Source organism: Bidens hawaiensis, unplaced genomic scaffold, assembly GCF_021521415.1.
Source record: "Bidens hawaiensis isolate Kalapana, Puna unplaced genomic scaffold, B.hawaiensis_p1.1 tig00023054_1, whole genome shotgun sequence".
Classification (NCBI taxonomy): Eukaryota; Viridiplantae; Streptophyta; class Magnoliopsida; order Asterales; family Asteraceae; genus Bidens; species Bidens hawaiensis.
In genome coordinates, this window is record NW_027493607.1 from 1,385 (window position 1) to 73,473 (window position 72,089).

Sequence of the window (72,089 nt, forward strand, 5' to 3'; positions counted from 1 at the left end):
CAAAGCATGCCCCAAAGATTGTTATCCGTTACCCGAAATTGATCTTAAGGTAGATTCGTTAGCACCGTTTCGCCTTAAATGCTTCCTGGATGCGTATAAGGGGTACCATCAAATCCACATGGCCGTTGATGATCAGGACAAAACCGCTTTTCGGACGCCCGATGGCACATTTTGTTATCAAATGATGCCATTCGGACTTAAGAATGCCGGGTCCCACGTACCAACGCCTGATGGACACAGAGTTTCATGCCCAAATTGGGAGAAACTTGGAAGTCTACATGGATGACTTGGTCATCAAAAGCCCTGACGCGGAAGCGATGTTGAAGGACATCGAAGAAACTTTCAACACGCTCAGGAAGATAAACATGAAGCTCAATCCGAGCAAGTGTTCCTTTGGGATGGAAGAAGGGAAGTTCTTAGGAGTCATCGTTACTAAATGGCTTTCAGAGCGAACCCTGAAAAGGTCGAAGCCATTATCAAAATGGAATCACCGACTACCATCAAGCAAGCTCAGACACTGAATGGACGACTAGTCGCACTTAACCGCTTTTTGGCAAACCATGCGGATAAGTCGTTTCCATTCGTGTTAACATTGAGAAACTGCTTAAAGAAAACGAACTTCCGCTGGACACCAGAAGCGGAAGCAGCTTTTCAGGAGATTCGGTCACGCTTGATCGAACTCCCAACGCTCACAGCACCAGAAGCGGGGGAGGAATTAATCCTATACCTTTCCGCCACAGATAGAGCAACCAGAGCAGTCCTGCTAGTAGAACGAAAAGGCATCCAGATGCCAATCTACTATGTTAGCCGTGTCCTAACAGACGTAGAAACCCGGGTACTCTACCCTGGAAAAATTAGTCTTAGCACTTGTACAGGCTTCACGCAGGCTAAGACGATATTTCCAAGGTCACCCAATCACCGTTCTCACCAACTTCAAACTTGCAAACGTTCTAGGCAAACCCAAATTGTCGGGACGCCTAGCCAAATGGGCAATAGAATTGGGAGAATACGCGATAAAGTACAAGCCAAGACCAGCCATAAAAGGCCAGGTCTTGGCCGACTTTATTGCAGAAGTCCCCGCTTCGCCGGAGAAAGAGTGCCAGGAGGAGGCTCAACCCTTCCCAGCACAGGACATCCAGGAGGTCTGGCGACTCTACACTGATGGAGCAGCCAGCAACGAGGGTTCAGGCGCAGGGTTGAAACTTACCAACCCAGCAGGTCAAGAATATACTTACGCTATTCGACTGGATTTTCCAAGTACGAATAACGAAGCGGAGTATGAAGCATTCTTGGCCGGGCTGAGAATTGCGCGTAAAATGGGAGTGAAAAACTTGGAAGCCCACGTGGATTCCATGTTAGTAGCCAACCAAATAAACGGGACGTACACGGCCGGTGAACGACACAATGGCCCTATACCTCGCACAAGCAAAGATCCATATGCGCGATTTTAACGATTGTAAAAGTCATACACGTCAAGCGTAGCGAAAACAAATCTGCGGATGCGTTAAGCAAGCTTGCATCGTTAGCCTTCACCCACTTGGGAAAGGATATCCGCATTGAACTCCTTGGAGCACCATCAGTCCCGCACAAGGAAATCTGTGTCATCCAAACCGGCACAGAAACATGGATGACACCAATAATAAATTACCTTGCTGCGGGTATACTACCAGAGTCAAAAACACAGGCAAGAAAAATACGTTGTAAAGCACTGAACTATCAACTCATCGATGATGTCCTTTATAGACGTAACTTTCTTGGCCCACTCCTAAGATGCGTGGACAACCAAGATGCTGACTACCTCCTAAAGGAAGTACACGAGGGCATCTGTGGAGTACACGCAGGGTCCACGCGCTGTTGTAGCTAAGCTTAACAATGCGGGATACTTTTGGCCGGGGGATGCATACGGATGCGCTGGCATACATCAGAAAATGTAGGTCTTGCCAGCTCTACGCACCCAACACGCATCGCTCCGAAGAATGAACTTGTTCCAGTCACCTCTTCATGGCCATTCCAGAAGTGGGCCATCGATGTGACAGGCCCATTTCCCACAGCAGCAGGAAACGTTCAATTCCTAGTGGTAGCCATCGACTACTTCACCAAGTGGATAGAAGCAAAACCCTTAGCCCAAACAACCGCAAAACATATCAAAAAAATTTATTTGGGAATTTATTATTTGTCGCTTTGGACTTCCACAGACTTTGGTGAGCGACAACGGCACCAACTTTGCTGACAAGAAGCTACAAGAGTGGCTGGAAGAACTTCAAATCACCCACACCTTTACCTCAATGGGGCACCCGCAGGGTAATGGTGAGGTGGAAAGAGCAAATAAAAGCATCTTCGACGGCATAAAGAAAAGACTCTTGGAACACAGATCCGGCTGGGTGGACGAAGTCCCACACGTCCTTTGGGCAAACAGAACGCTGAAAAAGGCCAGTACGGGAGAAACCCCGTTCAGCCTCACTTATGGCACTGAAGCCATGGTCCCGGTCGAAATTAGTTTACCTTCACCAAGGGTCTTGATTCAGCCAGAAGACAATGATGCAGAAAGACGGTTAGATCTTATGCTAACCGAAGAACGCAGAGACTTAGCCCGCAGTGCGTGAAGAGAACTACAAGCGACAAATGCAAAAGTACTACAATACGCGGGTAAAACTCTGCAACTTCAATGTAGGAGACTACATATTGCGTAACAACGAGGGCTTCAAACCAAGAGCGCCCAGGAAAGCTGGCCCCGGTCTGGGAAGGACCATACATTATCAAAGAAGTTTTGGGAAAGGGGCGCATACCGGGTTGAAAGGCTCGATGGCACTCCCATCCCAAGAACATGGAATGGAGCTCAATTACGCAAATGTTACATGTAGATCAATTCCAAAGTTGTAAAGAAAAGGCCTAGAGCCACTTCTAATGGAAATGATTCTCCTTTATCACATTGTGTTGATAGCCTTACCTTTATACTTATGAACTTTCCACACTGATGTGCCGGTATTCACCGCATAAATATGGGAAGAAGTAAGTCGTTGCGTGTGGAAGGCGGCAAAACCCGCATAAACACATAAAATGGTAAAAATTTCTAAGGGAAAGATAAGGAAAACCTTCACGCAGGTCAGTTATAGGTGAAGTTTGGTCATCCTACTAAATGCAAGTGACGGTCCTACCCGCACAATCATGATAGAGGAAACTGAACATTAACCTATTAACAACCGCGCGTCGAAAGGTTAACTTATTCAAAACACTTAGAAAATTTCTAAGGAAAAGATGAGGAAAACCTCCACGCAGGTCAGATATAGGTAAAGTTTAGCCATCCCACTAAGTGAAAGTGACGGTCTTACCCGCACAATCACGAAAGAGGAAGCAAAACTTTAACCTATTATCTACCACGTGGAAAGGTTAACTTATCCAAAGTACTTAGGAGATTGCCAAGTTAAACTAGAATATGCATGAGCAAAACATATAAGGTTTACAAGGCAAAGCATTAACAAAAGATTTATATTCCATCAAAATTCAAATATTACAAGAATTGCTGGGCACATACCCGCGTACAAGAATATAAATCTATACAAAAATGAAAATCTACTCTAACGGTGGAAAGGGATCTAAAGGATCAAGCTTCAGGACTACTCCCACTTGGACCCGCACCATCAGTAGAGCGTGGCGGTTCAAGGAAAGCCTTGAGAAGAGTTAGCACATCATCAGCAGCACTAATCTCGTTCACCTTCTCCACCACCGGATGCGGGAAGGCAGCATACTGATTCACTGCTTGGTCATAAGCAGCTTCAGTGTCCACATCGTAAAGAGGGAAGTTGGAAGGCGGGATGCCTTGTTCAACAAACCCTAGACCAAGCAGGAAGCCAGCCTTTTCCCCATCCTCATGAGAAACGTTGAGGGCTGCGCTCATCGCATCTTCATATGATGTGTTCGTGAAGACCCGATGCACAACCTATAAAACAGAAGTATATCAAAAACTCTTCTAAGTGTAAGGAAAAGCGTAAAGAAATTGTGAAACTGCGCATACCTGTGACAACGCTTCTCGAAGAAGCCATTCCTTGGTAACCAGAGCCTCCTGGAGGGCAGCTTGAGCTTCATTACGGGCGCGTTAGGCTTCGTTCTTTGTAAGGTTGGCAAGCAACACATCTTTGGCTGCAGCCTCTTCGACGCCCTTTAGCTTACGCTCAGTGTGGTCAATCAACCCCCTCTGGTCCAAGATCTCTTGGAGCTTCTTGGCATCTTCCATGGCCAAGGCATCATGAGCCTGCTGGAGCCTCTCTAATTTGGCTTTAAGTTCCTCATTCTCGATGCGTAGAGGCTCAGCAACAGCTTCAGCCTTTGTGGCCCTCTCGGTTGCGTTCCGTGCAGTTTCCTTGGCCAGCCGAAGCTGTTCGTTAACAGCTTGGGCAGCCTTGGAACGGGCCTCGAGCCGGGCCTGAACTTCAACCTCGAGGGCCTTGAAGGCCTTCTCCTTTTCCGCAGCAACGGCGGCAAGCTTCACATTCTCCTCCCGGATAGCCCGCGCCTGAGCCACTTCAAGGCTACGCGCCGTCTATAACTTGTCGTTTTCACGACAAAGTAACTCGACGCGCGGCTGCATCCGGGCGAGGAGGATCCGGAGCTCGTTGGACAGCCTACCTTCCTGGTAGCTGGCCATGGCCTCCCCCAGCGCACCGCTTGGGGCGGCGTGACGCGCCCATTCGACGCACTCCTCAGCAGTCCGGAGGGTCGTTCCCCGGCGGATATTCCACCGAGGAGCGTACACCTCGTTGGAATCACGAACTGCAATAAAACAAAAAAACAGTTAAGAGAGAGAAATGATGAAAGGGATATAGGCCAAAATAACCCTACGCACCTGTAGGGTCGACAACAGGCCGATAGCCACCAAACCCATCACCTGAACCTAAGGGATATCCATCCAAAAGGTCAAGGAGACGGGAAGGAGACAAGGATTGGCTAGACGCCCCAACCCCAAACGTACCTGAAGGACTGGCCGTAGTCGCAGGCGCCGGAGGAGGCATGGTGGAGGCTGCCGCGGTGGAAACCAACGGACCGGAGGTGAACTCACAACCGTGGCCGCGACTGCGGAAGAACCCGCAAGAGAAATCACCGCTGGCTCAGTGATGGATTCTGTGAAAATGGCACTGACAGCCGGCGGGGATAATGTTACAGCTGGAACAGTTGGCTCAACGGGATGAGGAACTGAACCAGTACTGCAAGCAGGCGTAGCCGCCTGGGTCATCGCCTCGGGTAGGTTGACCAAACCTACCTTCATGGGTCCAGAGCTGCTCCCTCCCGCTCCACTCTGGAATGCCGTAGCATCCACGCCTGCACGAAGACAAGATATATAAGTATAATAGCGGAAAGATATGAAGTTAAAGTTATGTACACTTACGGGTCCTTTTGAGCTTGAAGGTGCGAACAGGCGGGGACGAACCCGATGGAGCCGGTCTCTTCGTACCGGTCACCGTCGTCGTCCTGGGCTGCTCGGAGGTGACAGCCGTTTCAACCTCCGGAGCAGTGGTCTCAACACCACCTGGGTTCCCCGCCGCTTCTTCACTCTCGGTCTCCGACTCAGACCGGTTCCCCTGATCGGCAGTGGAGGCAACCTTCACCTTACCCTTCCCGCCGACAGCCTTCTTCTTCCGCGCAAGGAAAGGACCACCTGCGGATTCCTCATCAGAAGATGACAAGATTAGAGGAATTCCAGCAGAGGTTTGAGCATTGAGAGGGCGAGGGTTAAATAGTCTTTTACCTGGCCGCGTGGCGTTCAGTATCTCGTGGCCTGGCGGGTAGGCCTCCACAAACCGATCCGCCGTCTGTTCGAGGATGGGCAACTCGTTCTCGTCAAGAACACGAGTACCCAGCCGAGCGGGACCACCAGCTTCCCGCGGATGCAAGAGCGACTGCAAGTCATTCCCCTCTGAAATAAAAAGAGTTAGAATAAAACCCTAAATCAACAAAGAAGACGGAGCATACCGTAAGGGATAAAGTTCAAACCGTATTCAAGGACGATGGGAATCTGTGGCGCCTCCGCCCCAGCATCCTTCCACACCCGGCTCATACCGAGCATCACCATCCCGGACTCCGCAAAGCGGTAAACCGGAGACTGGATCCGGGAAATCTTGGCAAACCATTCCGCCTCCTGGTAGTTGGAGGCGTGAAGGCTGGGGAGTGCTCTTTCGTTCTTGAATGTCATCGCAATAGGGACGACACGGGCAGAGATGTAAAAGAACTCCCGCTTCCAAGACCGAAGACTGCGCTCGGTAGCGCAGATCTTCAAACCCTTGATCCGGGTGACCAGGGTGTACAAGCCTTGGATGCACCTCCAGGAGTAGAAGGTCATCAGGCGGTCAACATGGGGCTCCACGCCAAGAATGAGGTACACCCATTCAAAATGGCGGATCTTGGCGATCGACATTGGGTGTACCTCCGTCAGGTGTACACCGTGTCTCTCCAAGACACGGTATACAAACTTCGTCAATGGGAACCTGAGATTCCCATAGACGAAGAAGGCGGCATATACCCCTATTTTGCCCTTGGGGGCATCATACACGGTCTGGTGAGGCTCAGGAAACTCAGGCTCAAATGGCTCGAGCATGAACTTCCTGATGATGTACTGGTAAAGCTCGATGGGAAGAGCACACTGGCATTCGCCAGCAGTGCTCTTATCGTCCTTATCAGACGTAGACGTCGGGTTCTCGACGTACACGTCAGACTCTTTGGCGGTAGCTTCAAGATCGTGAGCAGAAGACATGTTTTAGAAGTAAAGAAGGAACGATTTCAGGAGAATGCTCGACAAAGCTTAGAGTATTCGCCGGAAATCGTTTAGAAGAAGAAGAGAGAAGTGAAAGTGTGGATTAAGATGAACCCTCTCCCCCTTTATATACTTATCGCAATGAATGCGATGAATTTAATGCGGAGGAGAGAGAAAAGCGCAGGTGCAATGAAACTATGACACGTGGAAAAAGCAAGCTGGCAACAGCTGTTGACAGGACGCGCGCCGTAAAATCCGCACCCACGCGCCCGAAAACTCGCGCCCACGCGCATGAAAAAGCGTCTGGAATGACCACATACTGTCATGTCGTCATAACTTCCTGCACGTCCTGAAACTGTCAGAAGAAACCGTCGGACGCTAACGTCCCTTCAACAGTTTGGACTGTTCTTATCCTTTCACCAACTCTTCGAGTTTCAAAGAAATTCAAAAAGATTCAAAGATTCAAAAATAAGAGGGAATATACCCCCTTACCTTGGTATCCAAGAAACCGTAAGACAAGTGCGGGTACAGTGTCAAGGCGAAACCCTTCACATACCTAGCACCTGCAGGGAATTGAAGCCAAGAATACCTTGGTATCCAAGAAACCGTAAGACAAGTGCGGGTACAGTGTCAAGGCGAAACCCTTCACATACCTAGCACCTGAAGGGAATTGAAGCCAAGAATACCTTGGAAGTAAAGAAACTATAAGACGAGTGCGGGTACAGTGTCAAGGCGAAACCCTTCACATACTTATCACTTGCAGGGAATTGAAACCAAGAAGGATCTTCTGGACCGTGCTTGTGGAAAGAGAAATAGCACCTCCGCATAGCGGGAACGTTGAGAACTACCTAGTTTGAAACTTCAAGGCGGAATTGGTGGTTTAACATAACTGATCACTATGTCCGAAACTACCAAAATCTCGTGAAGAATCTATGCAAGTGAAACTCAACGCTCCCGATGTGCGAAGGGGTTAAACACCTACCCGCATCACAACCAAATATCAGGCAGAAAAGTCGGGAATTTCTGCGAGTGACATTAGGAAAACCGCGGGAAGAATCCCCACGGAAAACCTTAAAACTAAAAACCCTTTTCAAAACCCCTTGCTTAAGTCCAAAAGTTCACCTCACTTATTAACAATTCATGAGAAGAACATTGGACTGTGGGGACTTGAAGAGGTAGGTCCCAGCAGAGCCCAGTTGGACCCGCAAGACTCACCTTGAAGAGGGACGTCTGCGCAAGGATCAACTGGTTCCGCAGGACCAACCATGCTCAGAGATGAAGACCTTACGCGCAGTACGCCAGCTGTTCCCGCAGGAAAAGCCTCCCAATGGTGAAGTACCCCGCCTGTACCCGCAGCTGCGGATACAAGCCATCAGGGAAGGCTACCCGCACTAACAGCAAGGCTACACGCATAAGGCACTAACTCAATAATTCAGTAATGTCACCTGAAGGAATGAGCAATGCGGGAACACTCCCGCCCAAATGAGCCAGTCCGTACGCTTCTGGAAGGTCTTTTGTACTATACCTGCCAAGGTATGGACAAAATAGACAAGATCTGACCAGAGCGGCCCATGAACCAATCACAGGGTGACAGCTCACCGACAACAGTACGAGGAGCACGCTCTAGTACAAAATGTCACAATCAGCCGCTGCCTACTCACCAACCCTTGCGTGGCACGTACATAGCCTGCAGTTGGTGGAAAAGGAACAGTACACAGCCGGCCATGTCACTATCAGCCGCTGCCTACCCACCAACTACCAGCATGGCACGTGCGTAGCCCACAGTTGGTGGAAAAGGAATATTATACAGCTGGCTGTACCTGCTAGGAAACCTACCTTCGGCTATAAATACTCCAACACCTTGGAACGGTATCATTATCTTGTATCTTATCTTCTCTAGCAATCTCTCTTTATATACACTTATATTCAGAGCAATCTAGTCTGATTCTCACGCCGGAGGGTGGTCACAAGGAGGAACCCCCCCTTCTCAGTGACAAGCTCACGGTGTCTGTTTTGCAGGTCATCAGAATAACCATCTCTGCCGGACCTAACCTTCGTGGGAAACATTACTTAACCCCCAGATTATCCATAATCTACTCGGGGGCACCTAGTGTTTCTTCAGAGTGACTGATCTCCAGCCCGGGGATCACGTGCTCCCGGTTTTTACTGGAGAATGCAAAGAGTGTGCGCATTGTAAATCTGAAGAGAGTAACATGTGTGACCTTCTGAGGATCAACACGGACCGTGGAGTCATGATCCACGATCAGAAATCGCGGTTTTCAATCAATGGGAAACCGATATTTCATTTTGTGGGGACGTCTACGTTTAGCGAGTACACGGTTGTTCATGTTGGGTGTCTTGCAAAGATTAACCCTCTTGCTCCTCTTGATAAAGTTTGTGTGCTTAGTTGTGGCATCTCTACAGGTTAATACTAAGATTCATTTTTTTTATTTTTTTTATTTAATATTTTTTTTATTTTTGGATTTTTTGATCTTGTTAATGTTGTTTTGATCATAATTGTTTTGTGTTATTCAGGGCTTGGTACTACTCTGAATGTCGCAAAACCGAAAAAAGGCTCTTCGGTTGCGGTTTTTGGTTTGGGAGCTGTGGGACTTGCTGTAAGTTTTCTCAAATTGTGACTCTTAAAAGTTAATATATGTAATTGAAATACTAATAAGATGTTTGTGATTAGGCTGCTGAAGGTGCAAGAATTGCTGGTGCTTCAAGGATCATTGGGGTTGATCTTAATGCCAATAGATTTGAGCTTGGTAAGTTAATTGGAAGAAATATGAATATTTTTGTAGCTTAAAATGTGTATAAACTATCAAGTTAAAACTTATAATATTATGTTGTTTTTTTAACAACTTTAGCTAAGAAATTTGGTGTTACGGAGTTTGTGAACCCGAAAGATTACAAGAAACCAGTGCAAGAAGTGATTGCGGAGATGACAAATGGAGGAGTGGACCGGAGCGTTGAATGCACCGGTCATAATGATGCTATGATTTCTGCTTTCGAATGTGTTCATGATGTATGAATCTACTTTTATACACGTTTTTTTTACTTTTGTTATGGTTTATTTTTTTTAATTTTTATTTGAAATTTGGTGCAGGGTTGGGGTGTTGCTGTTCTTGTAGGTGTTCCACATAAGGACGCCGTGTTCAAAACGAATCCTATGAACTTATTGAACGAAAGGACCTTGAAGGGTACCTTTTTCGGAAACTATAAACCTCGGTCTGATATTCCTGTTGTTGTCGAAAAGTACATGAACAAGGTATGTAGCATGTTACATATGACATGTGTTTAGGAGAAATATATGATTGTAAATTGTAACAATCTATGCCTAATTTGTTGTAGGAACTGGAGTTGGAGAAGTTCATAACACATGAAGTGCCGTTTTCTGAGATCAATAAGGCGTTTGATTTGATGCTTAAAGGCGAAGTTCTTCGCATCATTCGCATGGATGCTTAAATTTGTGTTTGGTTCTTATTTATGTTATCTCTCATGTTCCATGTAAATTTGCTCTTGAGGTCTTTTGTCAAATATTCTCAGTCTGTCATGAGTTTATTTGAATAAAATTAATGTTCTTCAGGATTTTGATTAAAAAATGGTGAGTTTGGACTGGACAAATAGATTAATAGATCTAGCAACAATGATGTTTGCATATGCCAAAGTGACAGCCATGATAGTATTAAGAAATTAAAAGATGTACAAACCTATTAACCATTGACATCACAAACACACTTCATTATGATATAATTTATTTTGTACCTTTCTTGAAAATGTTTTGTAGATGCCCACACCACAAACACACTTCATTATTCTTGAAAATGTTTTGTAGATGTCAAAGTTCAAATACAATTTAATATATTTTATATATAATTTGAGTTAAAAAACGTTAACAAATTCTAAAAAAACGGATTACTTGTTGTACATTAAGGGGGTGTTTGGGATTCCTTATTTTTACCTCCTTATAACTTATAACTTATGATAAGTTAAAAAAAAGTGTTTGAGTTTCTTTATAATGTGAGTGAAAATGTTGATAAGTTACACATTTGTAACTTATGATTTCTCCTTATAAATTATAAGGCAGGCTCGGCTCCGAGAAAGCAAAAAAAATTTTGGGCCGAAGGCAAAATTTTCTTTGAGCCTTAATTAAAAAGGAGTATTTTGCTGGTTTAAATAATTAATTTTAATATAGGTTTACTTGTTTATAATATGGGTTGTGTAAAAATAGGATTGAGCATGTCTCAAATGAGACTTGAACCCGTAACTTTTTGGTTGAGAGTAATACCCATTTGCCACTAGACAAAGCTAGTGATCATGTAATTAGTTTTAAACATTAAATATACATATTTTTTTAAATAAAAATAAATATAATTTTTTTTTAAAACAAATTTCGGGCCTAACAGGGTGTTGAGCCTGTGGCTGTCGACCACCTCGCCATCCCTATGGGCCGGCCCTGTTATAAAAAGGTAAAAAGAAATCTCAAACACCTCCTAAGTAAAATTTTGTTGGACATTTTTAATAAATATTATGGATTTTAAATTTAAAACAAGATTTGATAGTTGCTTTTATGAGATCGAGTTGTTTTTTTTATTATTGTTTGGTACTTTTTATTTAAGTGACCTTTTGACTATAAAGCACATTTTTAAATAAACTTCAACTTTTATTGATTTTTTTTCTTTTTTATAAGTTATAGTATTTAACAAGTTAAATGTATATAAATACTGTTTTGCAATTTAACAGAAATTTAAATGTTTCTTTGTGTTGAGATGGATATGTGGGTCTGAGCAGATAATCTACTTTTATGATCATATCTAATTTCATGCTTGTGTGTTAACGTTGTTTTTAATTCGAATTTCAATAAAACTGAAAAACAATAATAGATACATAATGTTATTTCTAATTACTCGATTAAATTTCATTACACAAGTTATATAGAGTTCATACGATGGTCATTCGTTTTCGGTTCATTTAATATTGTGATGTGATATTACTTGAGGTCCAATTTGAGTGATTTGTGCATTTTGTGTAATATGTGTTTTTTGTGTTGAGTAATTTATATACCTTGTGTAGATGTGTAATTGGTAATTTATGTAATTTTTGTTTTTTGTGGTTAGGTAATTTGCTTAGTTAATGTAATTTATGGAATTTGTGTGGTTTGTGTAAGTTACGTGTCGGGATGGCAATGGGTCGGGTTTAGGTATTCCCAAACCCATACCCGGTTATAAAAGTCAATCCCAAACCCGTCCCAAACCCGCCGGGTTTTAATCGGGTAATTACCCATCGGGTTTCCTATCGGGTTTTGATAAAATACCCGTCGGGTATACGCGGCTCAAAACCCGCCGGGTTTTGGCAAAATATAACTAATTGATTAAAAAGATGGTTACCATAAAGATAAAATATCTCAAATAATTAACATAAACAAGTTTCAAAAAATTATTTGGAATATAGTATATTGTTTTGGACAAAAATCAGCTAAGGATCAAGTATCCAAATCTGTTATGTAAGGTAAGGTGCTAACTTGATAGTAACAAGTGCATAAGCGTGATATCGGTGAACACAATGGTTTGATCACGAGGGAAAAAACCCTTGATCACGAGAGAAAAAGCCCTTATCGTTGGTAAAATAACTCCGGCCAAGGATTAATAGGATAATCTTTGGTCGAAGCACTTTAGTTAATGATCAACAAGGTAACCTTTGGTCGATGAGTATATGGTTATCGTGGTCTCCGGCACAAAAAACCCCCGGACGGTGAAAACTATCACCGTCAAGTTTATTAATGAACAATAAGTGATTACAAGTGTTTATGGAGTATATGATCGAGATTACAAAGAAAGCTAGTGTAGAGAGAGTGTTTAGTTATGCTCTAGTGTGTGTAAGTACATATGTTTTCTAACTGATCACAATCTCCATTATATACAAAAAATAATAACTTAAGGGAGTTGTGATTAATAAAGACTATTAACTAATAATCCCTAAAAATCCGCCATGTCTTCAATATAATCGTAAGAGCCACTTTGACCACGTGCTCCATCACTCAGGCTACGGAATAGGTGGTAGACCAGGTCTTCTAGCCGTTACACTTATTAAATATCAGTTTTCAAATAAGATACAACCGTTAATAGCAGCAAATACCAAGCCTGACATAGCTCTGGAACTCTTCAAAAGGATAATTAATCCAGACACGTCAATATCTTCTTGACTGCAAGTTAGTGGATAGACGGAGTCTTCTAACCGTTATATCTGCTAAATATAAGACAACACATGAGAACAACCGTTAATAAATAATAAGTACTGTGGATACTTGATCATGACGGGATCTGAAACACACGCTAAGGATAACTGATCCAAAACATATGCCAGGATAATATATCCACAGTGTCAAATTTCTGTGCACTAACATATATATATATATAATATAATAAGTGTGTGTGTATATATATATAATATAATAAGTTATATCAGGTACATCGGGTATATAATCGGGTAAATGGGTTTATGTTATCGGGTAATCGGGTAATATTAGAAATCCCAAATCCGTCCCAAACCCGCGAAAAATTTTAAAACTAATCCCAAACCCTAATGGGTCGGGTACTACCCGTCCCATTTATATCGGGTTTCTGGTTTTCCCATCAGGTTCGGGTTTCATTGTCATCCCTAGTTACATGCTTATGTATGTAATTCCTTACATGTATAGTTTTAGTAATTTGTGTAATTTGAGTATGCAATTTTGTGTATTTCATGGTTGGATATTTTGTGTAACTAATGTAGAGTTTTTTGGTATTTTTTTGTACTTTTTCGATAACTTTGCTTAAAAGATAAATCTGTATAATTGCCATTTTTCTATAAAAAAATCTGAATTTGTTAGTAGTTACAATTTTTTAAATATGCTTAATATAGTAATAAGTTTTAATATGCTTCATAAAAAAATCTGGTTTTTTTTTTATTATTTATTAAGTTTCATATATAACACAAAAACATGATTTGAAAAGATTTATTTGTGTTTTTATTGAAATTTAAAAAAGGTGAATTCATCTTTTACCTAAATACCCTTTTATAATTAAATATTATTTTATTTTTCTCTCATATCTTAATTTTTATTCTAAATTAATCACAACCACATTAAACTAAATATTTAATTAAATGCTATATCACCAATAAGTTCTCAAAGTTCATACAACTCAACTAGTTCTGAATATCTTTATCAAAAAGTTAACCCTCAACCCAAATCAAAGTTTGTTTGATTATTTAACTTGTTTGTCACCTTTTTTTTTGGGTAAGAGCTCGTAATCTACTTTTATTACTTTTATAGTTAACCCTCAACACAAACTAACGCACCTTGAATTTGAACTCTTAACCTCTTAGCTAAAAGGGAGGCAACTTATCTAGGGATTTATATTGATTTGGATAATGATTTATTTGATTTGATTTGTTTGATTTTGAGGTTTTATTTTATCCCTAATTGAAAATCAAATCGAACCGAATTCGACAATGCGATAATCGAACCAAATTCGATTCGCATCGGTTTTGGTTAAAACCCGGCAAACCGCTTTAAAATATTTGTTTATCGAATTCACCAAACAAAGAGTATAAAAATCTAACTTCTAAAGTATAATAGTATAAAATAACATCTTGTAAGTATAAAGATACATAAGCAGTGAGCGATGTATCAGATACACGATGGTGATCGACGATGAGGAGCTTTGGTGGTGGCGCTAGGGTTTCGGGCTATATTTGTACCTTTTTGGCTACCTTTGTGCTTTTTGGGTACCCTTTATGACTTTTCGTCTATTTGTGTCATTTGGGCTTTATGCATGCATTTTGGCTTCCATTTATGCATTTTGGACAACCTTTGCACCTCTTAAGCTATGGGCTACCTTTGCACCTTTTAAGCTACACTTATGCCTTATGTTACCTATATTTTTATGCCTTTTGGGCTACCTTTGTTCCTTTGGGGTTACCTGCGTGCCTTTCGGCCCACCTTTGTGCCTTTTGACTACTTTTGTTCGTTTTGTGTTACCTTTGTGCTTTTTGGCCAACCTTTATGCCTTTTCGTTCATTTGTGCATTTTGGGCTTCATTTATGGCTTTTGGATTCCACTTGTGCCTTTTAGGCTACCTTTATACATTTTAAGCTATATTTACGCCTTTTGGGCTACCTTTATGCCTTTTGGGCTAACTTTATGCCTTTTAGGCTATCTTTGTGTCTTTTGAGCTACCTTTGTGCGTTGCAGCGTATTAGCTCACAAAATTTATACCGAAACATTAGATGAAAACAATTGTAACTATGAAAAATGTTGGGGACCAAAGATAAAAGAAAAAAAAACTATTGTGGTTAACAATGAAAAATGTTTTGTGAAAAACATGTAAAGTATGAAAACTATAGGGGTTAAAAGTAAAAATGAAGATTGACAAAAAAAAATATATTAGTCAAGCACAAACTACAACCCAATTTGTGCACACCAAGTTTGCAAAATGTCATATATATATATATATATATATATATATATATATATATATATATTTAATATAAATATTTGTTGTATTTTGTTCAAGTTCTGCATGAAGGCTAAAGTTGGGGGACTTTTGCAGTTTTTTAAGAGGACTGATAGGTTTGTTTATGTCAATTGCAAAATTGAGGAGTATATAATCATCGCTATCGGTGGATTTTGTTGTACACAAATTTTAGGGTTCTATTGCGCCGCTCTCGTTTTGTCTTCGACCGTCTTCTTCATCCCAATTTTGTTTCTCTTTCTTTTCACATTTTGAGAGTTTGTGGTATGAGATTATATTTCAATCATTGCTTGTATTGTTTTTTTAGGTCTATTTAGTATCTATTCTAGACTTAGTGGTTTATCGTTCTTTGGTGAATCATTCTGGGTTTTTGGATTAAGGTTTTAGATAATAATCATAGTAATAACTCACCTGAAGATATATCAAGTTGTTTTGGGTTATAGTTAATACTTATCAAATCTAGATAAATTTTCAATGTTATCAATTTAAACCATATTTGCCTTCTTCTTGAAATAACAGAAGTATTGATTCTTAAATTAGGAAAGATCGATCAAGATACGGGAATGTTTGAGAATCATAGAACGATCAGCCAATGTATAGCCAATTTGATGATTGAGCTTTATATTAGGCTAAAGTTAATCACCTTCCTTGGTGGCCGAGAATCATTTCCCATGAACCACCATTGTCCACTGTAAGTTCTTTTTGTGTTAGCTATCTAGCGGATTATAATCGATCCAATTTTGATGACAATTGTATCATTATTTTAGATGTTTATATCTGTAAGTTCTATTATTTTTAACGTAGATTGTTCTATATACTGCAGGATGGTAAGAAAGTTGAATGTTTTGCCACAAATTACTAAGTGCGATGGTTTGCATTTTGTCGAGAAGGAAGGTGATCCAAGTAATTAATGAGTATTGTCATTCAGCAGGTAGGGCGGTTGGTTCTAGCATTGTATAAACATATGAAACCTCGTATCCTTAACTAATCACTCCAAAGGCGGACTATGATCTTTGTCTTTACCTAAGTTTGGACTAATTGTCCCTAAAATTAAAATCCTATATTTTCATAATTGTAATATGTAAGAAAGTTGAATCTATTGCCCAAAGTTATAGAGTTTGATAAAGATTATTTAATTATTATTATATTATATTGTATAATAATTTGTTTTTTTTTTATTTCTTCAGTAAACCTATGGAAGTTTATATAAGATGTATGGAGTACTTGAAGATTCCTATAAGTTGGAGCGAAGCAAAAACCCTTAGGAAATTATTTGTGTTAGAAGTGAATTAAATGAATAAATATTAACAAGAGCAAGCAAAGTTTTTTAAACAACATCCTGCATTAGTAAAGGTAAAGTCTTGATAAAAAAAACTTTTAAAACAATATTTACTATGTAACGCTTATTTTTGGCTTTGTTTTGCAGACATAATTAATGATCCAAGCTCATTTGACTCGTCAAACAAACACGTTAGCCACCAGGGTTACCAAATGATTTCAAGCCTGCGACGGAGCCTGCACATCGCTTGGTTGATGAATTGATAAAGGTATTAATAACCCCATGATTATTGAATCGTATTTTTATCATATGAATTGTCAAACCGAACGAAAATTTTTATGTCCAACCCTATGAAATTGGATCATATAAAAACAGTGAACACTCTAAAAAAATTCATAGATCTGCCACTGATTATAACTATATTACATTATAATGTCAAATGATATTATCACATTACTTCAAATGAGAGCATGTCATACAATATTGTAACATATTGTAGCTTATTATAACTTATAATATAGCATATGTCATATAATTTTATATCAATAATATCACATGATAATAAGTTGGCATACTAAAAGTGATTATGATTTCATAAATCATGTTGACTTGGTAACCCCAAATTGGTATATTCCAATATCATATTTTGTCTTATTTTATATTAATCAAACATAAAAGGATCTTTATATGTATATGAAAATTTTGGACTACGTTGTAACACTAGTTGGTATTCTATATAAGGGGATGCAATTTTAGCATGATCTCAAAAATCCTTAACTTCGTCGTCTCTAATCACCACAGCAATGCTGCCATGACCGGTGGTTTCACGGCTCTAATCCTCCTAATTCCCAGTACAATTATGCATCTGATTATGTGTTCATGTAAGCAATTTTCGTGTTTATTCTTATTTAATTATCTATGGATCTTTTGGTTGTGGTAATTCAAGTGATATCAATGTTCTTGTTAACTCCAACTGTATTTGATAAGTTTAATTCTTGCTTTGTGCTTTGAACTCATTCTGACCATTTTATGTGATTTCACAGTATACATTGATCTCTCTATCAGTCTGCGAGGCTCTATTCATAACATGTTGGTTGCTCATAGCGTGTACTTGGTACCTCGGGTGAAATCCATGATCGAACCATGGTAACTGGGGTGAAAACTATGAACATGGTTCGGTTTGAGATCAATCAAGCAGGATCGTAGAGTGGTGAACAAGTTCATCAAAACATTCGGTGATATTATGTACAGAAACAAAGAGCCTAGAATTGGATAGTGATTGAAATAATATGTTATACACTTGTAATTGTAACTTTGTGATTTCCAATTAATTAATATGTAATAGGTTTATATTTTTATTTGCAATAGAACTCAAACTTTTGATTCATATCTTTGTTCTTATTTTGTGATTGATCTTGAAAGATTTTTTTATTATGTTACAGTTGGATTCTATATAATTAAAAATAAATACTATAATTATGTTATTAAAAAAACTAAATTTTAATTAACTTTATCAAGTTGTAAATATTATATTGATTTTTTTTCCAATGCCAATGTTAATTAAGTTCACCATAGCCCGGTACCTTGTGTCATCAATGCCTAATAAAACTGAATTTGAGTTCTTGCGGCATTGGCAGGGCCGGGCCAAAGGGATGGAGAACGACTTAGGCCAATCACCTGAGAGGTTCATAATTGTTTAAACAAATTATATATACTTTATATATAATTTGTTTTAAAACACAAGCTTACAAGATGATTACTTAATACGATCGAAGTGCTAATCCATGTAACCAAAGATAATGGCCTTAATTCCCATGAGGTGTATTAGTTTTGATAGAAAAAAAAAACTTTTATTTTTGTTTTATATGGGTCATGTTAATAACTTGTTTATTACTCTTTGTGTTTTGTTACATGTGAAGTAATCTAGATACTAAAGTTTTCATGATACTAAGGGTGATATATAGGTAGCCAGAAACCCAATTTTTCATGAGAGAACCAAATATTTTTAGATTGATTCACATTTAATCCAACAATGGATTTATAAAGTTTTTTCGAAAATATTATGATTTGTTTTCAACAAACTTTGGGTTACTGAATATATGATATAATATGATATATTAGAATAAAGATATAATAACTCATATGATATAATATGATATAATATAATATGTTATGTTATATTATGTTATGTTAAGTGTGATTATTTGATTTGTCATGATACGAATAGTTATTGTAAAATATAATAATTAATGTTATTTGTTAATAAAATATAATAATTAATGTTAAGGGGCTTAGTTTTTTTTTAAAGTTAGAGGGGATATAACTTTTGAAAAAACATTCACAAATACAACAAAAATGTACAAAATAAGGGACTAGGGACATTTGGACATACCCCGTAGGACAACCCTAACCCTCAAGATCAAATGTTAAGGGGGTTAGTTAACGAAAAGTGTCGCCATGTCAGCCCATATGTTTGTGCTATCTTGGTCGTTAACCGGTTGGTGATAGAGAGAGGATAAGAGTGACCCCCACCCCACCCCTCTCTTATGTGTTATAGCTTGGGATCCAATGTTGTGCTGAGATGGCATGTGGTTAACGCAAGTTAGAGGACTCTTGTAGCCGTTTAAGAGGTTTGTAGGGGCTATACGTGTCGATTGCAAAAGTGAAGTGTGCATAATCATCGCTACATGTGGATTTCGATTGAACACAACTTTTAGGGTTTCATTAATCCGCCATTATTCTATGCTATTAGATGATAATAAATGGAACCCAATGTTTTATAATTAGAGGGCCATGATTGTAAATGGAGGTCCTGGTAAGTTAGTTAAAACTTTGAATGTGGTTTAATGCTTTCATCCAAATATTTAGTGATATCATGGACAACCTGGAGTATAATACCTTCATTACATCTGTATATAAGTTTATTGACGTTACACGAGCCAAGATCTAGTCGCTAACATGACACATCAATACGATACACGAGACGAATACGTTAATTTATACTTTATAGAATACATTACCCAAGTCGTGTTTCAAACTCTGAGATTTAAACAAATACTTTTGCATGTTTGTCATATGCTTTTATGTCGGTTCATTCTAGTTATTCATATATCAAACACATGTCATATATTTTATGTAGCTAAGAGTCATTTGAATGTAGGAAACCGGATTTTTTATAGAAACATTCATACATAACATCGAATACAGCAAAAACAACAAACAAACACATTATAAGAATAGACAACAACCGGTCTCTTCTTTTATACACTCACTTATATACAACATCACAAACATATTATATATCTTTCCATTTACGCATCCATGCGAATGATGCAACGAAGACCTTCACCTTTAAGCATCAAATCAAATGCCGTATTAATCTCAGGAAACGGCACTTCATGTGTTATGAACTTCTCCAACTCCAGTTCCTACAACAAATCAAACAAAAGTCATTTATGGTCAAACTAAAACTTTTATAAGTAATTCGACTTTGAATATTTGTGCCAATTACCTTGTTCATATACTTTTCAACAACATTAGGAATATCAGATCGCGGTTTATAGTTTCCAAAGAAGGTACCCTTCAAGGTTCTTTCATTTAATACATTCATTGGACCCGTCTTGAACACGGCATCTTTATGTGGAACACCAACCAGAACAGCAACACCCCAACCCTGTATCAAATAAAATAAAATAAAATAAATTGTAACAAATATAACTAAAATATTAGTATGGGAAATGTGTAAATGTAGATTCATACATCATGAACACATTCAAAAGCCGAGATCATAGCATCAATATGACCGGTACATTCAACACTCCGGTCCACTCCTCCATTCGTCAACTCCGCAATCACTTCTTGCACTGGTTTCTTGTAATCTTTCGGGTTCACAAACTCCGTGACCCCAAATTTCTTAGCTAAAGTTGTTAAAAAAAAACAACATAATATTATAAATTTAACTTGATAGTTTATACACATTTTAAGCTACAAAAATATTCATATATCTTGTAATTAACTTACCAAGCTCAAATCTATTGGCATTAAGATCAACCCCAATAATCCTTGAAGCACCAGCAATTCTTGCACCTTCAGCAGCCTATATCAAAAACACATTATTAGCATTTTCATTACTAGGGGTGTAAACGAGCCGAGATGAGAGTGCCATTTTGACTAATTAGGGCTCAAGCTCGGCTCGTTTAGTATTAATTAATTAGTTTGTATAAGTTTTTAATTATTTTTATACATTTTCATAAAAACTTTAAACAAGCCTAAGTTCAGCTTGAGCTCGTGTTGTGTGGTACCTTAAACGAGCCAAGGCACTATTCAAGCTCGACTAGGTAATGTAAAACTAATACATTGAAGTCTAGAAGACGTAGAACTAAAAAACACACAAGGCTCGAGGTCAGACTCGATAACTCGAAAAAACTAGGTTCGTTTAGATATTTTTATCTATCTGAGCTCGTTTGCACCCCTATTTGTTATATGTTTTAAGAGTTACAGTTTGAGAAAACTTACAGCAAGTCCCACAGCTCCCAGACCAAAAATCGCAACAGAAGAGCCTTTTTTCGGTTTTGCGACATTCAGAGTGGCACCAAGCCCTGAAAAACACAAAACAATTATGATAAAAACAACATTAAAAAGATCAACAATATCCAAAAAAATAATGTCTCAAAATATTAACCTGTAGAGATGCCACAACTAAGCACACAAACTTTATCAAGAGGAGCAAGAGGGTTAATCTTTGCAAGACACCCAACATGAACAACCGTGTACTCGCTAAACGTAGACGTCCCCACAAAATGAAATATCGGTTTCCCATTGATTGAAAACCGCGATTTCTGATCGTGGATCATGACTCCACGGTCCGTGTTGATCCTCAGAAGGTCACACATGTTACTCTCTTCAGATTTACAATGCGCACACTCTTTGCATTCTCCAGTAAAAACCGGGAGCACGTGATCACCGGGCTGGAGATCAGTCACCCCTTCACCAACACTCTCCACAACCCTGTGTTCATATTAACCAAACCAATCATATTATTAACTAGATCAACAATTGTCACGTATGTGTATTAATATGTTACAATAATCTAACACGTTACAATGTTGTTACTTACCCTCCAGCCTCATGTCCTAATATTCTTGGGAATACAGGATTTTGCCCCTACAAAGTTGGTAATAAATAATAAAAATTAATAACCAAAATTTTAATATATGTGAATATGTGATATGAATAATATTAATTGAAGTACTTACTTTGGCTTCCCAGAAGTACAGATCAGTGTGACAAAGGGAAGTGAAGAGGATCTTGATCCGGACTTCCATTTTCTGCGGCGGTGCCACCTCTACTTCTTCGATCACTAGCGGCTTTCCGGCCTCCCACGCCACCGCGGCTGTAACAATAATAATAATATTAAAAAAAGGTTAAATCGAAATAGAAGGCAAACATGCAACAAACAGTAAAGCTTTACTGCTTGCTTTAATGAATAGTAAAACAAAGTCTTTTAAAAACTGCGTTTAGATAAAAATGATTACCTTTGCATCGAATCACTTGACCATTAGTGCTTGACATTTTTTTGTAACTTGACTGTTGTTAATACTTAATAATATGACTTTGTTTGTTGTTTGAGATGAAGTGATGAGATGAAGAATTTGGTATTTAAAGGGATGAAATGAATTAATTTAATTATTTTTTTAATATATTTTTTTGGTAGAATATTGAACTGGAGAAGTTGTTTTGTGAGTTGAATATGGTTGTAATCAAGTGGCTAAACCAGGATTAGTATTTAGGAATCAGGAACCAGGTTTTGGGTTTGTTAGGGTTCTGAATAAAGAGATGCTTAGGTTATTGTTTTTTATATTTTAGTACACAAGTTGGAATAACTTTTTCAAGTGAGTACACCTCAAGCTGGTTTTGGAATTACCATTTTAGAATTAAAGGTTTTATTAATAGTTAAAACTCATGAAAAGGATTTATATGTACCGATTATTATAAATTGAATGTGGCTTAATGGTAAAGTATTCATTAAACTAGTGAGAGGAAGGAGCTTCAAACATCATTATCACCAATGTATACGAGAGATATGATGGATGACCCTGACTTTTCAGGGTTTTAGTCCTTATTCACCCGGTTTTACCGGCTCCTCGTTGCCGTGCCGTTTGGCGAGCGTGGGGCTCGGGGTTTATCCGGAGAATCCCTCAATATGTGGACTGATAGGGGCTCCGTTCGTCCCGACTCGTGGTCGGCTCGAGATACTTTTAGCCAACGGGGGCCGCGTACAGAGTACCCGGTGTTACTTAGTTGATCGTTCCAAAAAAAAAATATATGTACCGATGATTCCCTCATTTATTGCCTACTGATAAGAGGCTTGGGTTTTCCAAACGAAACTCAAGTTCGAATCCCTAGAGTAACTAGAGTAATTATCTTATAATTAGAATAATTATTATTACACAATAACTTTTGAACCAGAGTAATTATTATTACACTATTATATTTTTATACATAATTACTTTAGTTCAAAACTATTATTACTCATAATTATTTGTATGTCTAGTTTGTTAATTTTATTTGTGTGAATCTCTCCCATCTATATATATACATATATATATATATACCGATGATTGTAAGAATAATTTATATATAAGAAAATGTATACATAAAATTTGAAAAGCATAAATTTTCATTTTAATATTTAATAAAAAAGAAAGGTAGTTGGTTTTCAAAATTTTACTTTTAGTTAATATTTTGAGTAAAGTGTCATTTTAGTCCTTGTGGTTTGGCAAATAATGCGAATTTAGTCCAAAAAGTTTTATTTTTTGCATATGGACCCTCCACGTTTCCCAGTTTTTGCCAATTACATCCAAATCACTAACCCCATTAAATTTTATCGTTAAGTCAGGGGTAGACATGTCTTTTCACTATTTATTTATTATAATACTTATTTCAGTGAACTGCGGTTTTCGTCCTTGTGGTTTGTCCAAATCTGCGGTTTTAGTCAAATAGTATTAAGTTAGCAATTTTCTCTCCTATGGTTTCATTTCACTTGCAATTAAACTCGAATTCCCTAATCTCGTTAAGTTTGGTTGTTAAACCCATCACGTGTGCCCTTCACGTGAGGGGCAATTTTGTTCCTTCTTTTTTCCCTTTTTCCCCAAATACACCCGAGCCCCTCACGCGAGGGGGTTGCGAATTAGGGCTGAGGTTTATTTAGAGAGAGAAAAAACAAAATTGATGGTCGCATGAGGGGCACGCAAATGGGTTAACGACAAGACTTTACAAGGTTAATAAATTCGGGTTTAATTGCAAGTAAAATGAAACCATAAGGAAGAAAATTGCAAATTTGAAACTACTGGACTAAAACTGCAGATTTTGACAAATTAGAGGGACGAAAACCGTAGTTTACTTAAATAAGTATTATAATAAAGAAAGAGTGAAAAAACATGTCTACCCCTGACTTAACGATCAAATTTAACGGGGTTAGTGATTTGGATGTAATTGGCAAAAACTGGGAAACGTGGAGGGTCCATATGCAAAAAATAAACTTTTTAGACTAAATTCGCATTATTTGCTAAACCACAAGAACTAAAATGGCACTTTACTCTAATATTTTTAAGAATTTATGCGTATGATCTTATATATTGTTTACCTGTCACACTTTTGAACTTTTAATGGAACGGATGATATACTGTTTTTATGTTAGTTTTTGTAAATTACACAACCTCACATCCGTTGTCACCATACCCTATCAAAGGCTAACGAGTAACGAATACCATTCACACTAAAGTAACTTAAAACATTTAGCGCTAGAGATCAAAAGTATGAAGCGTGTCGCAAACAGTTGAGACCATATGTGTAATTTATTAAAACAGACAACATACGGTGAAGATTTGACTTGCCATTAAAATGTGTGTATAATTTACTCAATGATTTATCAAAACAATTAACATAAGGGAAGAGGACATGCATGCAAATGTGTAATTAATGCCCTGAACTGGGCTTATTAATAGTTAATACTCAGCCCAGTATCTAACCAATTCACTTCGACGGTTCATGAAGGCTTAGGCCCATAACACACTCCTCAGTCCTCTCTAAGAGATGGACAATTACCGAATCATTAACCGAAACTGAATTATAAACCAATAAAACCAAACCGTAATTAACCAAAACCAAATTAACTGAAAACCAAACCGTTATCGGTTTCTCGATTAACTGAACCGAACAATTCATATTTTCATATATTTATAGCTTTTATACCCATGTTTCATATTTTATATATCAATGTCATGTATTTATACCACCACTTCATGTATTTGTAACTAAATTTCAAGTATTTTTTAAGCAAAAATGTTAGCCCAAATTCAGTTTTGGTTATTAACTGAACCAAAAACTAGCAAACTAATTGAATAAACTGAACTGATTAACCAAAAACCGATTGACTATAGAAATTGATTAATCAATTATTTCGGTTCAATTAAAGCTAATAACCAAATGGTCCAAACCATACACACCAATATTGCTCCCTTTTAATCAGGCATAGGTTATTCCCACGCCATATAGGTTATGTAGACACCATATGTGCCTATACAGCTCGTATAGGGGCCACACGAGCCGTATAAGTGCAAAACTTTGTCCTTTTGTTGGAGAGTGTCAGGTGTTTGAAGCCTATATGGCTCGTATAGAGGCTATACGACCCATATAGACAGAAAAAACTGTTATCCGTACATTAGTTAGTCATGTGAGGGTTATACGAGTACGAATCGTATAGAGTTGTTAACACATCATTGGGGTGGTTTTTGAACGTAACGACCCTTTAGTTACGCAAATGGACCTTTTTACCCTGATTGCATTTTTATAAAACTGAATTATATTTTTAATTCAAGGACCTTTCAGTAATTTCACTCACAACCGTCTAGCTAAACGACGTCGTAGACTCTTTCTTCCTCAAATCCTCATTCAACACCCACACAGTTAACACTTAACTTGAATCCAATGGGCAGTACAAGCACCATCAAAAGCACCAGATTATTCGGAGCTCCACCAACCACTCCCTGCACCCGCACACACCAGATCGGAGCCCTAACTCTAATCGTCATCACCTTCTTCACCACTAGACTCTTAGACCACTCGTCACTCTCACCTGCCACGTCATCTTCACACTTCGCCGGAACCGAATTCGAATCCGACGGCGGTGTATTCCGGTGGCCTCGCCGTGGTTACGGCTCCGATGTCTTCCTTAAGATCTATGTGTATGATGAGAATGAAATTGACGGAATTAAAGAGCTCTAGTACGGACGTGACGGTAGGATTACACCGGAAGCGTGTGTTAAAGGCCAGTGGGGAACTCAGGTAGTACGGCTTGTGGTTTCGAGTTTATTTGATTCGATTCGGTGTCGGTTTTATTCGTGTTTAGTGATTATTGTTGATGCATTGTCAAATAGTGCTTATTGTTTATGTTCGTCCGTTAAGCTTTTATCAGACAAGCTAATATATAACAAACACCTGATCAATATGCTAATATTAGAAAAGTCATTAAAAAGAATGAACGAATACAAATGACTTTTGTTGTGAGAAGTGTACAAATTACTCATGTTTGTATTAGAGTAATTTATTATTAACTTTTGAACTAGAGTAATTATTATTACACTATTTTAATTTTTATAACATAATTACTCTGGTTATTTGTATGTTTAGTATGTTAACTTTTGAACTAGAGTAATTATTATTATTATTATTATTATTATTATTATACTATTTTAATTTTTATAACATAATTACTCTAGTTATTTGTATGTTTAGTATGTTAATTTTATTTGTACCGGATCCCACCCCTATTATTTCGAGTTATTTGATTTGATGCTTCATCGTTTTTAGGTAATTGAAGTTGAGATTGATTGATTCGGTGGTGGTGTTGATGCATTGTCAAGTATGATTAGATTAAAGTTAAGTATGATTATGAGTTATGATTTATCATATTATTGTGATGAGATCTGTGTTTATTATGAAGAATTAGGACTGTAAACAAATTGAACTGGACTAGGCATTGTTCATGTTCGTTACTTAAGATTTTATCGGACAAGCGAATGGTTCATGAACACCTAATATTATAAGATTAAAAAGGTCGTTAAAAATATTGGCACGAATGAACATTACATAAACAAACAAATAATAGCAAGTGTAGACGAACACAATTGAACAGACATGGTTTATGTTCGTGTTCGTTCACTTAGTTAATCAATCTAAGTTCCTTGTTCATGACTTCATGTTCGCTCATTATTTAAACGAACGAACATAAACGCACTTCCCGTCAGTAAGTTCACAAATAGTTCGCCGAACGTTCGATTTCGCCTTTTGTGTCTGTTTGAATTAACAAGTTAATCGATTCAATATGTCATTTTCATTATGTTGGTGAAATTGAAGTTGAGATGTTTCTAAGTAACTGACCGGTTTCTATATAAGTGATCTTAATATTATTGTATCCTATATCTGTTTATGACACTTATTTGAAATTGTAGGTCAAGATACACAAGCTTTTACTTAAATCAAGGTTTCGTACGCGTAACAAGGCGGATGCAGATCTGTTTTTTGTTCCATCTTATGTTAAATGTGTTCGGATGATGGGCGGCCTTAATGATAAAGAGATAAACCAGACTTATGTCAAGGTACAGTATAGTGTAATTATTCTTATTTGTAGTTTGATAAGATAAATTGTACTTTATAAGCTTCATCATCTTAAAATATAGGTTCATGAGTTTTTGCTTTCAGGTACTAAGCCAAATGCCATATTTCAGATTATCAGGCGGTCGTGACCACATATTTGTTTTTCCAAGGTGTGATTGATTACTTATATAACATACTTATCAAATTTATATTGCATTTCTGTATATTAATAGTGGTCATGCTTTTTTATAAATTATAACATAACTTTTACCTCCTTTAATATTGTTACTAACTACTGGTCCTACATGGCAGTGGTGCAGGGGCCCACTTATTCAAATCATGGGCAACATATATAAACCGATCAATAATCTTAACTCCTGAGGCAAGATTTTTTTTTAAGTTACCTGTGTATGATTTCAATTACATCTTGTTACGTAAACATAGCTATAAACGAACCGAACGGACACGAACATTGGAATGTTTGTGTTCGTTCATTGAACTTTAAACGAATACGAACACTTAATCGAACAATGTGTTCGTGTTCATTTATTTAACTTCTAAACAAACAGTTCATGGACATAAATGAACATAACTGTACAAAGATAAACGAACAAAAATGAAAATATATAAACAAATGTAAATGAACACCAACAAACATAAACGAATATAAATGAACAAATATAAAACCATTAACTATATGACTCTTCAAGATAATATATAATTATTTTCTATTAATATGTAAACGAGCATAAACAAACGTAAATGAACATAAATAAACAAACAAACATGTGTTCGTGTTCGTTCGTTTAATTAAACGAGCACAATTTGTTCATGTTCGTTCGTTTACTAAATAAACGAACTTCCCGCTGAACGGTTCACGAACAGTTCACCGAACGTTTGGTTCGTTTGCAGGCCTAATTATACATTGTAATTACAGGGTGACCGAACAGATAAACGTGACACAAGTGCGTTTAATACATGGAAAGACATAATTATCCCTGGAAATGTTGATGATGGTATGACAACTAATGGAATGATGCTTGTAGAGCCTTTACCATTATCTAAGAGGAAGTATTTAGCCAATTATCTGGGCCGCGCGCAAGGAAAAGCTGGGCGTCTTCAATTAATAAACCTTGCTAAACAATTCCCAGATAAGGTATTATAGTTTTCAAAATTCGATTTTGTTATGTGTTTATCTTATTTTCATTTTATGTTTCTGCAAACAATTTGCATATTGAATATTGATATTATCGACAGTTGGAATGCCCAGAATTGAAGTTTAGCGGGCCCGACAAATTGGGGAAAGCCGATTATTTTCTACACCTTCGCAATGCTAAATTCTGTTTGGCTCCACGTGGAGAATCATCTTGGACCCTTCGCTTTTACGAGTCCTTTTTCGTGGTATTTATCTCTCTCTCTCTATATATACACACACACACATACTGACATACATATTAATATAACACATATATATATAGAGGGAGGTTCAAATGAGAAGCATTAAATAATTAGAAACCAGAGGAACCGATTCATAAAATAAGGCTAAAAGGTGATTTTTGTAGTTCTTAATTATTTTCTGTTTCTCACTTGTAAGCCTGTAAACGAACTGAACGAACACGAATGGGGCATGTTCATGTTTATTCGTTCCAACTTTAACCGAACAAAAACGATCGAACACGAACATTTAAACAAATAGGTTTTTCTTTTCGTGTTAGTTAAGAAAATGAGTGTGTTCGTTTTAATGTTAGTTCGTTAACAGTATAAACAAGCGGTTTACGAACGTAGATGAATGAAAGTAAATGTAAACAACAATTTGTTGGACCTAAAAAGTTATTAAAACTAGGCTAATATGTAACAGACAAACTTAAATGAACGCAAACTTACCAATATAAATGAACATAAACGAACATTCACCAACATAAATGAACGAACGACGGACGATACATGTATTCAAGTTCGTTCGTTTAACTAATGAACAAAAAATTTGTTCACGTTCATCGTGTATTGACTAAATTTGGTTTATTAATACAAAACAGGAGTGTGTACCGGTGTTTTTATCAGATCATGCAGAGTTACCGTTTCAAAACGTTGTAGATTACTCTCAAATATCAATTAAATGGCCATCTTCAAGAATCGATACTCAACTTTTGGAGTATTTGGAGTCTATACCAGGTTCGTCTTCATTCGTATATTAGTTATAATATAAAAAAAAAGTAAAACGATATTACATGTTATTGCAACACTTTTGGTTATATTATGTACAGATAAACGCATCGAGGAAATGATAGCGCGTGGTAGACGTGTAAGATGTTTATGGGTCTATCGTCCCGATTCAGAACCCTGTTCTGCGTTTAGTGCGATATTATGGGAATTACAAAGGAAAACAAGGCGGTTTCATCATTCGTCCGAAACATTTTGGTTGCATAATGGATCTATTGTTAATAGAGATTTGGTTGAGTTTAATAAATGGAAACCACCCATGATTTTGCCTTAACATTGTGCTTCACTTCCTAGTTGATGATTTTGTTAATTGATATAAGTTGTTATATAGAATACAAAAGTTGTAATATTTTTGTCACTATTTAATTTGATTATAGAGATTTAGTGAATAGTGTCAGTTTTATTGGTTTCGGTATATCTTAATAGTATCAAGTAGAGGTGCACAAACTGGGTTCTTCTAATACTTGGTTCTGGGTATGGAACTTGATTCGGGTATGACCGGGCATTGAAAAATTGGGTATTGGTCATATCCGGGTCGGGTTTGGGTCTGGGTTTTGTCTCTAAGAACTATACTCTATGCACTCGGTTGGGTCGGGTATAGAACTTGGTATTCTAAAACCAGGTATTTGAATACCCCATTTTCGAGTATTGAAAAAACCTTATTTTTAGGGTTTTTGCCGGGTATAGATTGGGGTTTTTAAGGTGCTACACTTGTTTGGTGTGATTTTGGCTATTTTTCAGCTATATTTCTGGTATTTGAAAAACCTGGTTTCGGGTATGGAACTGGTCCCGATTTGGTATTACCGGGTACAAATCAGGTTATGTTTCCGGTACGGGTTTTGGGTTTGGTACTGATATGCATACCTTATCTGTACCGTATAGATAGGGTCTAGTAAAAACTCGGGTATAAAAAAACCTGGTTCCGGGCTTTTTTTTAGTCCGGTTTTGGGTTCGGAATATTTATGCGCCTCTAGTAACAATACGAATAACGATTGGATTATTACGGTGGTTCGAAGGAACTTAGCTCGAGCTCGGCTTGTAACCTTTAAATTGAGTTGAAAGTTGAGCTCACACTTAACAATAATGCTAACCTACAAATAACTCAAGTGTAGAATACTAAGTTATAAATATACAAGAAAAACCAGTATACAAGATGGCTAGCTTGAGCTACTTTCTTTTAAAGTTTATACAAGCAACAGAGGTTAAGTCAGATCAGCTCGAATTGAATTTCGAGCGAGTTATTATCAAATTAATGACAAATAAACTCTAGATTTTGTGTCCTTAGTTTTTTCGGTTACATAAACTGGAATCCGCTTGACGGTCGAAAAAGTAAAGCTCCACGCTCTCCAATTGTTTTATCATAAAGAAGAGGTGGGATTGTAGGACACGCAGTAATACGCGTCAAGATTACGCTGCAGAAAGAGATTATACTGTAGACAAAAATACAAGTAGATTCATGAACAGTGAAATATGTGAGTGACTTTATTTGTTTTTTAATATATATAATAATAATATAATGGTAAAGTTTTAAATTTAATGACTCAAATATACTATAAATTTTACTTTTATATGCTTTAAAAGTTAATATTATATAATTTTAACACACAATCTTTTTTTACTTATTTCCTTATGATTGAGAGTAAAACACTAAAACACTTAAAGCTACAAGAATCTAGTTCTTTCTTAATAATATGACATCCAACCACAATCAAACACGTGGCAAGTTCCAAGCCAGACCAATCTCATTTTCAGATAACTGAATTTCAACCATGCAATATTGCATACAACCAAAATAAATAAAATAAAATTAAATTAAAAAATAACTTGTACATTAATATGCATAAAACACACCCTTATAACAATATTTCATTCCACTCAATCATCAGCCATTAAAGATATTACTAGTAATCAAATGGGAACAATATTATATGCAAACTTTGGGTTTTTATTAAAACCCAACAAGCAAAAGCTGCATGTTATTACTGCAACAAAGATTGATGATGCAAACTCAGAAGTACAAGAACATGTTAATGTTTTAGGAAGAAGAACAGCACTTGTGTCTGGTGTGTCATTGGCTTCTTCAACAATGTTTGGCTTTCCAAATGATGGATTTGCTGTTGTGAAACAAGGACTTTTAGCCGGTCGAATTCCGGGTTTATCGGAACCTAATGAACAAGGTTGGTTCCTTTCTATTATGGTTAAATGTTAAATTAATATATTGTATGCGGAGTCTGAATCTTTTTGGAGGCCTAAAGCGCATAATAAAGTTGTGGCAATTTTTTAAGAATACTTGCTTCGGATTCTGTGACTAATCTGGGCCGTCTAGGGAGGCGTGGAGGTCGATCGCCTTAGACTTGATCATTCTGGGCCCCGAATTTCCTTTTTTCTAAATATATATATTTATATAAAAACAGCTGTCTTAGGCCCAATCAAAAGTTTTGATTAAACAATATACAATACTTGATTAGTTTTTATATAAGGCCTGAAATTATACTCGCCTTTGGCATAAATTTTTTTAGCAATTCTCGGAGACGCCCTGCTTTGGATTTTGTGACTAATATGTCATCTGTGCACGTACAATTATAGACCATAAACTATGTTGTCACACAATCTCAAAACTAAAATTACATATAATTTGTTACTATTTAGAATTTGAGGCGCTACCGAGGTAGGAGCTTAAAATAATTGCTTTACCCCCCCCCCCCCCTAATTGTAAAATGACTGCAACGTGTTTCTCCAGTTAAAAAATATATGTGCGATAAGACCATGTGTAGTGGTTTAACTAAAACGTGTTAAAAGTGATTGTCACATCATTGTCTAGTGCGTATGGGGGCACTCGCTAGCCTTCCCTAAAAGACGCGTAATGGTTTAACTAAAAACAAAGTTACTTTGTAATTTATTTTTTTAAATTGTGGGTTGGGTGGTTTGCTTGGTTAGAAAAGAGTCCGGCCCCACACCCAAGCCCCTTCGTGCCTCTAGCGCACTACGCGTTTTGGTGTTTAACGCCCCTGCATGTTGATGTGGCAAGGGACGTTATTCGACTACACATGGAACATAACAATCCTTAATGTCTATTAAACAAACACAAAGACATGTTTTTTTATGCGTTAAATATTCGTCATTTTCACGAGTTTAAAAACTTAAAACCTTAATCAGACAGGTTGGAGGACTTATAGGAGACCGGACGAGAAATCAGGAGGACATGGAGTCGGGTGGAGTCCTATCATACCATATGTCTTTTCGGTACCCGATGGATGGGAAGAGGTAATATTTTGATCCCAAAACTTTATTAAAATTTCGTGTTTGTTTATATACGTTCATTATGAGTATAAATATAACTGAAGATAGATCAATGAACATAACTGATCTAAATCTAATTAAATGTAATGTGAAAAACCATGTGTTGGCCTAAAAAAGTTTAAATGAATATAATAACGAATGAACTTAAACAAACGAATATAATCGAGTTTAAATGAATGGGCGTAAAAGAATGTTCACGAACATAAATGTACGAAAGCATGTGTTCATATTCATTCATTTATTACATAAACGAACTTCTTGTCAAGCCATTTGTCAGTTCAGGTACTGTTCATTGAACATTCGGTTCATTTACAGGCCTACCATTATTGGTTTAGTTCACTCATTACAATAATGATGGAAAATGGGCATATAAATAAAAAAAATTTGTTTGAAGAGTTGTAAAATGACAAAAATACCCCTAAATACACTCATATATGTTTTCACAATCCATCTAGTCAGTGGCGGAGCCAGAAACTTTTTTATCTGGGTTCGGAATTTTCGATGTTTGATTTTTTTTTCCGGTGTCAAAGTTTTTGCGCCCAAATAGGTCGGGTCGGGTTCGGTTGATCGTTCAGTTAGATAGATAAATGCAATATCACTATCATAACAAAAATAAATCGTTAACATTAAATAAAATACAAAGTCATTAAATATAAAGATATTGTATATTATAATTTTTCTTATTACGTGTTTTCATGATTTGAAAAATATCTTCAATCGCGACTTTGAAAAAGAACTCATTCTCAACAAATACAAGGATCATTTAAATAATCTTTCACCTAAATGATTATGCAAATCCGACTTCACATGCTTCATTGAAGAAAAACACTTCTCAAACGATAGACTAACATGCATTGGTTGTTGGCGATGGTCGAAACCTTGAGGCGAACGGCGAAGAATAAGGTTGATCGGTTGCTGAGTCGATGACCGATGTTTTTATTTGTTTATTAACTAAACTTTTTATAAGAGTTCAAATATACTTTTTTAAAACGATAATGTGTTTGCTCGCCTAAAAAGAATGGGTTCGTTCGTTAATCAACACTATATGTTATATATAAAACCGAAAAAGGACCGGGTTCGGCCGAACCCGGTGGTGATAGTGTGGCTCCGCCACTGCATCTAGTATCATTCTCTCTAGTAGATTCATGGGCACTTTTGTCATTTTCACAAACTTACATGTGACACAAGCTTAATATAAGTGCATTTGTCATGTTACAATTTTAACATTGTGTCATCTATATAATTTATACTTTTATCATATCTTTCAGACACCAGTGTCAATAGCTGATCTTGGAGGAACAGAGATTGATCTAAGGTTTAGCAACTCAAGCGAAGGCCGCCTTTCCGTCATCGTCGCACCCCGTTTTAAGATTTGCAGACTGTAAGTTTTAAGATTATTATTATTATTATTATTATTATTCAACTAAATATTCTATTGTGCATTTTTGTTATAAATAGATTTAGAAGACGATGCGCGAATAGAAAAAATCGGGCCACCAGAAAAAGTGATTAACGCGTTCGGGCCAGAGGTGATTGGAGAAAATGTGGAGGGTAAAGTGGTAAATAGCCAGGTTAAAGAATATTCTGGTAGAAAGTATTATCAGTTTGAGTTAGAGCCACCACATTGTTTGATCACTGCAACCGCTGCTGGAAACCGGCTTTATTTGTTTAGCATACTTGCTAACGGTAGTGAACGCGTTATTAAGTGTGTTAATGCTTATTTAAAGAAGCCATGAATTTTGAAATGTAACATTTTTTTTTTAAATATTGTAGGTTTGCAGTGGAAGAGGCATAATCAGGAGTTGAAGAAAATAGCTGATTCGTTCAGGGTTGTATAGACGCGAATAGATATAGTCGATGTAGCAATATTGCTTATTGCAGATCATTTGAAATACTATGTATGAATTTTGGATTTTGAAGTTAAAAAAAAACATGATCTATATCTATAGATCATGTTTTTTAAGTTGGTCTTATGGGTCCTACTGTTGTGGACCCCCTTGTTATATTAAAGGTTTGTTGGTGCATTATAATATTCAGTGTTTAGTAGACGAGACATCTAGTATGCAGTTCAAAAGGTTTGTCTATACATGGTCTACAAGAACCACACTTGAATGCCCTTTAGTGCATTCGACATTACTTTGAGGCGCTTTAAATCATGTTTTATAGCTATATGTATCTCATATCCCATTCGACGCTGGTTATATTAAAGGTTTGTTGGTGCATTATAACAAGGTTAAGTTCTTTTAACAAAGGTTCAATGAAAACAACTAGTGTGAAAGGTAGGACCGGTAAGAGCTATTTTCTAAAATGAAATTATTATTGACCAACTGTGAAAATGTAAGATTATTGAAATCCAATTTGCCATATAAAAATATAGATTGTATTAAATATCGCACATTAATTAAGCCATTAGTGTCAACTTGTTAGTATTTTAAGAAAATCCAATTTCTCTATGTATAAATTTATGTTTTCATTTAAAGAAAAGTGAAAGACAATGTTAAAACATTTTACATGCATATATTCCTTGATAAGAATTATGTTTATTTTTGTTGGGACGACTAATAAGCAGAATTGACTATGTACTTCGTTTATTACTAGAAAATAACAAAACAAGTGGTTTAAAATATCAAATTTTGGTAATGGGCTAATAGTCGTAGGTTTATATATTTTAAAAATTGGGCTTAGAATTAATTATGGTGTTAAGATATTTAATTGTCAACCAATGGTGGAATGAAGATTTTAGTAAACTACTTATAAGCTTCGTTATGCGTCGTTGGACCTTATCAGCCCCACGTATAAACGTAATATAATAATACTATTGTAGTTAACACCATCCAATTAGACTATTTACATATTATTTAAATAAACACTTGTCGGAGTCAAGATTGATGCACATTTATAGTTATATTTAACTAGCTTAGAACCCATGTACTATACGTTCGATGAAAAATATCAATATATAACGTTATTAAATTTTTAGGTGAAAGAAAAGATGGGATATGCTAACGGGTTGTAAAGAAATTAAAAATACGTAAAAATTAATATATAATCAGGTTTTGAAAATTCATTAGTTACTTTAATGAAATTTGAATTTCATTTACTATTTAATTGAAAACAAAAGTTATACAATTAAATTTCAAAGTATTTTTAAAATAAGGGATAATTTAAAATAAATGTGTAATATTGGTATAATTGTTTTTTTTTTTAATTATTCTTAATAAAAGAGAGATGAATGTATTTAATAAGCTAGAGATGCGAGAAAAAGATGATGAATAAAGATATGAAGAGAATACTTGACAAGAAAATTATAAATTTTGACTTATTATATAGTACATATAATATACTGATATAAATAAATATTTGTGTTATCATAAAGGTTAAAAGTTAAAATAGAAATGTTTCTTGATTAATTGATGCTCAACATTATTGTTTTGAAAAAAGATCTAGAGAGCAAGTGGCACATCTTGTAATTATGATTAAATCGAAGGGTATAATTGGTATTAAAGGTCAAAGTCAAGAGTCAACTCTTGGTTACATTATTAAAGACAATTTGGATCATTTGCACCCACCAATTTCATTCATCTTTGTACAATGGATAGAGAACAAGAGGAGATGCAATTTTTAGGCTTCTTTGGTATCTTCAAAGAAAGCTACAAAATCATCATATCATGGAGAAAAATCTTTACACAAATCACCCTAACCCTCATCCTTCCTTTAACCTTTGTCTTCTTAGCACATCTCAAAATCTCAAATTCGTTATTCCAAGATATCGAACATACAGAACACCAAAAGCAATATACACGCCCTGGTACAAAAAGGTTCAGTAACGTCTCTGACACACTCTCATCTGAATGGATCACCTTTATAATCTTCGAGGTTGCATACATCGCAATCTTTCTCATCTTATCTCTACTATCAACAGCTGCAGTCGTGTACACGATTGCATCTGTCTACACTGGACGCGAGTTGACTTTCAAGAAAGTCATGAGCGTCGTCCCAAAAGTTTGGAAAAAACTTATTGTGACCTTATTGTGCATATTTGTAGCCTTTTTTTGTGTACAACTTCCTAGCCATATTGTTCATGTTCATTTCTATATTTTTGGTTCCTTATCCATTTGGGACCATCCTTGTTTACGTGTTCTTGATCATATACATCATTGGTTCGGTCTACTTGACCGTTTGTTGGCAACTAGCAAGTGTGGTCTCGGTTCTTGAGAGTTCATACGGGTTTCAAGTTATGACAAATAGTAAGAATCTAATCAAGGGAAACCAAATAGTCGCTTTTTCGGTTTCCATTTCGTTGAGTTTGTCATTCTTTGTCATAAAGTTCGTATTTGACTTGCTTGTGGTGCACGGAAGCTCGTTGGATGCATGGAAGAGGGTCGGGTTTGGTGCTTTGTGTTCCATATTGCTTTTGCTTGGTTTTCTGTTCGGGCTAGTAGTTCATACGGTGTTGTATCTGGTTTGCAAATCGTATCATCATGAGAATATCGACAAAGGAGATTTGTCGAATCATCTCGAAAGTTACCTAGGCGAGTACGAGCCTTTAGGTGGGAAAGATATTCAACTGGAGCATTATCAAGTGTGAGTTTGGTTGTATTTAATTCATATGAACATGTGTTTCATAGTACACCGAATTCATAGTTTTAAATTTTAAATACAGTTTTTCTCTAGTTATTGTAACAAAATTAACACTATTTATATCTATTTGTGAGCAAAAATAAACAACATAAATAATTATTTTTTTGAAAACCACCATTTTTTAAAACATGATACACATTATTTAGCTTCAAGAACACGATTATATAATCACTAACGATCACAAAAACTATGAAAAACACGTTTAACATAGAATCAAGATTCGCGATTAAGAAGCCAAGTATTCAATAGGATACATATGTGTATCTTACTTTGATACATATACGTAACTTACGTATACATATTTAAACAGTTTAGATGACCGTGTATTATACGGTTAAATAAAAAATGTTTCAAATTAAAATCAATTGCTATATTTAACATCCCACACCCCACATAGTAGGGGTGAGCAACTTAACCGTCATAACCTCTAACCAAACCATATCGGCCATAACCAAACCGATTTTAACCGATAACCAACATAACCAATGAGTCGACTTAAAGAATTTTTGAAAACCGCCAAATACGAGTCGGTTTTGGTTAAAGATAATTCCATACCCGCCATAAGGCCCATAACCGAACCGACCCATTTATTTAACTAACAATATGTTCAGGATTAACTTTCACCAAATATCTCGGATTGTACATTTATATGTTTTCCGTTCAACGTTAGTAATCGAATTAACTTGAATTTCATTGATGGATGGATTATATAAAGTCGTTTTTTTGAATATTTGGTATTAGTGCTACTGAATATATATTTTGTTGGATGATGTCATGTCGTGTTTTTTAATATTTGGTACCAAACTTTTGGGCTCAGTTACATTGTCTTGGCTACGGTTAACCGGCCCATAACCAACTCGTTATAAACATCGAAACCGATTAACCGAAACCGCCATAATGGATCGGTTATGGTTATGGTTATCCATTAACCGACATATTGGTTAGGGTTATGGATTTTGCCAAAAACTGCCCCAAATCAACCCATGCACACCCCTACCGCACATCGTATTACTATTTTAAAATTTCAATGTTAGCACATTAAAAAAAAAACCCTATTAATTATAAGGCCCGTCTCTACTTTCTATTATCAACTTTCATTTAGGCCCAGTTCTCATTACTTCAGTCTAAAATTAATTAGGCCTAATTAATATCTTGTTCATTTCCACATGTAAATACATTATGCACCTATGGAATAAGCCCAACATGAAACTTTATTTACAAACCCATGAAGATTCAATATATTAAATAAATTACGAAAGACCCTGACTAACTGGTCTAGTGGTATGGTGTCCCCCTTACAGATGTAAGGTTACAGGTTTAAATCCTTGAAAATTAAGGTAAACGTGAAATTTTGCTATTTGGGAAAAATTAATAACAAAATAACTTACGAATGACTCGACCTATTTGCATGTGCATTAAAACATGAGAACGAAAAAGATCAAACACAACTATATATGATATATCATACAAGAATCTTTATACTTGATAGTACATTAGACTAAATAAAAGAAACCAAACAATGTGGCACATGTGGTAATTATGGTGAAAAAGAAGGGTAAATTGGTAATTTACACCAAGTCAAGATACCTCTTGGATCCATTATTAAAGACCTCTTGGATACATAATTTATTCAGCAAAAATAAATGGATAGAGAACAAGAAGATATGCAATCTCTAGACCTCTTTGGCATCTTAAAAGAAAGCTACAAAATCATCAAATCATGTAGAAAAATCTTTTGGCAAATTAAACTCACACTTATCCTTCCTCTAACCTTCATCTTCCTAGCACATCTTGAGATCTCAAATGTATTATTTGAAGAAATTGATCATACCGAATCCGAAAAGGTATCCACACGTCCCGGTACAAAAAGATACATCAATCTTTCTAACACACTCTCATCTGAATGGATCAAGTTTTGTCTCTTCAAGTTTGCCTACTTCACTTTACTTTTCATTTTATCCCTTTTGTCAACAGCTGCAGTCGTCTACACGGTTGCATCTATCTACACTCGACGTGAGCTGACTTTCAAGAAAGTCATGAGCGTCGTCCCAAAAGTTTGGCTAAGGCTCATGATCACTTTCTTGTATATGCTTTCGGCCTTCTTTGTTTACAACATATTATTTTTATTGGTCGTACAGTTTTCTTTAGGGGTTTTGCCTGATAACGTGTTTGTGGGCTTCCTTTTTAACGTGGTCTTGGTCATATACGTGATGGGGTTTGTTTACATGACCGTGATTTGGCAACTAGCAAGCGTGGTCTCAGTTCTAGAGAGCGGTTTGGGATTAAAGTAATGACAAAAAGCATATATTTGATTAAGGGAAACCGTTCAGTTGCTATTACGATTTCCTTTATGTTGAACATGTCGTTCGTATTCTTACAATACGCATTCGAATTATTAGTCGTGGAAGGGGGCTCGTTGGAGGCATGGAAGAGGGTCGTGTTGGGTGTTGTGTGTCTCATAAATCTTTTGACATTGTTTCTTTACGGGCTTGTGATACAAACAATACTCTATCTCGTTTGTAAATCTTACCATCATGAAAACATCGATAGGAGAGATTTGTCGGATCATCTTGAAAGTTATCTCGGAGATTACGAACCTTTGATAGAGAAAGATGTTCAACTAGAACAATATCGTGTCTGAATAGTTCAATATGCATATGCTCACCTCTTGTTCAACTAGAACAATATCGTGTTGAATGCAATAAAATACTTATGTTACCAAATGTATTTATTTCTAATGATATGTGTTTCTAACGGTTTGGTTAGCCATCATTATCTATATATGGCTTTTGTTAAATTAGATCGGTTACGTATAAACTGAGTTTCTCCAAGAAAACCTAACCTTACTTTGTTAAAAAAAATCGGACATAGTTCGGTTCAGTTCAGTTATTAGACGAAACCGAAACCGAAGTCGTTGGTTTTTTAATACATAAATTGTTCGGTTTTCGGTTATCTTCGGTTTCAGTTCGATTATATTCGTTGTTTTTTATTTCCAATTATGTGTAGTCATTGTAAAAAATTTAAATAAAAATGATGATTTAAACTTGTAAGAATATACTCGTATTAGAGTACCATATATATATTGAATTCAAAAAAAAAAGCATGTGTCACGTGGCACCATATGAATACAATTCGATGAATATTCACCCGTTTTCATTCAAAGATTTTGCATATTTTCCTCCTTTTGGATGAAATGTTGTCTTGGGACGACTTCTACTCCCTCAATGTGTTTTAGTACCCCTGGTTTTTATAGTTTCTCCATCTCTATCTTTTTCATTGTTGTTTGCTCGACATAAATTAAATATTAAAACTTGGTTTTTAATACGAGTTATGATTAGGACATATCCTGTACTCTTAGTAGCGATTATATATTATCATGAGAAATTAAGTTAATTAAACTCATTCAAACAGACAAACACCATCTATTCTAGTTCATTTTGTTACGTCTAGTTATCTACCTCCTACTCATTACATGTCTTATAATGAAACACATCATGCATTCTAATGAATCGAAGAGTTTGAATTGTTTAAAAACTGAATTAAAAAAATAGTTGATACAAAAAATAAGATGGTAAATTTTTTTTTTTAAATAATCGAAGTTTTATATAATTTACTATAAAACGATTACAATAAAGTGGCAGGCAAACGGACAACAAGCTGCGCCGCAACCCCCTTTTGAACAGCAAAGCCAATCCTGCTAAAAACTGAATTAAAAAAATAGTTGATACAAAAAATAAGATGGTAATAATATTGATAGTATTAATTTATAAACTACAAAAATTAAACAATAAGCTTGGTAAATGAGTAATGCATAAATTTGTTTTGAAAATTTATTTGTTCATGTTTATGTAAAGTTTTCTTACACACATTGTTGTGTAGTGATTCAATTAAAGCTAAACAATCAAACACAAGAATTATAGTAGATACGGGAATAGATAACCTTTTTTTTTTTGGTAAAAAGGCCGAGGCCTTGACAAACTTTTATTGACGAAAAAAACATAACAAGACAAGGCACCCTTGCCCAGCCGGGACAAGACCCCAAAACTAGCAAAGGCTCAAAAAATAATCAATTAAATTCTAAAGTAGTGCCAGCCCAACTCCTATACAAGAATCTAAAGTCGGGCTCAGCACCATGACATTTCCTTAACAGGAAATTAAAATACAAGTAATCAATTCTATTCAAGTAACCTATTGAAGAGAATGGAGATGGGAAATCAAATCGTTACACACTCAACTTCATTCATACCCGAAACCAATGTTTTAAAAACCGGTACGTACCGGCCAGTTGAACCGAATATACCAGATTTTCGTAAGACAACCGGTGTTTAGAACCCAGTATTTTTGGTCGGTTTGCTAAAACACTGTACCGTCGGTTTTTAAAAAAATACTGGTTTTAAATCCAAAAGATTTTTGATATTTTTTTCGGCCATATTTTTAAAAATGACTTTTAACATAGCGGATAAAATTGAAATGAGTAAGCATGGTAAACAACGATTCGTTATTCAATCAATTTTGTATCATACAAATCCAATGTTTGTTTATTTACGTTTTTTGTAATTGACTAATTTTGTTTACAAAGTACAAACTTTCTATATGACTCAAACATTGTATAAGTGTGATGTTTATTAATGTACCTTTAGGTTTTTTTTAGTTGAAATTTTATTTATATGAAATTACAAGGTTAATTACTCAACCCGGCTGAACCTCTTGATACATTCCGGTTCAACCGGTTATACAGTTCTTGAACTAAATCCGGTATGATTAATATACCGGTTTTTAAAACATGGCCGAAACTCTACTCTTAACTGTCCTTTTAGCATGCGATTGTAAATTTGTAATCCTTCAAAAACTGTTGGGCCTTATAAACTCTTGAGTTGGGCTGACTTATTCGATCCAATATGGTGTCATGTCATGTATGCGAATTGGGCTCGGACCCATAATATTCATAACACATTGCAATTACTAAAAACATGAATAAAGCAATTCTGATAGTGGGATTCCACACGATAATTTTTTTTTTTTTTTTATCTAAATGTTACCTAGTGAAAACAATGGCTGGAATAAGCTAGTGTACATTATTAATAGTTATATGTTAAACTTCACTACTTGATTGTAATTTGGCCATTTTTCCATTAATATAAATAAAGTAAGTTAAATAAAACCCTAATATGATATAACATATAAGGTAATAACGCTTAGTTAAAAAAAAATAAAAAAACCAACAGTTCCAAAAAAACGCAGCAAGTCCGGATCGAACTCGCGACCTCACCTGTACAAAAACAAATCTTTACCAGCCGACCAGCGAGCATACTTGAGGTTAGAGTGGTTCCTTCCTAATTTATAAGATGGTTCCTATAATATTTTCTATATAAAAGCACACTATTATTTCGAAACTCAGGTGGTTCCGGGGAACCACCCCCTTTCTATATAAATCCGCCCCTGTATATAGTTGTTCGACTCATTCATTATTTATATGTATATAACATAAGATATTGTATTGATAATAATTTGCATGTTTTGTGGACGTCATCAGCCGCCTCCTAAATTTGGTGGTAATCTACACAAAGGTCGAGTTTAGAGAAAATCTTTGAATTGTGAAGTTCGTCTAGTATTCGGGATCAAGAACTAGTTTCCAATCGCTAAGACGTTTGGAGCGCAAAAATCCATTCAAAATCATAAAATTGCCACGTGTCAACTAACCTTTAATATCCAAGAATACAATAAAGAATAAAATAAAACCAAATAAACATTTCTTGATTTAATTTATAAGAGTTCAACAGTATTTAAAGGAATTAGAGGATAAATCAAACAATAATTAAAAATTAAAGGTTGAAATGTTGAATGAGGCCGCACGTACGTTTGTGTGTTTTCATCGGCCCCACGACTGACCACCTTATAACATCAAACCCTACATAAGAAAATTAAACATTGTTATATACTTATATATTATCCTCTATGATTAAATTAAAGAACTAACTAAGATTTTAAATTAGTTTGGTCATCCAGCCGCAACTTAAAGATTGACGTGGAACATATATATGTGACATTGCGTGTGAATAATAAAACATATACTACACATATATTATGACATAAAGGTATACATACTCTTTGTAATCAATGAATATGAAGTTGGCAGTAATGTTGGCAATGAGTCCGAACGCCGAATCCGACAAGATGATGGTGGTGCGGTCCTTCGAAGCTGGAGAAACCGTCATCCTGGCACGATCGATGATTGTGACTTCAATTACTTGTCTGGGGTCAGTACAGGTTCCGGGCAAGGGGGCACTTATGCACTGCAACAAATAACGCCGCCTACAAGCGGCTCCATTGTTCCAAATCTCGTCACCAGCCGCCGCAAATAAAGTGCTAGACGAAAATTGGCTAGGGTCATTGCCATAACACGCATTTGCTGTATCAACACGTAATCAAATTTATACTTATTTTACTTGCTTACAAATTTTCAATAAGTTAATAAGTTACAAAATTGTAACTTATTAAAACTTTTGTATCAACACATAATCAAATTTATACTTATTTTACTTGCTTATAACTTTTCAATAAGTTACAAAACTGTAACTTATTAAATTTTTGTATCAACACGTAATCAAATTTACTTATTATTACCTGCTTATAACTTTTCAATAAGTTAATAAGCTACAAAACTGTAACTTATTAATTTTTTTTTCTCTCACGTCAAAAGTTACTTTTCACCGAAAGTTTTTATAAGTTGGTGAAAATAAGACAATCCCAAAACAACAATATAGATAGAGACCGTAGAGCTTACGTGCGAATGGAGGACCGTATTGGGCGGCAGTGCCGATTTCGCCATGAATAGCATGTGGAAACGTTAGGAGGAGGAGGAAGATCGTCGGCTGAAGAAGATGATTCATGGTTTTTGAGGTTATTGATAACTTCCTAATGTTAGAAAGTGGTGGAGGATATAACAATTATAATATAGTAAATTGCGGTTTTCATCCCCGTAATTTGTTCAAATCTGCGGTTTTAGTTCAATAGTTTTAAATCTATGATTTTCGTTCCTATGATTTTCATTTCACTTGCAATTAAAACCGGATCTACTAACCTCGTTAAGTTTGATCGTTAAACCCATCAGCGTACCTCTCGCGTGAGGGTAATATTGTCCTTTTTCCCCAAATACGCCTCAGCCCTCATGCGAAAGGGATTGCGAATTAGGGTCGGGGTTTATCTGGGGAGGAAAAGAACAATATTACTCCTCACGTGAGGGCACACTTATGAGTTTAACGACCATACTTAACGAGGTTAGTGGAGTCGGGTTTAATTTCAAGTGAAATGAAACCATAAGGACGAAAATCACAGATTTAAAACTATTGAACTAAAACGCATATTTGGAAAAATCACAGGAACGAAAACGGCAATTTACTCATTATAGTAACTAGTATGTTCCCTTCGCGCGTGGCGCGGGGAACTCGATAACATGCCCAAATTTTTAAATACGGATATACATACACACCATAAGGACTATCACTTTGGCTCAACAACAAAAAAAGTTCATCTAAATATCAATAAAACTTGGTCGCTATCGGTTCGACTAATTATAGTATAGACGCGGTATTGACGCTCGGTATATAGCTTACGCCTTACAATTCAAAAAGATACTTTACTCAACATCGTAGCAATTATCATTTTTACACAACATAAAAACAATTTGATTTGTCATGGTATCGACATTGTACCAACACTCAACGAAGATAGGGACAAAAGTGAAACAAAGAACGTGCAAAACCTAGACACAAATGAAAGAAAAGGGACCAAACTTGCACATTCGTATAATATGTTTTGTATTAATAAAATTTAGTTCCTTCAAGTATGAATGGAGATAAAATTAAAAGCATAATATAATGAAAGAAGGTGAAGTCAGAGACGTGTGCTTAAATTTTTTTATAATAATAATATGCCAAAAAAAGATACGTGAGTATGGACTCGGACTCGATTGTTTTTCATTTTATTTTATTAATGCACCGTTCCTTTTTTCTAATTTATATAGTGTATTTTTAATGTTAATGAAAATAAAACAATTAGTAAGAAAATAATGATTGCAAAATAATTAGTATAGCATTCATCCATTACACTTGTTTGTTTAGGTTCGGTGGTTAATATCATATTGCTTACGTGACAGTGAAGTGACTTCACTTTTAATTAACTAACCACCTCCATAACGCATAATCTAATGACTGGATTCAATGCCCCCTTTCATTTACCCTTAGCCTTGATCCTTTATCCGCCAATGGAGGAGCAATCTTGATCACTTTGGGTACTACATATGATGAACTACTTGCCGAAAAGATCCTGATAAATAGTGTTAACTTCCTACATTCAAGAATCCCCTCCATGTTAGCTTAAAACTGTCCCCCCCCCCCCCGGCACCCTATGCTAGCTAAAAAAAGAATTCTACCTTATCTTTACTAAAAACATGGATCAAAACTTAATTAAAAAATATTTGAATATTTTAAATTTTATTGGTTTTTAAGTTCTTGTATATTGGATTTTGTATAATAATATAATTTAGAAAAGTCATGCCATCAAATTATTTTATGTGTATCTTTCTTAGATATATTTTTTAAATAACAAGATATATTATGATGATATTATGTACCAATCTCCAAGCTAAAGCCCCCCTTATCATATGATCACATACAGCCCATCGCCTACCAAATTTGAACATCTCGTTGAAGTTAAAAATTGACTTTTTATTTATATGTTTTGGTTATTTGTTTTTATTTCAATTTTCAGGTTTATTTAATTATTGAAATTGTATTATTTAATTAATGAAATTGTGTTTGTATCTATTTGATCTTTTTATTTATTATTTTTGGATTTTGAGGTGATTTGACGCAATTATGATGCTAGAAAGCGATGGTGAAATACGAAAATAATTATAAGACCGTTTGTAATGGCAGCTTTGCCACCAACGTTTTGGAGGAAAATGCGTAGGGTACACCGTCCCCCTGCGTTATGTAATTTTATTTTTCCGAACGTTTCGTATAAAATGCTAAATCTGGCTCAAATATCAAAAAACTATCCGTTGGGGGTTACCTTTGGAGATGGAGATGGGTTACTGTTCACCGCCGGTGAGTAACTCCGGCAGCGGCTGCGGAGGAGGAGGAGGTGTTGGAAGGAGACCTTGTTTTCTGATTTGGCTTCAAGCCGCCGTCGGCGGAGGAGGCGGCTGCGAAGGAGGAGGAGGTGTCTTGGGTGTTGGGTTGGTGTGTTGGTGGATAACAAACTGGCGAAGAAGGAGGTTTCAGATTTGGTTTTGGAATGAAATGGAAGAAGATCTGATTTGGGTTTGGTATTTTTTAATATTAATGTAGTTTTTTAATTATATATTTAATTATTTAAATGATTTATAATTTAAAAAAACAAATAAAATTAATAGTGACTGGGCGGCATGTGGCGCATAACCCCTGGTAGTAGAGAGTTATGACTACAGCCTTTTTTGTACAAAACCATAACTCTGATTAGGCGTCACGTGACGCATAACCCCTGGTAATGAAGCTTTATGACTACAGATTGTCTAATAAATGTTGTCAACAATAAAGCGATTCAAACACGACCATGACACATGAGTGGAATATTCCTCGTATCAATAAAACAATTCACCACCAAACTTCAAATGTCTATAAAAGAATATAACTTGTTTAAGATATTTAATAACTTTTTATCTAACATTTTATACATCTTTAATTGCAAGGTGTTTCTAGTTTTTCACTTTTTAACCTAGTATCTAAATACATTAAAAATTAGTTACAGCTAAATGTAAAATAAAACTTTGGATTACATGCATGTGAGTTATGAATTTATAAGAGCGGCTACTTCAGACTAAAGGGCTGTTTAGTAATCTTATGCTAAATCATTAAGAGGTTTTTATACAGACTTTTGTTTTTTTAAACTAAATTATCTTTTTAAATTTTTTTCTTTAATTATAGTAATGTTAACAAGCTAAAGTGAAATTTATCATTTTCGCTTTTTTTACGCACAACATAATCCATAAGGCTATTAATGTAAAACATAAGCATCCAAAATCTAAAACAAGAATCCAAATGAAAATTATTGGCTACGTACCAATTAGCGGATCATATCTAGAGGTCGTATAAATGGACATAGTGACGAACAAACAAAGAGTTTGAAAAATTGTTTGTTGGCCTATTGGTTTTCTAAAAAAAGCCGAGATTTAAAGCTTTTAAAAAACTGTTTTTTAATACTATTCGAAGCGCTAAAATAAAAAAAATATTTTTGTGATTGACAAACACTTTTAAATTTATTGGCTTTTTGAAAACACCAATAAGCCAATAAGTAGTTTTCAAACTCAATCCCAAATATCTTTTTATTTGATTTCATTATATCACTCATAACAATTATTATTATTATGATGAGAACTGTAGAAACTACATGAATGTGCGTATATTTATTAGATTGGGATCATAAAATTTTCATTAATGCTGAACAAAAGGATCAACTACAATAAAAATGCAGGCAACGAGTTGACCACCACACCTTTTGAATGACAAAAACGAGCTCTTCGGTATCGATAAGTTACTGCGCACGACCTACTGAACTCTTTTCAGAAACGTAACAGCTTCGTGGGCAATGACCCAAACGTATAAAAAGAAAAAGGAATGAAGACATGTCGATTCTCAGCACAAACTTTATCGTGCTTAGCAATTTTTGGTAGCTATTATTTTTTATTATGAGAAATTAAGTTAATTAAACTCATTCAAACACCATATGCTCTATTTCATTTTGTTACGTCTAATAATCTAACTACTTTTGTTACATCTAGTTATCTACCTCCTATTCATTACGTCTAATAATCTAACTACATGATACCTTTGAAGCACTTCATGCATTCAAATGGATCGAAGAGTTTGAATTGTTTAAAAATATAATTACAAATAAATAGTTAATATAAAAAATAAGATGGTAATAATATTGTACTAAAATATAACATAGTATTAATTTATAAACTACAAAAACTAAACAATAAGCTTGGTAAATGAGTAATGCATAAATTTGGTTTGAAAATTTATTTGTTCATATTTATATAAAGTTTTCTTACACACATTGTTGTGTAGTGATTCAATTATTTGGTACCAATCCTGAAAGTTCCGATCCTAAAAATTTGAAATATATGGTAACGGTACCGGTACTGCTACCGATCGGTACCAATCCTGAAAGTCCCGATCCCAAAAATTTGAAATATTTGGTAACGGTACCGAAATGTTCTGTTCGGTCTTGGTATGGTACCTGTATTTCGTGCAAAATTCGGGAAATACCAGTACCATACCGATACCAAAAATTAAAAACTCAGTACCGACGGTACAAAATCGATACCGTACTGAAAACGCTCATCCCTAGGCTTACAAACTCAAGTTGGGCTGCTTAATTAGGTCCATTATGGTGTTATGTATGTGAATTGGGCTAGGACCCATAATGTTCATAACACATTGCAATTACTAATTGCTAAAAACATGAATAATGCAATTCTGAATTTCTGATAGTGGGATTCCACACGATAAGTTTTTATCTACATGTTACCTAATGAAAACAATGGCTGGAATAAGCTAGTTTACATTAGTATAGTTATATGTTAAACTTGACTACTTGAGTGTTATTAAGCATTTTTTCCATTAATATTATAAAGTAAGTTAAATAATAACGTCTCTTTTGGTCTACAAGAAAATTATTATCCCCACCATAAAGACGTGAAAGTAAAATAGTGATTTATTGAGTTTTTTTTAATGCTTAGAAAAATCAAGTTAAAGAAGTACATGATTTTGTTTGAGTTTGTGGAGAGTTGATGCAATTAAGGTAATGATTATTGTGGATTGAACGGTATCACGATTATCGACTTGTGGCGTTATACGAGGTGAAGGGCTTTTTAACTTAAAGATTGATATATACTGTATTAAGTAATCACTTAACTGTACTTATTTGAAAAAAAATGTGTTTAAAACTTTAAATAACTATTAATATGCCAATTAAAAAGTTTATATTTTAAATTTAAAAGACAAAATCATCATTTTGAAATATTTAACCACCATTTTAAACGAACATTCAATTTATAGGCTACTGGTATTACAAGTCTCGTATCTAAGAACAAACGGTGTAATTTCACATATTCAAAGACGATTAGTGATTTTATTATAAACTACAAGACGATTTATGCCATAAATTCAAGTAAATATTAGTTTTAACATCTAATCTTCTTACGTTCATTCTTTTTTTCTTTTTGGTTATATAATTTACTTTGCACGGCCAATTTTATATAGAAAACAACCAAAAGACTAGCAAAAAACTAGCCATATAAAACATATGAGGAAACACCCGTTAAGGTCATTCAATATAGTAGTATTAATCTAGTTAGTGAATAAATTTTATTTTCAAGTTAATAAAACTACACCTTTATTAATATGTTCTTTTTAATTTAATAATAATTTAGATGTTTACATATAAAAGGCATAAGGTTAGCACAAATTAGAAAATCCATTTACAAGAAGGAAGCTTAATGCGTTTTGTGGTTTCCATCCTCGATATTTAATTTGAGGTTCCTAAGCAAATAAAATAGCATATTCACTAAGTATAGAAAAACATGAAATTAACCAAACACGGGTGTTAAATAAGATACAGGCGTGTCTAGTAAAATCCCACTTTCACTATTAATAGAGTATAAGAATGATGGCATAGGTAAAAGCAAGGTAGAGTTTCAAATCTTTTTAGTTTGGATAGCCGAATATAAATATACTCTTGTCCACGACACAAGCATCGCCGAGTGAACCATTCGGTGAAAGTCCGCTTACTATATTCTCTTAGCTACACTTCAAGTTATCTCGATTACTATACTTTGTTATCTTTTACACGTAAATAAAATGTTCTTTTTAAGCTGATCTCATTTTATGGAACAAGTAAAGTTCCATGAAACCATCATTAAAAATAGAAATCCATAATGCACCATGAGAATTGTCTCAAAAGAAATATTGCTTGAATTACTTAAAAAGGGTTGGTGATGGTTTTGTATTATGTAGAGTACACTTGACTAAACCATACTTAGGGATGGGTTGGGTTTGGGTCGGATTCAAGTATTCCCAGACCTAAACCTCTAAACCTGTTTATCAAAGCCTATTCCAAACCCGTCGGGTTTTATTAAGTTACAAAGTTGAGTAAAAGCTCAACCTCTTGGATACATTATAAAAGACATGGTTGGATCATTTCACTCCCACACATCCAGTATTTTTTCAGCAAAAACAAAATGGATAGAGAACAAGAAGATATGCAATTTCTAGGCTTCTTTGGCATCTTTAAAGAAAGCTACAAAATCATCATCTCATGCAAAAAAATCTTTAGCCAACTTACCCTAACCCTTATCCTTCCTCTAGCCTTCATCTTCCTAGCATTTCAAGAGATCTCGAGTCTTATGTGTAATGATATCATTGATACCGAAATCGAAAAGGATTTCGCACGCCCTGATTCAAAAAGATACACCAATCTTTCTAACACACTCTCATCTGAACGGATCAAGTATGTGCTCTTCATGTATGCGTACTTCATTATGGTTTGCATCTTATCCCTTCTGTTGACGGCTGCAATTGTCTACACGATTGCAACTATCTACATAGGACAAGAGGTGACTTTTAAGAAAGTCATGAGCGTCGTCCCAAAAGTTTGGCTAAGGCTCATGACCACTTTCGTGTATATGCTTTTGGCTGTCATGGTTTACCTCATATTATATTTATGGGTCCTGATTATTTCTTTGAAAGTTTTACGTAGTAACACTTTTGTGGCCTTCCTTAACGTATTCTTGGTCATATATGTGATGGGGTTTGTTTACATGACCGTTATTTGGCAACTAGCAAGCGTGATCTCAGTTCTAGAGAGCGTAGATGGGATTAAAGCAATGACAAAGAGCATTGGTTTAATTAAGGGAAACCGTTTGGTTGCTGTTTTAATTTCCTTCATGTTTGATATATTGTTTGTATTCATACAATTCTCGTTCTACTCATATGTCGTGGATGGGGGCTTGTTGGAAGCATGGAAGAGATTCGGGTTTGGTGTGTTGTGTTTCCTAATGCTTTTGACGTTGTTTCTTTTCGGGCTTGTGATCCAAACGATACTCTATCTTGTTTGTAAATCTTACCATCACGAAAACATCGATAAAGGGGATTTGTCGAATCATCTTGAAAGTTATCTCGGAGATTATGTACCCTTGATCGGAAAAGAAGCTCAACTAGAAGAATATCGAGTCTAAACTTATATTGTATTGTGATGCCTTTTTATTATTAAATATAGACATGGGGAACATATAGTTCAAAATGCATATTATCACCTCTTGTAAGCACAATAATAATTCTATGTTACTGAATATGTTAAGATATGTAATTATTGTTAAGTTTATTTAAATGATACTAATACAATTATAATAGGACTGTTATTGATGTATATATAACGGTTTGCTTCGCCATATAATTATCTCCATTTAACCTTTGTTAAATTAGAAAGGTGATGTACGTATAAACCAAGTTTCTCCACAAAAAACCCTAATGACTATTTATTGACAACCTACTTGTTTTTAGAGCATCACATAGGGATGTGTAGACGAGCCGAGTAAAGTTCGAACTCAACTAGGATCGAAATTGATTCAATTAATTTACAGAGAACTCGAGCTCAACTCGTTTCGAGCTCTATTCTAAAACTGGAGTTTGGGTCATGATTTTTTAGGTTCGAGCTCGTTTAAGCTTGACTCGATTTGAGTGTTTTTGCGAGCTAATATTGAATAGCGTGCGGGCAATGTGGCGTATTTACACCCCTAAGTTGGTCAATAAGGCGTTTTACTATCCGGGGTTTCTTGTTTTCTACATCGGCCGATTTTACTATTGTTTGCTCGGCATTAAATATTATATATATATATATATATATATATTAATTTATAAACGAGTTATGTATAGGACATGTCCGGTACTTTAATTAGTCGCGGTTCTTTTATTATGAGAAATTCAAATATATATAAACTCATTGAAACATCATCTACTTTAGTTCATTTTGTTACGTCTAATATTCTAACTCCTTTTGTTACATATATATGAGATAATCTGAAAATTTATTTGTTCATATAAATGTAAAGTTTTCTTACACGCATTGCAATTACCAGAAACATGAATAAAGCAATTGGTGAGTAATGGCATTATGATCTGTAGGAGATTTAGCTGGATATGGTTGTTGTATGAATAAGCAATTCAAATAGTAGGATTAATTCCAGACGATAAGTTTTTTTTTATCTAAAGGTCACGTAGTGAAAAGAATGGCTGGAATAGGTTTACATTAACAGCCATTTGTTACTTAAGTGTTATATTGGCATTTTTCCATTAATATAAATAAAGAAAGTTAAATAGTAACGTCTCTTATAAGATCTTTTAAATGCTTGAAAAAAAAATGAGAGTTAAAGAATTAAGTATGTGATTTGTTTAAGCGTTTGTGATGTATTTAAGATAATGATTATTTTGTGTCGAAGAGTATCATGATTAACTGACTTAATGTGTCAACGTTAAGTGATTGTTAAGGCTTTAGGATCCTTTAGGTCTTAGGTTTGAAATCATGTTATTCTTTGTTTTCTTTAAAAATTTATATTTTAAAACAAATTCTCCTTACTAAGATTTATAGGTATAAAGAGAGGGCTCCTTGAAACAATTTGTACTTCTATAAAACAAATCACTCCACGAGAATAAATATTTATTTGTGAGAGAAAGTACCACACACACAAACGTATTTAGTAAATCTCACATATAATGGCGCTATCGACGGTCTAGGGATAGGTAAAAAGATGGTAGACTTTCTAATTCTTTCAGTTTGGGTAGCCGAATGAAAATACCGTCACCCACGACACAATGCTAATTATTATACTTTGTTATACTTTACACATAAAAATATGTTTTTAAGCAGGAGGTCTTAGTGAGAGAAGTCTTTCTATCCCCTATCCTTTAGCCGGTGACTGAATCGAATTACATCTATACAATCTAATATAACTTTAATGGCTTGCTACATAGAGTTACACAAAGTCGTTTAGAGTCCAAGATAAAGTTTCCATCATGTTCATAAGAATGTTGAATGCAAATTACAAGATTACAAAGTAGATTCGTATTTCATGTAAATGAATTATTGGAAATGACAAAGCATAGTCAAAGGGGAAACTCATGCATGCAATAAAACAAAAGGAAACAATATAAGTAAAGTAGTGTACAAGTGTACAACATACTCCATTAAAAACATCCTTAAAAAATAGAAACCGATTTATCAACCATGTGAATGGTCCCAAGAAATATTGGTTGAATCACTTAAAAAGTGTTGGTGATGGTTTTGAATCATGTAAGGAGTAACATATAAAGTTGCTTCTTATAAATTCATACTTAATGAGAGATGAACTTACAATTTAATTAGAGGCATCCACAACACAAAAGTCATACGAATTAGAATTAAATAGTTTAATGAAGGAAAAAAAACAATATAAATATCATTAGACTAAAGAAAACAAAATATTTCTAGTAAATTACACCATGTACACGAGCAAGATGTCGATGTGGCGAAATTTCTCCGGCCTTCAGAAAAATTAAAATTATCATAGTTACTGATTTGAATCTTTGATCATAAACTAGGTATTAGGTATTAAGACCCGTGCTTTGTGTCGGAAGCATTAACTCATACATCGCGTCACGTTAAAACTATAATGTGAAAAGAAAATTGTAAAAACAAAAATACAGTCAATGACTTGTTAAGCTATGCTTAGGTGACTTGCACCTTTTCACATGCAAAGACATAATGAATGAAATATGCATCGAAATGTAGATAAAATAAACACGTCATAACAATATAATGGAAAAAACCAAAACCTTACGGTTTTCTGGGCTAAAACAAGAGCAAAACTATACGATCTATAGAATGGTTTCAATGGTGTGATTTAATTAATTTGATAGCATAACTTATTTGATTTTTGTTTTTTGTTTTTTTTTTGATAAGTCATAAAAAAATTCATTCAATTAAAAAGAAGGAAGCTTAATGACAAAAGCATTCGTACTTAATTTCAACCTTCGCTATTAATTTGGCTGTAGTTATACAAACAAAATCGAATGTTTCTAAATATGGATCGAAAAAGGTTGTTAAAATAATGTGATTGAATACTTGGTTTTAAAAAAACAAATTAATTTATATCTTGTGATCAATGTTATAAAAACAGATCCTGTAATAAATCGATTAATATTTAGTGTTTCATTGGTTGAACTGGTCATAACATAATAGTTAATTTAATAGTTCTTTTTTTATTTATATTTTCTAAATGTCGAAGATATATTAAGAATAAAAAGACATGACTAGCAAGAAGCATGGCCTAAAAAATAAAACCAAAAGTACATCGCAACATAATAAAACACCAATGATTCCGATATATAATGTCCATATTGGGCCTTGGATCTATTTTTTATTCGTAAAAAACTCGGTGCCTTGATGTCCTCCATAGTTTGACATCATATGTTCTCCGCAAAGTCACATTGAAGTAAGACATTCATGCCTCTCTTTGTAAGAGCCATGAGAGTAGGAATACGATCGAGGTCCTCCAATCAAATCATTAATTTAATAGTTAACAAATAAAAAAGTATATCATCATTAATTTGAATGTAGTTAGAAAATAGAAAATTAAAAGTGTAATATTATATATATTTTTTATGATGTCAATTACGTTATAGTAGTAATCTCAAACATAAATACTTACACATGTAAATTATAACAGTTATAATGATAGGATAAGTTTGTGATTGCAATTCTAGTTTACATTGAAGGTTTCAGTTTTGTAATTTGTCTCACGTTTATCATTTTACCATATCATTTCTTGAATCAGGTTGCGATTGGCCTAACTTGTGAATTCACGTTCGATTTGATTTACGTGAAACAGAAAAACCGCATTAACAACGCCATATGTGTTATATATGACATACATTATTTTATAAAAATTAAGGTAGATTTATGTTGGACTTAATTTCCGTCCTCGAGTCAATGAGGCGGGTTTGGCCGACTCATCGAGCCTATGATGAGTTCGTGTCTTGTTTATCAAGTTGAGCACGTGACTTGGTTTACATGGAATAAATTACTTGGTGAACAAGTCGAGCAAATGACTTGGACAACAAGGAATTTATTTATTAATTAATTGTTTAAATATGTTTTTACTAATTAGTGTTTGAGTATGATAAGGAGATTGTATTCTAGTCTAATTAGGTTTTCATGTTTAAACTAGTATATATACCTGAGCTTGTGGGTTATATCAAAAAGTGAGTTAAGAGTTTATGCATTGTAATTTTTCGAGCTAATGAAAGTAACAAAGATCGAGCTTATGATCTAAATTTCGTTTTTGTGTTTATCGATCCTGGTCACCAAACTTCAATTGGTATCAGAGCTCGGTTTACAAACGAGTTCTTGTTTCGGTTTAGAGAAGTGATCGTGAGGTTTTTTATTTCTTTAGCCGTTCGAAGCAAAGGGAAGGTTTTCATCTACTAAGGTTGTTGTTTACAAGCTTCAATTGGTAAACGACAAAAGTAGTAAAGCAACAATTAGTTGAGTTTGGAATTAATTGGTTGTATTGAATTTTCCACCACGTAAAGCAACAATTAATTCTTTATTGCCGCCACCCAGATTTTGTATTATTCGAGGATTGTTCACAAGTAAAAAAAAGGAGTTTTTTTTCCGATTTGTTTTAGTTCAAGGGCGTCGTCATCTTTTGTAGGTTCCCAGCCGGATCTATACAAAAATATCTCGTTCTACGTAGGTGCGGAATCCTTACGTAAGACGATACGAGCGTAGAAGCGATATACGTTAAACACAAGCAAACACACGTTACAATAAACAAAGAACACGTTGTATTGCAACTAATAACACGTGATATTCAATCACCGATTACACGTTCTTCCAAAATCGTTAATACAAAATAAGCCGTAAACCTAATATATAAAGATATCGACAACTTCGCCTAACAGACTAGGCGAAGTTGTTGATAACTTCGCTTGTCCACAAGTTCGCTTATAACAGGCGAACTTGTGAGACAACTTCGCTTAAACACCAATACAATCCAAACTAACATTATTACAGACACTCGATACTGAACTACTGACATCATGTACCAACAGATTCCCCCTTGGCAGTAGCTTCATATCTTATCTTCAATCACGTGTCTCGTAATCTCAAAAATCTCATATCTCCCGTCTTCAAGCATGAACGCCTTCTCGTACACAAACTGAAACTACTCTTTGGTATTTCTTGGCTTCTTCTTTCCAAGCAGGAATGTAAAATATCTTTTTCTCGTTCAGCACCTGCAGGTCCGCTTGAGACAAATTCACTAAGTGCATAGGATCATACACTCTCATCAACTCTTGTTCATCTTCATCCTCCATCACTGCTTCAGCTGTTCACTATCAACGTACCACCATTTCAGATCTTTGAGCACATCCTTGGGCATTTGTTTCATCGGCACTTCTTTTAGACACCGGATCGGCTTATACTTCATTATCATCCAAGCTTGCCATCAGTTCTCATGCCTCTGTCTTTATCTTCAACTAGCTTTCCTTTCTGCGATTTCAACAATTCGAACTTTTTCTCCTTTATGCTTTCTTTCCAGACTATCTTCCCAATAATCCTAGCCATGTTATCATCACTCCTGTTTATCAACCCCAACCTGGCTAAGTCCTTCCCTCACACTCAGGCAAGGTATTCAACGACCTCAACAATCTATTGAAATACTGAACCCCATCATAACGTTTAATCATAAAAAGTTTCAACTGTTCATCATATAACCAGCACATTATCCCCTTTTCGATTCAGCATACCCTTTGATGTTGTAACTTTTCTTGAACATAGTAGGGACCGCCGGTTTCTTAGTCTTTACGAACCACTGAGCGTAGCCTTCTTTCCATCTTGGCTGCTCTTCCCGTTCTGTCTCATCACATCCCGTATCTTGACCCAAATCTGACTTTTCAACTTCTGGAATTTCATGTTCAACGTTATCCTCCACAATCTCTCTCTTCGACTTCATTGTCAATCACAATCTCAGCCCCTATCTTCTCGATCTCTTCCATCGGTAACACATCATCATCACCTATAACATCATCATCCAATACCTCCTCAGCCTCCACTACCACCACGTCATCACCCTCCGCTCCGCCAGTTGCACCAGTTGACTCCCCCTGAGTTGTGGAAGTCCCAAGAGCTTGTTCAGTTCTTGGCAACTCACCACCTGCATCTTTCAGTGCATTAGGATCATCGTCTCGATCATTTCTCTTCTTCGTCCGTAGCTCGTCACCTTTACAGCTCGTCTCCCCCCTGAGATGCCAAGAACTGTTTCAAGGCATCAAAAATTTTACCATGCTCAATCAGGAGGGACGACTGAATTTGATTCTCTGAAACGAGGCGCTGAATAGCGTGAGTCTGGATTATATTTACTCTTGATTGTTCTGCCACGACCCTTTCAAGCGCTGCTATTCTTTCCGAGTCGGATAGGGTTGCATCGAAATCAAACCTCATATGTGAAATGTCTTGAGCGTACGGAGGAGGAATTCCCAAGGTAACCGGCACATCAGAAACAGGTGGAAACGTAACCGCAGGTGGTATCGTAACCGACAACCCTGTAGTGGCAACAACCATCGACTCAACAAACCTTGCAACGACCTCCGATGGAGTAAGAGTTGGAGGGGGCAAGGACACAATCTCCGGAGCCGAGAGCTGGAATGTAGTGGGTGGGATGCCGAAGGAAGATGAGGTAGTCAACACGGGAGCACCCGAGGTGATCGGCCCTGTAATTGTCAATGATGTAGGGACGATAGTCATACCAGACAGTGCGGGTGGAGAAAAACGAACCACCCTTGAGCTCTCACCAGCTCCCGAACCTGCACCCGCTCTTTCCCTTCTCGCTCTACGAACCAACCGATGTAAATCTTCCTCAAAATCCGAATCACTGTCATCGGTGTCTCTCTTTCTCTTCCCATGAATTCTTTCTTGAGTGATCAAAATCTGTCTAGCTTCAGCCATGTCATCATTTGAGGAATCAGAATCAGTTCTTTCAGAATCAGCCACTGTCGTAGCTGCCATATCCACACTTGAAACCTGTGCAGCCGAGACCTGTACTTCTTCCTCTGGGTCAACACGTTCCATATCGAAAAAGCCTTGGCCGCCAAAAGCAGCTTCAAGATTGACGTGTTCCTCCGGTGCCACAACAGGAGCAGTAGGCGGAGATTGTTGTACCTCAGGTGGTGGTTGAGGTGCTCCAGCCTGTTGTGGTGCCGGATCCCGAAACTCGTCCCCACGAGCTGCAACATACTCTGGATTGATCAAGCACCCAAACAACGGAGTATGTCGAGGACGGAGCTCAGGTTTACTCCTCGCACTTGATGATCTACACTGGGCAAAGATTCGCTTGCTGACACTTTCCACATACCGAATCGGACGGCGCTGAGGTAACGAGGGAGCCACGTGATTCAAGATCATTTGAAGGAATCTTGGGTACATTAAAAATCTCTCACGCGCCACCTCTCGTCTTTGACGGTCTATCTCGTAGAACACCATCTGACTAAAGCTTTAACGCTTATTGTAAGTCAGTGCTGTCATCGCCGACTGCATCGTCGCACCCATTCCATCCGTACCAGCCTTTCTACCCGACATGCACACGATCATCACGTGCATGAGAAAGCGCCATTGATCTAACAAGAAACCCTTGCGTCTCTGTGTATCCCCCAATGGACCAGAATAGCCCATCCTTAGAAAGGCACCATCCCTGAATGGAGCCACGAAGTCTGTAGGGTCATCTCTCGTTTCATCCCCAAATTGCAGAGCAACCCTTATTTGCTCAGAAGAGAACTGCACTTCCTGATTGTTAACCGTTGCACGCATAACTGGGGGCTCTACTCTGCAATCATACTCAACAGTCTGCCAGAAATCTTCTATGTTAGGTAACGAGATGGGCAGGGTTGTAGTAATAGCGTGGAAGATACACGAGCGGATAAGAAAAGTTATGATCTCGCGAAAATCATTAACACCGCTCGCATCCGGGTCCAAAGTAATATACATATTATGCCCCGGGAAAAACTGACGGTTGTTATCTCCTCCATCATCACCACCAGCACCACCGGCTCCTACAACAGCTGCCATATCTGCATCACAAACGGTCTAAGTTAGAGAAACGTCGAGGCAGATTGTAACTTCGCTTATTACCATGAGCGAAGTTAAGATAAACATTAGTGTGCAAGCGAAGTTAGACATAGGGCGAAGTTGAGCATAACTTCGCCTATACACTAACTTCGCTTGACAACAGGTTAACATTTAAATAATATTTAAAGTATCAGGCGAAGTTAAGCCTTAGGCGAAGTTAAGGATAACTTCGCCCAATCATAACTTCGCCCTTAATTAATTAAAATTTTAAAGTAATAGGCGAAGTTAATCCTTAGGCGAAGTTAAGAATAACTTCGCCTAAACAATAACTTCGCCTGAACTGAAACGGCAAAGTTATAGAAGGCCTGACGAGGTGAATTTTGGTAATTTGATGATTGTGGACTCTTAAACACATGATTTTATGGAGATCTCGATGATCAAGATGATTACGACCACGTGAAAATAAGTTTGAAAAGCGGGTGTTGAGGGTTTGAATGAACGGGGTCACGAATCGGGTCGAAACGACCTTTGATTAGCGTCATTGACATAGATTATAAGATATGACGACACTACACACCTTTAAATCGGATTGGAATTTGAGAAAAATAACACGGAATGATTCAAAAGACAACTTTGCTTGATGGTTAAAAAGCTAACTTCGCTGGGTTATTAAAATAATAAAGAGTTTGACTTGAAAATTTCATTATATAGGGTCAAAGTTATACATGCGAAGTTAGGGTTAACTTCGCCTATCCCATAACTTCGCCTGTTTAAACAGCTTCGCCTATATTAAACTTTACAAAACAAACCCTTATAATTTGAACATTTTGCAATTAACTTTTTTAAAACTTACTTTAAAGAGTTAAATGATACGATCAAAGACCAAGTAACAGGGTATAAAATCATAAAACAACATAAGTAGAATAAAATTTAGAAATAAAGTACACGGGATCATATTTCAGTCTCGACAGGGACTACCACGTTTTAGAAAAGATCCGAACAGGAATCATACTAATTAAGTGACTGTCACACAGATCCATGTTAAGCTGTATTTTGACATAAAGAAACAGGTTGTAAGCAGGTAAATAACTTAGTATGGTTTTCATTGCGTCTGTGAAACGGGTTAGGTTCAATTAAGCTAAAAATATAAATGGGCAACACATCAGAGAATGTGATGTCTCATATTTATTCTCAAAGCGTATTTGGCTTTCCCCAAGTCACCCCGAGTTGACCTCGACCCGTAGTGTCTGATTAAGCTGTAAATACATCTCGATATTCATCTCGTTCTCGGTCTTGCCTCTTGATTTATAAGTACAACATAATAGACTTCAGAAAGCTTAAATAATAACAATTTTTTTTAAACATTTCCATAGCCGTAAACAGCAGACTACTGCAAGTCCCGAATCTGGATCACTGCAGTTTCTTGACACACTATCTTCTCGGAAATCAGAACACTCACGGGCTCGTGTATGACTGGGTAATCGCTTTTCTGCCTATCATTCGGAAAGATATATATGAAGACATGCACAACTCTTAATGAGTTTCCACTTAAAATCGAGGAGAGTTAGTTAGTATCACTTCTACTTTTACGCACCATAAAAGGCTACCATGACATACAATGACTGTTCTAAAGTCTTTTAGGCCTAATAACTTCACTAGTTAAGCACACCGAATTAGTTTGTCTATCACTTTCCAAGGTTGGATCAATTTTCTTTTAAACATAGTAAAGATACTTCTTACGAAGTAGTAGACTTGAAAAATTATTTCATCTCCCCTAAAAATATTTTAAATTCTATCGCCCCGATCAAGTCAAAGTCTTCAGGTAAACGGCTATCCTGAGGATCCAATGGATCAGCTGGACCGACCACATACGAGTATGTGTCCTTCTAACTAAGTATGAACGACTAATTTTCAGCGAAAGAATAAAAACACATCATAAACCGCCCCGGTTACTTTCAGTCAGTTGGTTAATGGCTATCCTCATAATCTACTGGTAGAAGTGAGGACCAAACACATCCGAAGATATGTCCTTCAAACTGAAGCAACCGACATAATTCTAAGCGATAGCGACTTTTTTTTTTAAGTAAAAACAAGAAATACGGTTACTTGGGATTGATCATCCCATTAAGCTCAACAAGGTTTTGAAAACGAGTTCTGTCAAACGCTTTAGTAAACAAATCAGCGAAATTATCTAACGAATCAACCTTTTCGAGCATTATTAATTTCTTCTCAGCACAATCCCGTATAAAATGATGACGGATGTCAATGTGTTTAGTTATGCAATGGTTTACGGGATTGTTAGTTACTGAGATAGCAGCAGTGTTATCTATGCAAATAGGAGTATGAGTGAATTTCAGATCGTAATCGCGCAATTGCTGTTGTATCCAAAGAACCTGGGAGCAGCAGTTCGATGCTGCCATGTATTCTGCTTCACAGGTAGAGATAGCAACTGAGGTCTGCTTCTTGCACTGCCATGACACTAATCTGCCTCCAAGGAATTGGCATCCACCTGTTGTTGACTTCCGATTCTGATTGCATCCACCATAGTCAGAATCCGTGTAAGCGACCAACTCCAAGTCTCCCCCTTTCGTGTACCACAACCCCAGCTTAGGCTTGCCTTTGAGATACCACAATATCCTCTTTACACCCTTCATGTGTGATTCCTTTGGGTTTGCCTGAAAACGAGCACAAAGACAAACTGCAAACATAATATCAGGTCTAGATGCAGTTAAATACATTAAAGAACCTATTATTGCTCGATATTGGGTGGGGTCCACGTCTGCATCACTGTCTGAATCAGCATCCAATTTGTGATTGACGCAGACTGGAGTGTCAAATGGAGTGCTGTCCTCCATCTTGAAGCGTTTGAGAACGTCTTGGACATATTTAGTCTGATGGATGAACATCCCATCCTTCTTCTGATCAACCTGCAATCCTAGAAAGAAAGTTAGTTCACCCATTGCACTCATTTCAAACCTCTTCTTCATGACTTCTTCAAATTCCTGATACATGGAGACTTTTGATGCAACAAAGATGATGTCGTCCACGTAGACTTGAACCAGAAGAAAGTCTCCTCCTTTTCTCTTAGCGAACAGTGTGCTGTCGATCTTTCCCCTTTCAAACCCATTCTCAAGCAAGTAATCGGATAGAGTTGCATACCAGGCACGAGGGGCCTGATGTAGCCCATATAGCGCTTTACTTAGCTTGTACACGTGATCAGGAAAGTCTGGGTCAGGAAAACCCGGAGGATGCTCAACGTACACAACCTCATCGACTTTACCGTTAAGAAACGCACTTTTCACGTCTAACTGGAACACCTTCATCTCCTTGTGTGCAGCAAATGCCAAAAACAAACGTATCGCTTCCAATCTCGCCACATGAGCAAACACTTCATTGTAGTCGATCCCTTCTTGCTGATTAAAACCTTTTACAACCAGCCTTGCCTTGTTCCTGATAATTATCCCCTTTTCATTTCTCTTGCATTTGAAAACCCATTTTGTGCCAATCGCATGCACATTCTTCGGTTTTGCAACCGATTTCCAAACCTCCATCTTCTCGAACTGGGCTAACTCTTCTTGCATGGCTTCGACCCACGAGCTGTCCTTTAGAGCCATTTGATAGTTCTTTGGTTCAATCTGGCTAATGAAGCAGGTGTACAAGCACTCGTTAAGGATACCTGTTTCTTTGATGCTTGCGTAAACACAGGTGTCCTCATTCAAGCTTCGTCTTGTTTGTAAACCATCAGACAGATCACCTATCACGTTCTCCAAAGGGTAATATTTATGAACTCCAGTAGTCGGAACCGAACTGACTTGCAGATTGTCTTCCAGATTCGAAGATAGTTCATCAATGGGCGATTGATGTTGAGAGTGAAAAGGATTGAAGAATTCGTCTTCAGTAGAGGCAGTAGAGGTGTCGACAGCAGTTGACGAGGAAGGTTGACATTCATCGTACTGTGGTCGTTGCACAAAATTTTCTTCCTCATCATAAAGAATCTGCGTAGCAATTCTCTCATCAACTTCTGCACAATCCAAGTAAGGCATGTTAAAAGATTTAAAAAGCTTATCATAGTCGAAAGCTTCAGCGGGTCCCGTGCTTGGTTTTGGTGGTTTGTAACTTGTGATGTCAGTGTTACACACCACCTCAACTTTGCTGGTCAATAGATTAAAGAATCGTCTGTTGGGTGTCCCAACAACATATCCAACTAAAATACCTTCGTCGGCTTTCTCACCAAATTTTGAGTTCGTCTTTAATATCGAACACGGGGACCCGAATGGTTCGAGACCATTCAAGTTAGGCTTTCTACCATGCATAAGTTCATAAAAAGTTTTATTTAATCTTTTAACAGTTAAAACTCGATTAAGGATATAACAGGCTGTTGCAACAGCTTCAGCCCAGAACACCACAGGAAGTCTAGCATCAGCCAGCATGGTTCTGGCCCCTTCAATTAGCGTCCTGTTCTTCCTCTTAGCCACCCCATTTTGTTGCGGAGTATACGGGGCGCTGTACTGGTGGTCTATCCTTTTCTGTAAGCAAAACATCTCCATCTGATAGTTTTTGAACTCTGTTCCATTATCACTCCTGATGTACTTTACCTTTCTCCCCACAATATTCTCAACCTTGGTAATCAAGTTAATTACCAACTGAACTGTTTCATCTTTTGTCTTTAGAAAGTATACCCAAGAATATCGAGAGTAATCATCAGTTATTACCAAGCAGTATGATGTTCCACCTAGACTCTTTACATTCACGGGACCGAATAGATCCATGTGAAGTAGGTCTAGGGTACTGACTATTGAATTGATCTTCTTGGTGTGATGAGGTTTCTCGTGTTGCTTTCCCTTTTTGCACGATAAGAATTGGTCTTGAAAGTTGAAGTTTTTTAAGGGAACACCTAGCACCAGCCCATTCTTGACAATGTAGTTCATTTTTCGAAGATGTATATGCCCCATTCTTCGATGCCACAGCTCGGACTCCGATTCAGTTGCTTTTGACAGAAGACATGATTCTTCTGTTGCCATCGCAGTCGACCTCATGTCCATTACATATGTATTCTTTTCCCTTGGAGCCTTCATTACTATCCATGCCTCTGGTATCTTGAAACCAGGATACAGTACAATCGCTTCATTTTTGGTAAAGTGCACAGTGTAATCTTTGTCACAGATATGAGACACACTCAGCAAATTATGCTTCAGCTCTTCAATGAAATTCACCTCTTCTAGCTTCATTTTACCATTTGTCACCGTCCCAATTCCAGTAATTCTACCACCACTCTCTCCAGCAAAACTTACTCTACCTCCCTGAACAGGTTTCCATTCTTGTAACAAATTCTTGTTACCAGTCATGTGCCGGGAACAGCCGCTATCCACAACCCATAGATTGTTTGCAGCCCTGTTCAACTGTTCCTGCACGATTAAAGCAAAGGATTAAAATCTGGGGACCCAAGACCTATTGGTCTTGGGTCGATTAAATCTGTTAAAAGGCATCCCATACTTTGGCTGTCCAAAGTTAGTATTAGAATGATTTCTGTAAGTCATAAAAGGATACCTTCTTGTAGATTGACTATGGTTTGGTTGTTAACAGGGAAAAACTGAGATCGATTTCTTTGAAAACCTGGATTAGTCCAATATCTGAACTTTGATGAGTTTGCATTCTTACCATTATGGTAATTACTGTTAGCTCTATTCTCAGTTTTTGGAGGCCTCATACCTCTGAATCTCTGATTCAGAGGGCAATCAGCAATCAGGTGTCCTATTTGATTGCATCTGAAACAGCTCCTGTGTTTAACCTTCGTCTCAACAGTTGTTTCAGATGTTGAGGTTGCATTACTACCCGTTTGCCTAACATATGGTGGGACATACGGGTTTAGAGGGGAATTCTTTTCAGTAGGTTTAAATTCCTCCCCACGTCTTAGTAACACTACCTCTTCTTTTGTCTTACTAGATTCGGATGTCTGGTCTGAATTTGATGAGACAGAACCTGGAACAGAAATCTTAACACTCGAAACAGGCTTACTCGTTTCCTTTTTACTCGATTCAGGTTTTTTAATTGAAACTTTGACAGAAACTGTCTGACTTATCTCAACATCAACGGATTTCTGATTACTAGGATCATAAGTATAGTTATGATTATAAGGTGGTGGAACTTCAGAATATCCAATTCCTCCCCTTTTAACTGGGGAACGTTGATCACTTACGAGGTGATCAAGCATTGCAGAGGAATTTCTAAATTGCTCAAGCTTTCTGTTTAGTTCCACCACTTTCACCTGGTAATCAGCTATCTGTTTGTCCCTTTCAGCAATTAGTTTGGTTTTCTCTTCTAACACTTCATAGCTAAGATCAATTACTTGTATTTTTTCAGCAAGACTTGCTTTAAGACTTCTGATGTCTTTTTCACTAGCCTTAATCTTTACTGAATAACTATTTTCTCTAGTTTTAGTGTAATAATGATCTTCTTTTAACGTTTTAAATTGAGAGTCCAAACTAACAAACTGATCAGTTAATGTTTTCAATTGTTCAGACAGATTTTCACATTGCATACAAGGGAGTTCAGAACTTACCTTAGAGAGCTGATCATTCACCTCTGCCATATAAGCTTGATCTTCTCTTGTCTCTCTGCCGTTTCCTTCAGTTTCAATGTTAACCAAGTTGGCCTGTTCGAACACTTCCTCAACCTCCAGATTCCAATTGTATCCCCCGTTCTGTCTGGATACCATCGCTCTATTCTCATTACTTCCCCATTCGGTTGTGCTGGCCTGTTCTGACTACGTTCTACTCTTTCATTTGTGCATTCTTTAGCAAAGTGGCCATTCTGTTGACAGTTATAACACCGAACCTTTGACTTATCAAAACCTGGTCTCTCGCCAACGAACTTTCTACCAGTCTTCTTCATAATCGCCCTATTCTCATTACTTCCCCCATTCGGTTGTGCTGGCCTGTTCTGACTACGTTCTACTCTTTCATTTGTGCATTCTTTAGCAAAGTGGCCATTCTGTTGACAGTTATAACACCGAACCTTTGACTTATCAAAACTGGTCTCTCACCAACGAACTTTCTACCAGTCTTCTTCATAAACCTTTTAACTCTTCTTACAATCATCGCCATCTGCCACTGTAGGTCCATCTCTTCCAGATCATCAGCATCGATCTGATCATAGTCTTCGTCTAAAGTAGCAGGGTCGACAATTTTACCTTTGATGTAATTTTCGTAAGAAGCTATGAAAGATGCATAAAGAGCAAACTGCTGTTCAGCAGACTTAACACTCATGGGCATCTGAGAGTAGTTGTTGTTCGGAACATTTGAGGAAAAACTACCAGTTGTTACTTGAGGTTTAGAAGAATTTGTTCCACCAGCTACGAAACACACATCACCATCCATGTTGAGAGTTACATGACCATCTTGAGTTGAGTTAGAGCTCGGTTCTCCCTTTGAGTAGTAAGCAGATGATTCTGACTTTGAACTTGAACTTGTAGTAACTTTCTCACCATACATTCCCGGATCCTGAACCTGATCAGTTGGTGTCTCTTTTCGAACCATGTTCAGTTCAAAAGTTCGTAGTTTATTGACTGCTGTTTCCAAGTCGATGTTTGCAAACTCTTTATCTTCTCTCATCAAGACAGTATACATTTCCCATTTCGGTGGGAGAGCATCAATAAGTTTTTCTACGATCTCTTCTTCTTTATAGTCAATTGAATAGTTTCTGAGTTCGGTCATCAAGTGATAATACCTTGTGATGATATCATCAAGTGACTCATTTTTCAAGTATTTGAACACTGAGAATTGGGTTTTGAGTAGCTTAATCTTGAATGCACGTATCCCCACATTACCTTCATATCGATTTTCAAGCGCTTCCCGTAGCTCTCTGGCGGTTTTATATTTCCTGAAGGTGTGAAGAATCTCTTGTGGGAGAGCCATTGTTATCGCAGCATGAGCTTTGCTTTCAGCCTCATACATCTTCTTTTCTTCCTCTTCCATCTTATTGTACTTCTTAATTTGTTCACGACCCTCAAACAAGGCCGTTGGTGGAATGTATCCATCTTGAATGCACACCCACATCTTGGCATCTTGATATTTAACATATTGTTCAAACCGATCCTTCCAAGCCACGAAATCGGTACCCTTCAGCATTTTCGGAGCCTTAGTAGCTGAACCTGCTTCCACCTCCATTTTCACCAGTTCCGTAGTATTTATGGAAGTCATCTTTTACAGAAGTACGAAACGAAAACACAAAGAAACCCAAGAATTTTTTTTATTTTTCTGAACAGTACCCGTTAGGCGAAGTTATGATAACTTCGCTGGATTACACAACTTCGCTGAAATTCTTAACTTCGCTTATTCTCAACTTCGCCTGATTAGGCGAAGTTGTAGATAACTTCGCTTAAGTTAAGCGAACTTGTGAGGTAGGCGAAGTTGTTAATAACTTCACTTAAACTTATATCTTCGCCTAAACCCTACAAACAGTGGCAGCAACTTCGCCTGATGAACACAACGTTTTTGCAGGTTTGATTTTGACGTTTTGCGAGGTATGCGAAGGTGTAATGGGTTGTTTTGGTGGAGTGAGGTGAGTAGGACACAAAAACTCGGTATTCCAACGTAAACTCGTCCCGCGAATAGTCGAACGGAACGATTTCTACACCCGTGTGATAATCCCGAACCACACAATCACGAGCAAATGCTTTGATACCAATTGTAGGTTCCCAGCCGGATCTACACTGAAATATCTCGTTCTACGTTGGTGCGGAATCCCTACGTAAGACGATACGAGCGTAGAAGCGATATACGTTAAACACAAGCAAACACACGTTACAATAAACAAAGAACACGTTGTATTGCAACTAATAACACGTGATATTCAATCACCGATTACATGTTCTTCCAAAATCGTTAATACAAAATAAGCCGTGAACCTAATATATAAAGTTATCGACAACTTCGCCTAACAGACTAGGCGAAGTTGTTGATAACTTCGCTTGTCCACAAGTTCGCTTATAACAGGCGAACTTGTGAGACAACTTCGCTTAAACACCAATACAAACCAAACTAACATTATTACAGACACTCGATACTGAACTACTGACATCATGTACCAACATCTTTGCATAGTCAGATGCAAACAGGAAATCAAGATCAACACATACATCAGGTTCTTCATCGGTTTTTCTGTTTCAAGATCGATTCAAGATTTCGGCAAACCTACAGTCGGAGACGAACCATGACAAGTCAACTTAGTAATCAAACCACTATTTCTCTACAATGTTCGATGCTAACCAAAACTAATTACACCATGTGGGCTGTCCGGATTAAAGCGGTGTTCCGGTACCACGGAATATGGGATGTAATTGAGCCGGGAAGTACGGACGAGAAGAAGAATGGTGCCGCCATCGCTATTTTCTTTCAATCCATACCGGAAGATCAAATCATGCAAGTAGCTCAATACGAGTCGGCTAAAGAGATTTGGAATGCCATAAAAGCCCGGTATGTCGGAGCGGAGAGGGTTATAGAAGCACGTCTACATACCCTTATAAGTGAATTCGAAGGAACGAAGATGAAGGATTCTGAGTCTATAGACGATTATTCCGGGAGATTATCCGGTTTAGCAACTAAATTCGCAGCACTTGGTTCCGCCATAGATGAAACAAGATTGGTGAGAAAGTTTTTAACTGGCATGCCTAAAAGATTCATAAATATTGTAGCTTCTATCGAGCAGATGGTAGATCTCAAGACACTTAAGTTTGAAGAAATAGTTGGGCATCTTAAAGCTTTTGAAGATCGTGTGAATAGTGTTGATGACGAACCTGAGAGTCATGGGAAGCTATTGTTCATTAAGGCGAGAAAGTTTAAAGGAAAAGGAAAGGTCAACGATTGAGACAAAGAAGGTGATTCGGGTAAGAAAAGGGATTATTCTGGGGTTCAGTGTTTTCGTTGTGACAAGATGGGTGACTATGCTTCGGCATGCCCGGAAAGAAGAGGAAAATCGAGCCGAAACAAACTTAACCGAAGCAAATGAACCAACAACAAAGGAAGTTTTGATGAAGATAAGCATTAATGATAAAGTCATATTGAATGAAGAAAACGTGCATCTTAAGCGGTACGAGTCGGAACCGATGGAGGATGGTTTTTGGTACCTCGATAACGGGGCGAGCAATCATATGACGGGTAAGAAATCTTACTTTTATGAATTAGATGAAACTGTTGTTGGGCAAGTTCGTTTTGGTGATAGTTCGTGTGTCGACATCAAAGGAAAAGGTTCCATTAAAATTATTTGTGATGATGATGTTGAGAGAATTATCTCAAATGGTTATTTTATCCCTAACTTAACGAGCAATATTTTAAGTTTGGGACAAGCAACAGAGCATGGGTGCAAGGTGATCATGGAGGATGATCAACTTTTAGTTCTTGGCAAATCGAGAAAGGTGATTATGAAGTCGATTAGATCAAGAAATCGGTTGTACAAGGTTAGGCTTCGTGTTGAAACATCGATTTGGGTTGAAACACCGATCCGGGTTGAAACATCGATGTGTTTGCTATCAATTACTTCGGTTAAAAGGTTTGATGACCGAAGTACTCCTATGGTTAATCTCGGTATTGAACCCGGTAAAAAGGCATACCGGAAGCACGACCTTGTTAAGAACCAAATGCATGTTTCTCGAGAGGTAATTTTTTATGAGAAAAGAAGGTGGGACCGGGTTGATAAAAACCCCGAAAATCGAGTTAGTTCGCTTAAGAGAAGTCCGAGTAGTGCTACACCGAAAGTTACAGCCCAAGCTGATGGACCGGTTCTTTTTTTGTCTGGTATGCAAACTGATCCGGGTCCATCCACCGTGAAACGGTTGACTCGAACCAACTTTTGTCCAAAGAATATGAATGATTTTATGTTGGATAGAAAGGTTCGTTTCGAGCGAGGAAGTGACAACGACATTGATAACCCAAAATTACGTTTAACTCATGATGGTGAACCGGCGAGTTATGTCGAGACATCTGGAGTAAAAGAATGGGAGAATCAAGACAAAAGAGAGATGCTCGCAATTAAGATCCACCTATTTTCGAGTCTGAAATTAGGGGGGGTGATTGTTGGACTTAATTTCCGTCCTCGAGTCAATGAGGCGGGTTTGGCCGACTCCTCGAGCCTATGATGAGTTCGTGTCTTGTTTATCAAGTTGAGCGCGTGACTTGGTTTACATGGAATAAATTACTTGGTGAACAAGTCGAGCAAATGACTTGGACAACAAGGAATTTATTTATTAATTAATTGTTTAAATATGTTTTTACTAATTAGTGTTTGAGTATGATAAGGAGATTGTATTCTAGTCTAATTAGGTTTTCATGTTTAAACTAGTATATATACCCGAGCTTGTGGGTTATATCAAAAAGTGAGTTAAGAGTTTATGCATTGTAATTTTTCGAGCTAATGAATGTTACAAAAATCGAGCTTATGATCTAAATTTCGTTTTTGTGTTTATTGATCCTGGTCACCAAACTTCAATTTATATAAATGACGTAAACTTGATTTATATGTTTATACGCAACAATATCTATAAAAATATCACCTGTCATTTCATTTTTATAACTTAATACTTACTTTTTAAAATAAATATTATACAAAAAAATATGTTGTAGAAGGGTTTCTTTTGCTTTTACCTTTATTACATTGGAGAAACCCATTATCCACCACGAGAATATATTGTTTGAATTACTTGAAAAAGGTTGGTGGATGGGTTTAGATCATGTAAAGAGTAACATAGAAAACTTGCTTCTTAATAATTAATGAGACATATACCTACAATTCCTAAGAGTTTTAAATAATGGTATTCGCATCCACAATACAAAGACATATTTTGCCAAAATATGTTTGTATATACGTGCAACCTACAATCTAATTTAACTTTAGAGTTCATAAGAACTAACAAGATTACAAAGAATAATCCCATTCTATGAAAAATATAAATTATATTTCATTTTATTTCAATTACTATACTTCGTTATAATTCACACACTAAAAAATTGCTTTTTAAGACGCGTATTTTAATGGGAGAAGTGTTTCTATCGTTTAGGATGGAGAAAATGCTTTAACAAGTGCACAGTCATAAGTGGAGGGGCAGTGATTGAATCACATTACATCTATACAATTTAATGTAACTATAAAGAATTGGCTTGCTATATATAGAGTTACACAAATACTGTTTACATTAAATAAACTTTCCCTTTTGTTCATAAGAATGTTGAATGCAAATTTTAAAAATAGAAACCCATTTACCAACCATGTGTATGGTCCCAAGAAATTATTGTTGCATTACTTATAAAGGTTTGGTGATGATGGTTTTGTAAATTTGTATCATGTAAATAAATAGTAACACAGAAAATAAAACTTGCTTCTTATATATGCATATTATTATGAGATATGAACATACAATACACAGTCATATCCGAATTAAATAGTTTTTGGGAATATATAAAATGAAAAAATTTATATAAATAATTTTAGACTAAAGAGAAAATAGATTTTTGGTAAATATATGCCTCGCATACGAGCAAGA

General features: G+C 36.5%; 5 protein-coding genes and 2 pseudogenes across 7 annotated transcripts; 6 read left to right on the plus strand and 1 right to left on the minus strand.

Moving 5' to 3' along the window:
- The first annotated feature begins 8,871 nt into the window (after positions 1 to 8,871).
- Positions 8,872 to 10,288, plus strand: LOC143566821 (alcohol dehydrogenase 1-like). The gene is made up of 6 exons (XM_077053411.1): positions 8,872 to 9,166; positions 9,278 to 9,360; positions 9,435 to 9,510; positions 9,613 to 9,770; positions 9,852 to 10,013; positions 10,097 to 10,288. The coding sequence occupies exons 1-6, from the start codon at positions 8,956 to 8,958 to the stop codon at positions 10,208 to 10,210; spliced, it is 804 nt and encodes a 267-aa protein (XP_076909526.1). The 5' UTR covers positions 8,872 to 8,955; the 3' UTR covers positions 10,211 to 10,288.
- A 9,465-nt stretch (positions 10,289 to 19,753) lies between these two features.
- LOC143566822 (alcohol dehydrogenase 2-like) lies at positions 19,754 to 22,129 on the minus strand. Its single transcript, XM_077053412.1, has 9 exons — positions 22,072 to 22,129; positions 21,793 to 21,929; positions 21,654 to 21,700; positions 21,219 to 21,544; positions 21,053 to 21,135; positions 20,558 to 20,633; positions 20,297 to 20,454; positions 20,049 to 20,210; positions 19,754 to 19,965 (listed from the first exon to the last, which is right to left on the minus strand). The coding sequence occupies exons 1-9, from the start codon at positions 22,106 to 22,108 to the stop codon at positions 19,849 to 19,851; spliced, it is 1,143 nt and encodes a 380-aa protein (XP_076909527.1). The 5' UTR covers positions 22,109 to 22,129; the 3' UTR covers positions 19,754 to 19,848.
- Positions 22,130 to 25,525: 3,396 nt separating this feature from the next.
- LOC143566824 (putative glucuronosyltransferase Os03g0107900) lies at positions 25,526 to 29,704 on the plus strand (annotated as a pseudogene). Its single transcript, XR_013141296.1, has 8 exons — positions 25,526 to 25,882; positions 27,049 to 27,195; positions 27,299 to 27,363; positions 27,506 to 27,575; positions 28,131 to 28,349; positions 28,451 to 28,594; positions 29,230 to 29,365; positions 29,458 to 29,704. The product of XR_013141296.1 is annotated as a putative glucuronosyltransferase Os03g0107900 (transcript).
- A 1,387-nt stretch (positions 29,705 to 31,091) lies between these two features.
- LOC143566825 (psbP domain-containing protein 4, chloroplastic-like) lies at positions 31,092 to 34,682 on the plus strand (annotated as a pseudogene). Its single transcript, XR_013141297.1, has 5 exons — positions 31,092 to 31,590; positions 32,574 to 32,677; positions 33,982 to 34,094; positions 34,172 to 34,399; positions 34,487 to 34,682. The product of XR_013141297.1 is annotated as a psbP domain-containing protein 4, chloroplastic-like (transcript).
- A 1,622-nt stretch (positions 34,683 to 36,304) lies between these two features.
- LOC143566833 (uncharacterized) lies at positions 36,305 to 37,301 on the plus strand. Its single transcript, XM_077053419.1, has 2 exons — positions 36,305 to 36,715; positions 36,759 to 37,301. Exons 1-2 carry the CDS (start codon positions 36,305 to 36,307, stop codon positions 37,299 to 37,301), a joined length of 954 nt encoding a protein of 317 aa, XP_076909534.1.
- A 1,696-nt stretch (positions 37,302 to 38,997) lies between these two features.
- Positions 38,998 to 39,645, plus strand: LOC143566836 (uncharacterized). Its single transcript, XM_077053422.1, has one exon. The coding sequence runs from the start codon at positions 38,998 to 39,000 to the stop codon at positions 39,643 to 39,645; it is 648 nt and encodes a 215-aa protein (XP_076909537.1).
- A 10,994-nt stretch (positions 39,646 to 50,639) lies between these two features.
- On the plus strand, positions 50,640 to 51,635 carry LOC143566837 (uncharacterized). The gene has a single exon (XM_077053423.1). The coding sequence runs from the start codon at positions 50,640 to 50,642 to the stop codon at positions 51,633 to 51,635; it is 996 nt and encodes a 331-aa protein (XP_076909538.1).
- Positions 51,636 to 72,089: the final 20,454 nt, after the last annotated feature.

Coding starts and splice junctions, on each gene's coding strand:
- LOC143566821 (XM_077053411.1), top strand. CDS start 8,956: ATGTGTGACCTTCTGAGGATCAACACGGACCGTGGAGTCATGATCCAC. Junction 9,167..9,277: donor TAGTTGTGGCATCTCTACAG/GTTAATACTAAG, acceptor TGTGTTATTCAG/GGCTTGGTACTACTCTGAAT. Junction 9,771..9,851: donor CTTTCGAATGTGTTCATGAT/GTATGAATCTAC, acceptor AATTTGGTGCAG/GGTTGGGGTGTTGCTGTTCT.
- LOC143566822 (XM_077053412.1), bottom strand. CDS start 22,108: ATGTCAAGCACTAATGGTCAAGTGATTCGATGCAAAG. Junction 21,930..22,071: donor TCAAGTGATTCGATGCAAAG/GTAATCATTTTT, acceptor TTATTGTTACAG/CCGCGGTGGCGTGGGAGGCC. Junction 20,634..21,052: donor TGGGAGCTGTGGGACTTGCT/GTAAGTTTTCTC, acceptor TTTTTGATATAG/GCTGCTGAAGGTGCAAGAAT.
- LOC143566833 (XM_077053419.1), top strand. CDS start 36,305: ATGGATAGAGAACAAGAGGAGATGCAATTTTTAGGCTTCTTTGGTATC. Junction 36,716..36,758: donor TCATGAGCGTCGTCCCAAAA/GTTTGGAAAAAA, acceptor GCATATTTGTAG/CCTTTTTTTGTGTACAACTT.
- LOC143566836 (XM_077053422.1), top strand. CDS start 38,998: ATGGATAGAGAACAAGAAGATATGCAATCTCTAGACCTCTTTGGCATC.
- LOC143566837 (XM_077053423.1), top strand. CDS start 50,640: ATGGATAGAGAACAAGAAGATATGCAATTTCTAGGCTTCTTTGGCATC.